General features: G+C 31.8%; 4 protein-coding genes and 1 pseudogene across 5 annotated transcripts; 1 reads left to right on the forward strand and 4 right to left on the reverse strand.

Annotated features, from left to right (window-relative positions):
• The first annotated feature begins 2,198 nt into the window (after positions 1 to 2,198).
• LOC132289172 (uncharacterized) lies at positions 2,199 to 4,805 on the forward strand (annotated as a pseudogene).
• A 2,032-nt stretch (positions 4,806 to 6,837) lies between these two features.
• Positions 6,838 to 11,033, reverse strand: LOC132293134 (tubulin alpha-5 chain-like). Its single transcript, XM_059790475.1, has 5 exons — positions 10,827 to 11,033; positions 8,881 to 9,095; positions 8,501 to 8,700; positions 7,442 to 7,950; positions 6,838 to 7,334 (listed from the first exon to the last, which is right to left on the reverse strand). Exons 1-5 carry the CDS (start codon positions 10,937 to 10,939, stop codon positions 7,022 to 7,024), a joined length of 1,350 nt encoding a protein of 449 aa, XP_059646458.1. The 5' UTR covers positions 10,940 to 11,033; the 3' UTR covers positions 6,838 to 7,021.
• Positions 11,034 to 39,404: 28,371 nt separating this feature from the next.
• On the reverse strand, positions 39,405 to 40,520 carry LOC132293136 (peroxidase 57). Its single transcript, XM_059790477.1, has 2 exons — positions 40,320 to 40,520; positions 39,405 to 40,169 (listed from the first exon to the last, which is right to left on the reverse strand). Exons 1-2 carry the CDS (start codon positions 40,512 to 40,514, stop codon positions 39,405 to 39,407), a joined length of 960 nt encoding a protein of 319 aa, XP_059646460.1. The 5' UTR covers positions 40,515 to 40,520.
• A 3,685-nt stretch (positions 40,521 to 44,205) lies between these two features.
• On the reverse strand, positions 44,206 to 47,399 carry LOC132293135 (cyclic dof factor 2-like). Its single transcript, XM_059790476.1, has 2 exons — positions 47,076 to 47,399; positions 44,206 to 46,011 (listed from the first exon to the last, which is right to left on the reverse strand). Exons 1-2 carry the CDS (start codon positions 47,196 to 47,198, stop codon positions 44,623 to 44,625), a joined length of 1,512 nt encoding a protein of 503 aa, XP_059646459.1. The 5' UTR covers positions 47,199 to 47,399; the 3' UTR covers positions 44,206 to 44,622.
• A 10,212-nt stretch (positions 47,400 to 57,611) lies between these two features.
• Positions 57,612 to 59,213, reverse strand: LOC132293137 (uncharacterized). 2 transcript variants are annotated; one of them, XR_009477780.1, is made up of 3 exons: positions 59,086 to 59,213; positions 58,602 to 58,654; positions 57,612 to 58,497 (listed from the first exon to the last, which is right to left on the reverse strand). XR_009477780.1 is itself a non-coding variant. In XM_059790478.1 (3 exons), the coding sequence occupies exons 1-3, from the start codon at positions 58,885 to 58,887 to the stop codon at positions 58,354 to 58,356; spliced, it is 303 nt and encodes a 100-aa protein (XP_059646461.1). In that variant the 5' UTR covers positions 58,888 to 59,074; the 3' UTR covers positions 57,612 to 58,353. The 2 variants fall into 2 exon arrangements, 1 of the variants encoding a protein (XP_059646461.1); XM_059790478.1 differs by lacking the exon at positions 59,086 to 59,213 and adding an exon at positions 58,782 to 59,074.
• Positions 59,214 to 72,089: the final 12,876 nt, after the last annotated feature.

The raw sequence follows: 72,089 nt of genomic DNA on the forward strand, positions 1-72,089 counted from the left end.
ACATTACATATTTTCTCACAATTACATAACTAAAATAAATAAAAAGACATTACATATTTTCTCCCAATTACATGAATAAAATAAAAAAAAAAACATTACATATTTTCTCACAATTAAACACTTGAAATAAAAAGACATTACATATTTTTTCACAAATATAAATAAATTACATGTGGCCACCACCTTCATTTAGTTTATTTAAGATTTGATTTTGTTGTTGAATGATCCATGCCTTTGATGCGTCTGTTGGAGCCTTCGATGGACCTTGACGCTTTTTTTTTTTTTCATAATTGGGTTTGTATAAAAGAAAGAAAAAGTATTTACAGGCGCACAGAGGACATTCCCTCAGAATGAAACAGAAATGGAAAAACCTATTTCAGAAAAAGAAATGAAATGTAAACAAATAATGCTAAATAATGTCCCTTAGGGACATTATAAACATTAAAAACTTCATATAAAATTTGTCGAGCCACCTCAGAGGTGGACCTAGAACTGTGGTCATGAAGTCTTCAATTTCTCTCTTGCCAAATACCCCAAAGCCCAGCAACTAGCATAGTGTGAACCATTTTGCTACTCTGCTGCAAAAACCAAGTCAACAAATCATCCATTGAGTTCAAAAGAGTAAAATAGGTTTTTAGCATTATATCTCTTTCAAACTCCATTTCAGCCATCCTTTCTCTTGTTTTTATTTCTAACTGTTTAGTCCGTTCTTTCTCCAAATTTGATTATATCGCCAGCTGCTTAGTTCGTTGTTTCTCCATGGAAAGTTGAAGTCCATTCGCTCTCCTTCCACACCTGCTTCACCAAACATGACACCTTGTGCTGTTACAGCTTCCAATTGTTTAAGAATACTTGCTTCAAGAGATGACGTTTTCTTTTTACGAATCTTCCTTACTTTTTGTCCCTCGGGACGTGACATATTCGAACCTTCGGTATCGACTGGTGTATCGTCATCACCAAGATTTACCGACCCTGGAGTTGATACTGTAGAAGTTGATGAACGTGGTGTTGTTGGAGTCAATTCCGACCAATTTCTTGGCTCATTAATATCAAGATCAACACCTCTTTTCATTGGTCGTCTAGTTGGATTTTCGTTAACGTTGCAATGCATCTGCCATTTTTCCGAATCCCAAAGAACATTCTAACAATGCTCGTATTTAAAAAAAAATTTCTGTTGAAGTTTATATAGTTCTCTAACAACATTCATCTATAAAAAATAAATAATCATTGAAATTAATAAGTTGGATTAAAATTAAGAATAAAAAAATATTGTACAAAGTAAAAACTTACCATATCATACTCGTTGTAACCACTGATTGGATTGTCGTGGACATTTTTGTAGTATCCTAAAAATTTGTTTACATCATGTTGAAAGTTTGAAAAATGGTTCATCAGAGCACCGTGTGATCTTTCTTCAGTTATCTTGTCTCCCAATTGCCTAACCTAATGAGCTTGAATTCGTTGCCACAATGTACCCATACTTTGATCTGTTCCCGTCACCGGATCTTCACCAATCATAATCCATGCTTTGCACAATGCTATGTCTTCTTCTTCGGACCAATTCCCACCCTTTTTCTTTAAGGGTGGCTGTGATTGAGAAGGTTGAGAGGAATTTTGGAATTGAGGTGTGTATGGGGGTTTTTGAGATGGATTTTGGAATTGAGATGTGTAAGGGTGACAAAATGGATTTTGAAATTGAGGTGTGTATTCTGGATAAATTTGGTTTTTGAATTGGGGCTGAGATGTATTTCAGAATGGATTGGATCTTGAGAGTGCCACCCAGAATTGAATTAAGATGGTATTTCGAAGTTTCCATATTGGTTAAAATGAGGGTTGTTGAATGGAAGTCGCTGATCCATTAAATGTCGAAGGATGATGATTTAGTGAAATGAATGTTGACAGATGAGAAAAATGAGTGTTGAATGATGAGTATTGAGTGAAATAAGTGTTGTATTTATAGAGATTGTTGTATACCCAACGGCTATATTCTCAAAGTCTATATTCCCAACGGCTATATTCCAACAGCTATATTTCTAACGGCTATATTCCAACGGCTATATAAACCACTAATTTAGTCTTTTGTAGTTGCTCAAGTCCATTTTCTTTTCCTTCATTCCTCAAGTCCATATTTTCTCTTATTTGATTCCTTTACCACTTTTTCTCTTCTCTGAATTCTCAACTTTTATATAAGAAAAAAAATGGCATCATCATCACAATCTTTTCAAATCTCCGAATCTGATTCTTCAGAAAATTCGTCAGATTCTGATCGGGAAACGGTTTATCAATTCCATCAAAAAAGGATCAAAACGATTCTGGGTATTTTTACGCCTGAGAATCTAAAAGCATTATTTAAACCAAAGAAGAGACGATATATTAAACGTGATCGGGAGGATGCAGCACAAGAACTCTGGAAAGATTACTTTGCCGAAAATCCTGTGTTTCCACCTGAATACTTTCGTAGACGGTTTAGAATGCGACAACAGTTGTTTCTTCACATTTTGAACGATATTACAACTCATGACAACTTCTTCAAACAGAAGCCCGATGCTACTGGTCGTATGGGGTGCACCCCTATACAGAAGATGACAGCAGCAATACGTATACTTGACTATGGAATTTTAGCGGATCTTTGTGATGAGTACATCTGGTTAGAGAGCGCACTGCGATTGAAAGCTTGAAGAGATTTTGTGATGCTGTAATTGCATTGTATGCAGAGCAGTACCTACACTTGTCAAACGAAAGCGACATTGCATGTTTACTTTTTGAAGGGGAAGAAAGAGGATTCCCAGGTATGCTTGGCTCTATAGATTGTATGCATTGGGAATGAAAGAATTGTCCTAAAGGGTGGCATGGCACACACAAGGGGAGAGGTCGTAAGTCTACCCTCATATTGGAGGCGGTTGCATCAAAAAATCTATGGATCTGGCATGCTTTCTTTGGTATGGCTGGTTCACACAATGACGTGAATGTCTTAGATCATTCCCGAGTGTTCAATCGTATCATTAATGGTACAATGCCTCCAATTAATTATGAGGTGAATGGACATCACCGTACGTTGGGGTATTACCTATCTGATGGTATATACCCTAAGTGGACAACTTTGATTCAAACCATTCCGCACCCAACTACTGAAAAAAAGAAATTATTTGCTCAAAGACAAGAAGCCGTTAGGAAAGATGTTGAACGGGCATTTGGTGTGTTGCAGATAAGGTAGGCTATAACGCATGGACCAGTATATTATTGGAAGAAAGAAAACCTGAGCAAGATAATGAGAACGTGCATTATATTGCACAACATGATCATAGAAAACGGGGGCAACACTAACATTTTGGAATGGACACCTCCAACTGATGAGTCGGTCTACCTTCCACAGTACAATCGAGACTGATCATTTTTGGCGGCACACATCTCCACTCGCCTCAGCAGAATTCACAATGTAGAAAACAATGGAGATCTCAGGAGAGATCTTATGGAGCATTTGTGGAATAAATTTGGCGATGAAAAGGTTTAATGATAATATTGAGTAAAATGTATTTTTTCATATTGTATGTTTGTGATGAATAAAATATTACTTTACAATTTTTTTTTTCTTATATATTTGTTGACAAATTTTAAAGAAAAAAAAAATCAAAATCATAAAAAAAAAAAAAAAAATTATAATAAAATTCAATTACATATAAAAAGGAAATAGTAAAGAAAAAAAAAAAAAAAAAGTCATTTCTAACAATATGATTTTTTGTTTTAAAAAATTCATATATATTTGTTGACAAATTTTGAAATCATAAATATTTATTTCAAAATAAAAAATAAAATAAAATAATCAAAATCATAAATTTATTTTTTACAATAAAAATAAATTACATATAAAAACAAATAGTGAAGAAAAAAACCAAAAAAAAAAAACAAAACAAAAAAAAAAAAAAGGGAAAAGAGCCGTTGCTGCAGCAGGTGGGGCCTTGTTTAGCTCGCAATGCTATTGTTAGCAGTTGCGATGTACTTTGCTAGTCTTTCTCTGGGTCCCACAAGTTGCTAGCCTTATATCAATTCAAACACTAGCAATACTGACTCCCTAATTAGCAATAAAGTCCTTGTACCGGTTTCTATGAGGAAGCCACGGCTTGGGATTACGTATTGATGGAATTTTCTGGAGGCCAGCCAATGGGACACATACTCCTCTCATGGGATGTATTGTTTCATTGGCCCAGCTGGACCTGAGTTATTGCAGCCCAATCTTGTTGACTGAAACAACAAATGCCAACTATATTTTGTTTGTCGTTGGGTTAATCAAATAGCAGGCCCATTGGATTATGGGTTGTAGCATGCAAAGTCCACAGGTTCTTGTTGTGCATTGGGATAATTGTATTGGTCTCCAAGCCCATGCAGTTATTTCTGGCAAAGTTTAGGGCAGTTCGCATATCCACAAAACCCCCTATTCAGCAGAGGTGGATTTCAGGGAACCATTGGGTGTTCGAGGCGGCGAGAGGTTTTCTGCTCAACTGTTCTGCTCTCAATTATGCTTGCTCCTATGCTATGTTTGGTGCTTGTTGTCCGGATCATATTCTTGCATTTGCAAACGATGACTTATGTCAGGGGCGTAAGTTGGCGACACATACAATTCGTCCCAATCACAATCTTTTACAGCTCAACTTACGTTGTTGGTGGGTGTTAGTTTGCTCAGTGCTCCAGATACCTTTTAAGCTTTAGGTTGTTATCATGACTGATGTCATGACCTAGCTTAGTGATGGGTTTATCTGGGCTGTTTGTTTGTTTTGTCAGTTTTTGTGGTTATGGTATTTGCTGTGTAAGTGCCGTTTGGCTGCTTTCTCGTCAAGGTAAAAAATATATATATATTTGCAAAAGACGAAGGAGGTTAGAGAGGAGGTGGGAGACTTTTTCCTCCAAAATTGAGCAAATAAAAAACATAAGAAGAAATCACTCCTCCTTACTTTTTTTCTTTTTTCTCTTCTCTTCAACCAAATATAAAAAGTCTTTATCTACCCATCCTCTCATCCACCCGTCCCGATCCAACCAAAATTAGCATAAGGAATAGTCCTGGGCTAATTGCTGATTTGGTGGTCTGTGGACACTATAATACAGTACTATTCAAAGACTTAACTAAGAGGGGGTCTCATTGTTATCCATCTTAAACATCCCTTTAGGTGGGTCCCACCTTACTACTGTGCAATTGACCCCAAATGTGCACCATCATATCTTTTTCTTTCTTTATAATTTTCTTGTTTGTCATGGTTCGGCGCAATTTTATCTTTTTCTAATCAGATCACCACAAACATCAATCTTTTTGGTCCATCTTGATTGTGTATGATGTTGACCAGTTTATCCACACTTCTGGTAGTGCGATGTGCTGCTCAATGACGCATTATGTCGGTTTGGGAGGAGAAAGCTTTAGGGTTTCAGATTCAATTCATTCTTTTTCTTCTTTGATTTTGTTTTATAAAATAAAAAATTAGATAGATATCAACAAGATTTATTGAATTATTGGTTTTGAAAATACCTTAAACTAGCTGAACTTTTAAAACTAGAAATTTGAATTTTTTTTAATTTTATTTTTTATATTAGAGTTAATTTTAAAACTAATTTTCAGTTTAATTTACAATCCAGTGACGTGAAGATCAGATTCTTTTAGGTAGAATTTTCTTCTGAAGTGATCTATAAAATGAATAAGCACTACAAAATTTCCGTGTTCAACACTAACCACTTTAGTACGGACACTTTTACTAAGGAGTCGTATTCGTATCGTACTCATGTTAAACACAGATATTTTTCGGACACTCCTTGAATGCGTATCCGACATTTCATATATGTGTCTATAAATAAAAATGAATTTTATTATTTTAGACACTTCACCGACACTTTGCTGACACTTCCTGAACATTTTTCACACAAGTGTACCCAGTAATTTTAAAAATAATATAATTCATATCATGACAAAGTAATAAAATAATAATATATATGATATAAAAATTATTACAATAATAAAATAATTTCATTTTATAATAAATCTTTATATAGAAATTATAAATAAATTAAAGTTTTAAAATATTATTATTGAATAAATGTATAAAAATAAATATTTATATCATTAAATAAATATATATAAATAAATATTTATATTTATATGTAATCGTATTCATATCATACTGATACTATATTTTTGTTTTATTTTTTAAAAATTTAATGTATGGACATATCCATGCTACCATAACTAACCACACAACACCCAGGTAATAAGTTATTGATTGTCTTGTGTTTAGGACCCACCTTAGAGGTCATTTCACTGTCGTGGATTGCTATGAAGAGTAGCAGTCTGGAGAGGAGTTGGGTTTATTTAAAAATATTTTGTAGATCTCGGAAACTCAAATACCTTCCCTTGGTTTATATAAAATGAGAAGAGTATACAATACCGTGGTGTATTGATCTGCGTATATTGTATTGTATACCTTCTACTGTCTTGGGATTCAAAATAAAAAACTAAATGGCAGTTATGTTTGGTTTTGAAATTCTGACACTAAATAATATTTAAAATAAATCATTATTACATCTTTGTTGATTTGATTATCTTTTGGAACAGATGCAGTCTTAGGGGGTAAGATTCCAAAATTCTGTTCATAAAAGAAAATTACTTTCCACACACACAAACATATATAACATTTAATTTATAAATTATTTTTGCGGCAATCTTCTTTAGAGGTTAAAAAAAAAAAAATGATTTGTTAGTCATACAAGTATATGACACACAAATTTTGCCCCTAGCCAAGTACCTTCAATTCCTTCCACAAGTGGTGTTTAAGCCACACTAAAAAGTGCAAACATGGCACAGAAAAAGCAATGAAAAAAATAATATTTCAGTCATTGTAAATCTTGCTTGAAACAAAAACCATATTGGAACACTGAGAAGAGCAGCTCTCTCAGTTAACAAATAGCATAAAGCATAACAGAAACAACTGGAAAAAAATTGATTATAGTTGAAAAGGACAAGAATTATACCCCAACAAAATTACATTTAATAGTCTTCCCCTTCATCTTCCTCTTCAACGCCTTCTGCCCCAACTTCCTCATAGTCTTTCTCAAGAGCAGCAAGATCTTCACGGGCTTCTGAGAACTCCCCTTCCTCCATGCCTTCGCCCACGTACCAGTGGACAAATGCTCGCTTGGCATACATGAGATCAAATTTGTGGTCGATTCTGGAGAAAACCTCAGCCACGGCTGTGTTGTTACTTATCATACAAACTGCACGCTGCACCTTGGCAAGATCACCAGCAGGAACAACTGTTGGGGGCTGGTAATTGATGCCACACTTGAAACCAGTTGGGCACCTGAAATAATGCACATACCGATTAAGATAATGATACGTCCTGGTGCAACTATTGCTTATGTGTAATTGTTTCGTAATGTTTATATATGACTACTCAGTAGTACTCACCAATCAACAAACTGAACTGTCCGTTTTGACTTGATGGTACCAACAGCAGCATTGACATCTTTGGGAACTACATCACCACGATACATTAGACAGCATGCCATGTACTTCCCATGCCTTGGGTCACACTTGGCCATCATACTTGAAGGCTCAAAAACAGCATTTGTGATCTCAGGAACAGATAACTGCTCGTGGAAAGCTTTTGCAGCTGAGATCACTGGTGCATAAGATGAGAGCATGAAATGAATACGAGGATATGGCACAAGGTTGGTTTGGAACTCCGTAACGTCCACGTTGATGGCCCCATCAAATCTCAAGGATGTGGTCAAAGACGAGATAACTTGAGATATCAAACGGTTCAGGTTGGTGTAAGTTGGCCTCTCAATGTCTAATGATTTCCTGCAGATATCATATATAGCTTCATTATCCAAGAGCACAGCAACATCTGTGTGTTCAAGGAGGGAATGAGTGGACAACACACTGTTGTAAGGCTCCACAACTGCAGTTGAAACCTGAACATCTCGGGAAACTTGTCACATAAAATAGTTCATACTAAGAGCTGAATCTTAAACATACAAGAAATAGAAATGCCCAAAGATAACATAAATGTAATGAACAGGGCAATCAATTGACTCGCTTAAATATTAAAGGAATTTCAAACATTTCTGCTTCCCCCATGTTGAAAACATCAACTCAATGATCCTAACCCTATCCAAGTTACAGAAAACACTTGAAAATTTAGAAATACAGTCTCATGCTTAGTTTTTGGCTGTCAGAACTTGAGTTTTTAGATTTAGTTTTTCCTTTTCCTTTGTTTTTCTTTTCTTATTTATTATTTATTATTTATTTATTTTTGGGGAAGTGGGGTACAGATTAGAGAGTGATTCAAACTGATTCTTTACATAAAGAGAAAAAAGACCTCTGGTGGATGCAAGAACAGGGAAAAAGATCAATTCCGTATATGCTTTGTTTGCTTCCATATCAGCCAGGTTCCCCATATCTTGCTTTTCAGGCAATTATAAAAGTGCAAAATAATAATAATACTAATAATAATAAGTATACCTGAGGAGAAGGAAAGATGGTGAACCCAAGTTTTGACTTTTTCCCGTAATCTACAGACAAGCGCTCTAGAAGTAAAGACCCCAAACCAGAACCAGTGCCACCACCCACGGCATTAAATACCAAAAAACCTTGTAAGCCGGTGCAATTGTCAGCTAACTTTCTCACTCGATCAAGGCATAGATCGATGATATCTTTCCCGACTGCAGCACATAGCCAATAAAGCAATTTATGCCAATTAAATAATATAAAATTATGGCTGTGGCCGACCTCATCCATATGGGACAAAGGCAAGGGTGTTGATGAAATAATATATAACCATTGCTACTGTTTTTATTTTTTGCAAACCATTGCTACTGTTGACATTGCAGAAACATAACCACCTGTGTAATGTCCTCTGGCAAAGTTATTAGCAGCATCCTCTTTACCAGAGATAAGTTGCTCAGGGTGAAAAAGTTGTCTGTAGATTCCAGTCCTAACTTCATCAACAACAGTGGGTTCCAGATCAACAAATATTGCCCTAGGCACATGCCTGCCAACACTTGTCTCGCTGAAGAAGGTATTAAAAGCATCTTGTGCAACACCTATTGTATTGTCACTGCAAGCATATAAGAGACCATATGAAAACCCAATACTGATATTTAGTTAATTCAACCAAAAAAGTAAAGAAAAAAATAGTGGATTTTCCTTGGCACAACAAAATAATCTATTTTTCATTCCTTCAAATTGTTAAGCATATGTAGGTTCAACTATACAGAGGATTTGCAAGTAAAATTGTCAATTTATGCCAATTTAATGAATCAAGGCCTGTGCTTTCAAGCAGGAAGTAATTCACACAGTTGAAAATCAAAATATTACTTAAGGACCGTCAGTATTGAGCATGCAATTTGTTTAGCATACACAACTTCAAATACAACAAGTATGTGCCTAGTACATTCTATTATGTGAATTGAAACAATCAGAGTCCAGACCCCAAAAGTAGAACCAAGTCACAAAAGTAAAAAAAAATAGGTATAATCAAGAAACTATCAAGAATTCAGTGTACCATTTGTTGCAGAGAAGTGACAAACATAGTCATAAATCAAAAGAGAAAGTTTAAGCAAACAAATTGATGCCACTTCAAGAGCCTGACTATCTACAATTGCCTTGGGTTCAAATTTACTAGTGAAACAATTAACCTGATGAGGTGATTCTAGACCACCTGATTCCTGAATGACTACAATTAAGCACTATTCTTGACCATTTAGGCCTTGTCAATTGATCCAGAAATAGCTACTGTTCCAACAACCTTAATCTTGTGTTTTGTTTTACAATATAGTACAGCAACAAAAGTGAGGGCATACCCTCACTGCACCAACTAGCCCCCTAAAACAAAGAAACTAGGCAGAGACAAGGGCAGACCCACTTAATTGCCCTAGACTAGACAATTGTATCCAAAAAACGAAAGAAAAACACTTCTCCTTTTGACTCTGAAATGACTATTCCAATGGGTTTTGGACTAGTCAACTGTTTTATCAATTTGTTTAGGCTATCCAATTCTTCATTTTGATTACTTTGAGTCAAGAAAATAAAAAGCAATCATATAATTCTTACTACCTATATATGTAAATACACGTATGTATTTCACAGGGAGGGGGAGATTGGGTCCAATGAAAATAATGCATTTATCTGGTGAACCATTATAGTGATTTTCAAGAAATCAACATTGTGAGTAAAGGACATAAGAGGATGTGAAAAAAATTCAAAATAAAGAGACCAAGTTTAGTAATGTCATTGAAACCCTTCAATAGACTAACATAATGCTATGAGCCAACATAACAGTCCCGCTCAGAAAGGGGATCTGACTGAATCTGGAGAAAGTAAAAGAGAAATTTCGCTTCTAATACATGCCAAATATTCGATAAAGTGCTCAAGAAAGTCAATGATTCTAAATCCAAAAAGTGACTTACTGAGAGTAAGAAGAAGAACAGAGTAAAAGCATTAATCCAAGCGATGCAGTGACCGATCAAGTCAGAAACCTCAAACCTACTATACTAGCACAACAAGAAAATGCTATTGACAGCTATGAAAGACGAATAACAAACCATGGCAAGTAACAAAATAATAAATAAATAAATAAATAAATAACAAGACCATGATTCTGGACAGATCGAGTTTCAGATCCATAACCAGAAAAGAAAATCCAGTTGGAAGAATTTGAAAATACAAACCAAAAATGATGATCAAGCAAGGGGTATATAGATCCATAGTACCCACATACAAATATACACACACACACACACACACACACACACATACATAAACACACATATTCCGTAAGATGCGTTACCTGGGCATCATTCCATCAGGTTGAATGCCATGCTCGAGACAGTAGAGCTCCCAGCAAGAATTTCCCACTTGAATCCCAGCCTGTCCAATGTGAATGCTTATCACCTCTCTCATCTCTCTCTTAACTCTCTCTAGGTCGAAACTGGAGGGAAGGTGAGTAGAAGATATTTTGAGAGTTTTTAGAAGAGGGGTTTAAATTAAATGAGAGAAGGTCTCTCTGTGGGAGTAAGTACTAATTTATGGAATCGTTGGCTTAATTAATTGGATTTGATAAGAATTTGGAGTCCGTAGTGCAGATGGATCCATCGCTAAGTGACAACTGGTCTGTGGGCTCAGCCAGACCTGCTGTTGTCTGACACGTTACCCTACTTGGATGAACGACCACCAACTCAATGATTCTCTGTCGTAATGCCTGATTTTCTTCATGTATTATCATGCATATACTGCTAATTTTGCACCATATTAACTAAATAAACTGAGGGTTCAATTTATCTTTATTTTTTTAATCTGTCAAAAAAGATACATTCACTTTGTTTTTAACAATCATTCATTAGAAAAATAAAAAAAATTCATTAGACTACTATTTTTGATAAATGAGAATTCAATTCATGAGTTTATCAATACTAAAATAATTTTAGGTTAATATATACTTAATGATGTTATAGTCTGAATTTTGTTCAATCTCCCGACTTGATTTTGACTTTGCAATTTCTAGAGTTTGGGAGCTGAAATTTACAATCTCTTATTGTTCGTGTTCTTTATATATAACGTATTTGTATCCTTTATGTATAATTTATTTGTTTTTGTACAGTGAATTTTTAATTTACACGTTTGACCGTTTGTCATAATATATTTATTTATACACACACACACACATATATATATATATATATTTTACATACATATCTGTATTTATGTCATAGTTTGCAATACTTGTCACGGTCGCAATGTAACAAACTTGGACAAAGTCAGTGTAAACTGACCAATACGAATCGCGTATCGAACAATACGACAAACCATTCTGCCAACTCACATTGTTCATTTTTTTTGGGACTGAATTCAGCTATTACTATTATTGAATTCAAATTAGTGATGAGTCCATTACATGACGCATGATGACATCATATAGTAGGATGCAACACCATAATCATATAAATTGAATTCGATAACTATTGAAATTCGGTCATTAAATCATCATCATTATTATTATTATTTTGGTATATACAGTTATTATTAGGATAATTTCACTTATCTCCTTTGGGGTTAGGCATAATTACAGGCGATACCTCTTACATTTCAAAAATTACACCTTCCTCCCTCAAGGTTTGCTCCGTCGTAACACTTAGCCCCCTCCAGTGAAAGTCAACGCCGGTCAATGATGATTTTTGATGACATCAGCTATTTTTAACCCTGTAATACCACATTTGCCCTTACTATATTTGCAAAGACATTTTAACCTTTACTTTTGTATTAAATAACCTATATAGAGAGAGAGAGAGAGAGAGAGAGAGGGGAAAAAAAAAAAAAGAAAAAAAAAAAATAGAAAGACAAATACTTCTAAAACCCCAATTTTTCATATTTTGACTTGGTATCTGAATCAAGGGATAAACGGAGCAGGACATCAAAGAGGTCTTTAGGATATATATGTTATTATGTCCCAAACGGAGGTGCACAAGGGACTGGTCGGGACGGCGAGCAAGGACAGACAGAACATCAAGCGACAGCAAGCTATGAATAACCTACTGGGGACTAGCAAGGATGTGCTCAATCGACGGCGAGCAAGAAGAACGGCAGTGACGCGGTGGCGGTAGTGTGGCGACGAACAACAAGAGTCGCTATTCCGGCAACAGCAGATGAGCAAGGATGTGCTCAGTCGACGGCGAGAAAGAACGACAGTGCCACGGTGGCGGCAGAGTGTGGTGATGAGCACTTACTGGAAGAGTCGCGATTCCGGCTGCGATAAGCACAGTGGTTATTCCGATGACGGTGATAGCAAGGACTGGGTCTGAATTGAACGGTGGTGATGGTTTTATCGGTGTTTACCGGCTTGAGGTCTAAATAGTGTGCAAACAGCTCGGCACGGCGGTGAAGGAAGGCAAGCTCAGAAAGGCGTGCATAGACTCTTGTAAATGATGATGGATAACGGATCTGCTGTCGGTGATCACAGGGGCTGTAGAAAGAGAAAGCGAGCCTAGCGACGCGAGATACCGACGGTGAACCAGTGAGCTAGGCAGTGAAGTAGCGCTCTGATCCGGTGACGAAGTGAACTGAAATGGTGGCGGTGATGCACAATCTCAACAGCGAGATCGACCGACGGTGAGCAAGGATGTCGGTGCTGAACCGGTGGCGACGGTAACTTGGTGGTGAGAACTATGGCAAGCTTGGTTGTTCAATTCTGTAATTGGTTTGTTTTTTCCCAATGTAGAGGACCAGAAATCTCTAGTTACAGAGAGAGTAGATGTTGGAGGGAGGAGAGATGTGTACGGAGATAATTGGGGGTAGCTTTGTCATTTTGTATTTTGTTAATTTTTTATTTTATATAATAAGGGTATCTTAGTCATTGGCAAGAATGCCACCGGAATTTAACTCGGGTCACATTGAGGGGGGGTTTCTGTAATTTTTGAAACGTAAGGGATATCGCCTATAATTACGCCTAACCTCATGGGAGGTTAGTGAAATTATCCTAGTGAATATTTAACTTAATGAATGAAAATGATAAATCTCAAAAGAATCTTATACAAATGGAGTAAGCCTTGAAACATCGTGATTTAAGGTACAAAGTTTGAATTATAAAATGAACAATACTTATTTACTCATCGGTGAGTATGTTATCGTGCTTATCAATAATGTAATTCAATGACAAATACACATACAGTTTTCAATTATAAAATCAGAAAATTAGAGGTTGTGATTGAATTTATTTTCCTTATTTATTATTATTTTTATTTTGTAATTGCATTTGTGATTGTAACCACCATGATCTTAAAAAATACCGTTTTCGTGAGAAAATACTGTTTTAGAAGTTTAAGTTATATGTGGCTGCTAACTAACATGCTATATATAATATATCATAAAAATTATTTAGTGATATTTATCATTTCTCTTTTAAATTATATTAAAAGAAAAAAAGTTTAACATCAACTCAATTTATTTGAGTGATGAGAGAGAGGTATTGCACCTTTACGACGAAGACAGATTTCACCTAATATATGGATTACCAATCGAGAAAGATGCATCTCCTTCGTTCTCCCGAATTTAACGTGATATCATATATTTAATAATTGAATTTTCACATTAAAATAGTACGTTAACATTAACTTTAAAATAAAATATACAAAAAACAAACAAACAAAAATAAAGAAAAAGTTTGCTTGATGTCATGTGACGGTTATATAAAATAGTTTTCTTTATGCTAAATAATAATATATATATATATATATATATATATATATGAATTAATTATTATAATGGAGAGAACATATAAATTTGCTTGCTTTTTCTACAGTTGCATCTTTGTGGGATTTCGAATTGTTTAGGATATAATGTACGGAATTACTAAGTTGTCCCATTAATTATCACCACTGCTAGTAGTAGATGGTGATGATTAAAATATTCCCATCATGACCATCATTTTTAATAGATATTGTTTATGTTGTTCTATGTTTAGGAATGCATTCCGATGATGATGTTCTAATGCAAAAAAAATTGACAGGTAACAATTTTGCATCAAATATCTGATATAAGGTAATTTTTTTTTTTTTTTGTTTATGTTGTTCTATGTTTAGGAATGCATTCCGATGATGATGTTCTAGTGAACAAAAATTGACAGGTAACAATTTTGCATCAAATATCTGATATAAGTTAATTTTTATTTGAGTATTTTGCTTCTTTTTCTTTCTTTTTTTTTGTTAATTAAAAAAATTATTAAAAAATAATGTTTAATTTGGGAGGGAGAGAATAATACTGTCACAAAGCATCAGAAAAAAAAAAAATGGACCCATCAAGATGTCAAATAAGCCCACTTTCAAAATGAACCCATTTCATCAACAAATAAAAAGAACTAAGAAGCCCACAAACTCAAGACCTGCTACGTTTTTCAGAAGACAAACCATTCTTAGCAATATCCGATCAATCAAAGGCCATCATAACATATTTTTACGTCGTCTTCAATATGTAAGAGAGATGTATTTTATTTTATTTTATTATTATTATTATTTTTTGGGTAAGTAAGTGGTTTTGTAATTTGTATAAAATAAAATAAAATAATTACAAGCAAAACATGGGGCATGCCCTATGGCCCAACAGAGAGGACACTTGGGCTAAAACATAGATAAAGATCATGTCCACAAAGTGGTCCAACGAAACAACGAACATTTCTTAAAAACGAAAAAACAAGGTCAGACCCAATAAAAACACTAAAATAAACAAACCCAATTCTACTCATATCGAGAATCAGTTACTGCGGAGGTGGGGTGTTTGTGGTGGTGGTGGTTGAGAGAGAGGGTTGGTTATGGAGAAGGCAAAGAAAGGGTTTGTATGGGTCGGCTCAGAAAAGGAGGATGGTAAGTTCCAATCACCTACAATTTCTTCAGCAAAGGAAAAGTTTCCATCGAACTGCATTGATCATCTCATTTATCATGCCCGTTGTGTTTGGGAGTACCGAATCGGTGTTTTGAAATTAGAATCGGCAAAAAATTAAATTAAAATTTTAAATTTAATACGCAGATTCAGTACTCCAAATACAATAAATAAGATGTTTTTCATCTCCAGCAACCGATTTTACCCCAATATACGCCTCCTTCAAGATATAATGAAAGGAGATTATTATGAAAAACATTGTAGATGTATGAAAAGTATTGTAAAATAATTGCAACTGTGGAAAAAGCCTGTATACCGGTCGATGTGTGGGTACTTACATGTCGAACGAAACTTCCTAGATTTTAATTTTTTTTTCTCTTTTTATCCATTTGATCAACCAATTTTGTACACAATTATCCCACAATACAACCACTAAAATACCACTAACCAGAACAAAATGCCATTGAATGCGTATATATATATACTTACGTTAAAATACCCCCAATAAATCTCTTCTTGATATACACATGCTTACATACCCAAATACAAGTAATGCGAATATTAATGCAACATTAGAACAATACTTTGTAAAAATTACAATAGAGAAATGTATTAACATCGCTACCAATTACATACCCCAAAATAATAAAAATTACATTGCCATTAGAATAAATACAATTACAACATGATTGAACTCATAACACTACAAATAATGAGGACTATAATGACATCAAATGTCACTTTGTAAGTGGTCTACAATGGTGAAGATGAATCGTCCACTCTGCCTCTTTCGAGTCCTGAAAAATAGTAATAATGGGTAAGCACAACGGCTCAGTAGGAAGTGCCTTAAACACATTCTCCTTAATGACCCCATGAATCCAAACAAAGAATGACGTATAGAGAGAGGGATCATGTTTATTTTGGGAAAAACTTACCATCATACACCATCACATACAATCCACACATCATAAGTACAATGTTATACAAGCCTATGTAATGAGATGTCACTCTCCATTTCCAAAGCCCTTTTTCTAAACAATTTTCTTTGCTTTCCAAGAGCTCAATTTCCCATTTACGTTGCCTATGCTAATGCATGAATGCCACATGCTATTCAATACCATGAAATTCTATACTTTTAAACCTCAATCATATAGCAAGCTTAGACAAGAATATAACACCACAATTATCATGTTATCACTTAACAAACATAGTATTTTTCCTAAGTAGGTCATAGTATAACATATATTAAACACTTATCTCCACATCAACTCACATCGTCATGACATTCAATACATTTCATTCCAATAAACATAAAGGTCATGCTTAAAAATCACAAACTAAGCATATTAGATCACAAAATACTCCATCCGTCCCATAAAAGTGTCACTTTTGAGGAACCATAACTCTTACAAATTGAATTGACACGATTTCCCAAAAGCAACACTATTTTTGGGACAGAGGGAGTAAGAGATTAATTTACAGAAACTTAAGGACTTGCGGTTTCAAAACCCTTACCTCAAAGAAACCAAGCCAAAGCCCAAAAGCCCCAAATTTTGAAATTCCAAAGGTGCTCCAAATCAAGTTTTGCTTGGATCAAATCGAAACATTCATCGTGCTCGTTAACTTTGCCTTCAGTGAAAAAGTCAAATTCCCAGTAGAAAGATGTGAATCTAGCCTTGAATTGAAGAAAGAAAAAGAAAAAGAAAAATAAAAGAAAAGTTGCAGGAAACCATGCAGGGAGGAGAAAATGAAATGGCTATAATCAACTGTGGGTCCGACGGGCTCAAAAATATCCATTTTATCTTTATATATATATATATCTATATATATATATATATATGCACGTATAAACTTAACACTTGACAACCGCATGTCTAAACACATAGTCACATAATTATGCATCACTTAATAATGTATGATATGCAACAGCTCCGAAATATAATTCTTGTACACCACAAATTCGGTTCCGGACCCCCGAAAAACTAAAAAATGACGAAATGACCAGTGATGCATTTCTCAGAGTCCCGAACTCGAAGAAATGCTTTAATCAACTCTCGGAACTCATCCGGCACACTACACGATGTCTGGTATGCAAAACGAGGCTACAAAAATAAATAATCCAAAAAATAAAAAAAAATTCAAAATTTCGAAATAGAAAAAATAAAAAACGTCACAATATATCGGTGTGATGTCTCCATAGTCCATAGATGAGAAAATTACAAAGCTTTTTTATTTGTGTGTGTGTCTATTTTTTTTTTTTTTTATGAATTCTGATTACCACTCAGTAGTTTAATGGAACTATTAAAGTGTTTTTGTTTGGTGTACTTTTTCTATAGTTTTGATAATGATTTTTTTATTTTCTTGAGCTCCTATATATTAGTGCTTTGATATAACTTTGTTTGGGAAATTAGTGCTAGAAATTTTGTGCGATTGAAATTCTGATCTTTGTTCCCTAGTTTTGAACAAGAGCTACATTATAATAATTTTTCCTCAATTGTTATATCCAAATCAACTAGGGATTGGATCAATTTAATTAGATAGCAAGTTAATGGATAATGATTTTAGCAAACTCTTGGAAATATTTGAATCAAGTAAAGAACATGATAACTACTTATTATCATCAAAACATTAGTATGATTTATTTAGTTGATAAGCAGGCTATATGTGAATATATTACTGTATGATTATTGAGAGAGATTGACCAAATTACTTGGTGTTTTTTTAGTTACTTAGGTTTCTTTAAGGATACAACTTCAAGGTAGTTTTTCTCCATCAGAATAGTGCAGGGTTGCGGAGAGTTGAATGGACTTGGCTTCCTTCTCACCAATTAAATTCATACTACCTAAGGCTGCTAGATTTAAAATGCAATGGAAGTATCTATCAGCATGTACGTATAATTTTCTTCTCCTTTTTTCTTATAAAATAATCAAGAAAAAAATTAGGTTGCTTTATAGATGATTCTTTTTTCTCCTCTATGATGAATGGACTGAAGTTTGCATCTTTATTAAGAGAAAACTGACTACGAATAGTGAATTTTTTTTAGAACTTCTAATTAAGTTTATCTCACACTGAGAACTTAATAGGCCTTATGTGGGAAACTTTAAGCCTAACACTATTTTCTATTAATTGGGTCTTAATTTCATAAAGATTAATAAAGTTGGATAAGTGAATTAAGTTATTTACTGAAGAAATTCAAACTCCATATCTTGGTGCTCATCTTATATAAAATAACTAAAATTGTCTCTATTACTTAGCAAAATTATTACAAGACCCAATGCATATATATAAAATAACTAAAATTGTCTCTATTACTTAGCAAAATTATTACAAGACCCAATGCATATATATAAAATAACTAAAATTGTCTCTTCCTTTTATTATTGCTTCTTTAAGGCTCAAATTCAGGCTCAATAATACACACACACACACACACACACACACACACGTGTGTTGCAACTCTATCACTGGCAATCTTTACCTATGTAGATGAATTCACATGGTTGAGAATAGTCAGAGATAAAACAAAGTGGTTGCCAAATAATAATTCACTGTGCTGAATGATGGAATCATTTCCTTCTCTCTACCAACCTCTAAAAAGGGTTGCAGATGATCAAATCTTTTGTAGTAAACTGATATTTCTGATAATGGAGACTAGCTTGTGTAATAATAGTATCATAATCCACAAAGGAGTGCCTGCTTCTAGTATAATTATACTTTACTCCTTTCCTATAGCTTCCTTAATTACCAACCTCTATAATTCAATTTTCTCAATTTTTTTTAAGAGAGAATATCTTGCGATACAGTTAAAAGTACATGTCCAAGTTAAGAGTCTTATCCATTTGATGTACCGAATAAGACTTGCCTTTTAACTTACTTATTTTATATAGAAACTTCATAGACCTGATAAATAGGCCTGAAAATTGGGCTAAATATCATTTACTCATGGGTAGTATTTATATTTGCTATTACAGTAAGACTTGCTACTTAAAGAGTGATTGACTTTGGGTTGTTTATATATAGGAAAATGATTATAAGACTTATTTGTTAGGCGCGGGGTCAATTCATTTGATGTGGTGATGAATGGGACGTGCTACCTCTGAACTTATCCTTATATCAAATGGATAGAAATCATGAGTATGATAAATAGATCTAAGACTAAGAGTTGAGTCTAAATGCATAATAGCAGCTTTTAAATATGGAATCATTGGAATGCAACGATTGTTTATATTTGCTAGACTTACTACTGTGTGTGAGGGTTGTTCGCTTCTGCGTTCTTTATAATCCCAAATTGTAGGAGAATTTGGTTGTAAATAATTTTTTGTCTATTAGAATTTCAAATTGAATAAAACTTAACAATTAAACTTTTAAAAAGTTAAATAAAATGTATATAAAAAATTTGCTCACATTTTTAATAGTAAAATAGATATAAATATAGATATATATAAGTATATTATTGATACGGTAGAGTGAGAAAATTTTAATACCTGCGAAATATTCCATATAAATATAGTTAATTATGTCCACACGACTGGTGTAGGTGTTATATACCACGCTGAATTCATGGGGCTGAATGATTCTTGATTCTCGAATGCGATGGGGGAGGAACATTGTGGATCCTACACAGGCCTCCAAGTGTCAAAAATCACACGACGTTGAATTTAGGTACAAATAACACTAATAAACAATAAAATAATAGTCATAACTGATAATTAAGAGTAGAATAATAATAAAATTATAATTTGTGACCATATTCTATATTGTAAATTTATAGAAGGATTTCAGTGGCCAAATCAGTGAGTCTATCAAGAGATGACCACTGAGTATGACCTGTGAAAAAAATTTAGAACTTACTTGGTTTGTAATTCTGAAAATAGTTCTCAATTAGAGAATAGAAAACAGTTTTATTATTCTGTCTCTGAAAACAGATCTTTTTATAACTGAATTTTTAAAAAATTGAACCAAGCAGAATTATTTTGTACAGTTTTCTATTTTCAACTTTCTCACAACAATTTTTCTATTATTAGAGTTACAAACCAAACAAACCCGAACTTCTCTTAATTTTGTCATGTGGCTCAATATCCTCTCAAGGATTTTGATACATTACCATTAATTATTAAGATTCTTTTCAAATAGATATTTTAGATATTTACAAACTTTATCTAAATTTTGTTACAAATTTTATTTAATTCCCTGATGTTTTAGAAATTTGTGTATCCTATAAATCTCTTCAACAGTTCACAAATCTTCTAACTCTATCAAACGCTTCACAAATTTTAAACATATATGAAAAACTTAGGACGCAATTTCACAAATAAACCTCAAGGAGTTGGCTTCAGTTATGCAGCAGCCATGGAACTCAGACATAGCCAAGTTTTATCAATTCCGTGTGAGAGGCATGTTGCACAGATCCTGGAATTAGTCAGGCAAAGCCTTGAATATCCAATAATTCAAAAAAAAAAGAAAAAAAGAAAAAAAAAAAGAGAGAGACCTAAATAGGTAGGCATAGTGTGACAAAGGAGTATCTAAAATTATTTAAAGAGTTTATGTTTGATAATTTTGTAAGAGTGGTGTTGCAGCTGCTGCTCCTGTTTAAAAGAGAACTAAGAGACCTCCCAAAACTCGAGACCATTTGTCTCCGTGGCTGTCATCAACGAGCGATCTCTTGGAAGTCAGAGAGTTAACATACCTTGCTTTTCTGTAACTTTCCCACGTGGTGATGGGAAAGTAATAGTTCCCCTAAGGTACTACTCTGACTCATAATTTTTTTTTTTTTGTTAATCACAATTCTCAAAATGTCAAAGTATTTTAGGACAAAAGAAGTAGTACTATCAAGGCGTACACCTGATCAGTCAACTTAGTAAGCTACGTCATAAATTATATATTTAACCTTCCATTTAATATATGATATATGTCAGTAGAAAAAAAAATCTATATAACATCTCCATTCTCAAAAAGGGGAGAAGGGATTGGAACTCAAGTGTGAACAAAAAGTAGGTACAAGTGGGCCTGTCATTCTTGCCAAAGTTAAAAAAGCAAAACATTCAAGTATATATTTTCATTTATCATGTTTAAAGTTAAAAAAAAAAAAAAAAAAAAATTCACTCTATTAATAACTCTAAAATATATACATGTGTGCATGTTTATTTTAGCGAGGCCTTGATTTCATGTCCATAGAATTGAAGTGTGACAAATAATTTCCCAAATCAATCACTCCATTCACTTATATATTAGTGGTTCTTCAAATTTCTCCACATTGTAAATAAGAATGTCAATGGGCTTGACTGTGGCGTATCTTATTTTTGGGCCCTTTGGATTTTACAGTCACGTGAATGTTTATCGTAGTGACGTCTCCACAGTCCACGAATGCGAAATTACAAGGCCCATTTGTGATTTTAATGGGTCATGATTTGCTAGGCTGAAGATAACAAGACCAGTATATCTACTGTATAGTCTCTATATATTGAAGTGTCTCTCAGAATTTTTGTTTTTTGTTTTTTCAACTGGTCTCTCAGAAAATAACACGACCAGTTTCTATTTACTAACGTCCAATCGAAAAGACTGAAAATGTTCATATGAGTGCATATAAAGAAAAAGAAAAAGGAAAATCGTATGTAAAATTAAATTTCTCCCTTATTTTTCCAAACATCTTCTTTTCTCCATTGTTTTGCATAGTGACCAAACAAACCGTAGTACATGCTTTACTCTCTTATTAAACCCGTGAAAGAAAAACACAAACCGTGTTGATGCAATGAAAAGGGATAGCTAGGTTTATTTACATAAAATCACGAGTTTGGTGGGATAGAGTTATACAACACAGATAAGATTGCGTGCAAACGACAAATAAAACGTACGTAATTATTTGAACAAACATGATATTAAATTCACATTCTTTATTCCTACTGAAAGCACAACAACAAACAAATGATGAAATCCGAAAGAAATCAGAGTGTGCAAATCCAACCGTGTGTGCACCCAAAACCTTTGGCAATGAAAGATTGTAGTGCATCAGATACAGATTCTGCCGGTCCCGGCACGTTCACTTCACTTGGGTCAGAGACTAGTCCGTCACGCCTCCCGGTCACTGTGCTGAATGATGATACACCCATTTTATTTGGTAACCAAAAAGTTGTGGTTGCCAGGGAAGGAAAGTGTGTTTTATGGACTGTGAGAGTGTTTATTTTTACAACCAGGAAAGATTTATTATTGAAGATTGTGACTTTTGGTTGTTCAATTTTGCATTCTTTGTAATATCAAGTTGGAGGAGACTTTGGGTGTTGCGTGTGATTAATTTTGTGATTAAAAAAGTACTCCGTATATAAAATGCTTATAAAAATATTTGCTGTATAGATGTAAATATATAAGTATATTATTGATGTGGAAAATTTTAAGCCATACAAAGTAATCCATAAATAAATGGTGCTACATGAGTGGTGAATTCATGGGCCGAGTCATTCTTGATTCTTGGATGCGGTGAGTTAACATATGCATCCAAGTACTAATAACAACATCTTTGGTTAAATTTGGGTCCAACTAACACTAATAAACAAAGAGGGGTGATAAGGAAAGTAGTTATGACTTTAGTTATTTTAAAGTCATTAATTAATTACATGTTTTGAATTTTTTTTAATTTAATTTAATTTAATTTTTTTAAGATCTTTCTAAAAAGTTACATCAAGTAACTCATCAGCAGGAAACAGGCAAGGACGAGAAAGGTATGGCGGGGTCCAAACAAAGTGGGCTGTTCGCTCCCTCGTCTCTTCTCTTCTTTCTTAGCTCATGTTCCTTTGACCAGGGCCTCTTTAGGCCCAAACATTGTAATTACATAGTACTTCTCTTATTATATGATAGTTTATAGGGTTAAGTGTAAAAAAAACCGCCAGAATTACGAAGAAACTTGTAAGTAATTTCCTGAATTTTCAAAAATGCAAGAAAGTTATAGATCACCCCATCCGACCAAGGTCATAGTAATTAAATTTAGGTGAATTTTTTAAAATGACGATATTACCCTTATAAGCATGAAAGGATAAGAGTGTCCTTAATTTCCAACAGCTAAGACCCCAATATCCCATTCTTTAAATTATGCAAAAAAAAGTTACAGATCACCCCCATCCGACCAAGGTCCGAGAAATAGTAATTAAATTTAGGTGAATTTTTTAAAATGACGATATTACCCTTATAAGCATGAAAGGACAAGAGTGTCCTTAATTTCCAACAGCTAAGACCCCAATATCCCATTCTTTATACCAACAAAGCCAAACATGGCTTTACTGGTGAGCACGCGATCTGGGTGTTATCGGCGATAGCAGAGGACGGTGGCACAAGAATTTACCGGTGAGCATGCGAGTTGGGTATGGCCGGCGATGGCAGCAAGCTTGACGAAATGACTGTCCAGTAAGCACAGTGGAGAGAACGGCAGGAATGAGCCACCAAAAATGGACCGGTGACCACAGTGAAGGCGAGAATGTCGACGTAGCAAAGAGGGCTTACGGCGAGGAAGCAAGGATTCAACAGACTTCAAGTAGTAGGTCTAGAGGCGCCTTAACCATTTTGATCGACTGAAACCCCTAATGTTTTCATGTTTTGACATGTTAATGGAGTATTTTTTTTTTGGATTTTCTGAAATTAGGGCTCTAAAGAAGTAGGGATTTTCAGGTGTGTATACAAGTGCTTAAGAATTTGATTCGTCAAAGAATTTTCTTCAAATCATAAGCTGCTCAAGGATGCATTGACCCAACTTCTGATATATATATATACATTGAGAAATTAAAGATCAGGTCATGTTTGGATGCCGGCACGGTTTAGGTTGAAGATGACGATGGGGGTGTGTAAATATATGTTATATAAGGTGGATATAATATAGAGAGAGAGAACGAGATCCCTTTCTGCTCAATCCCGCTTCTACGTACGGGAGCCTATCCATCGCTAAAGAATGAAGAAAGTCTCCGGTAAGCTCGCATTCACGAGCTAGGGCTTTTCTGTTTCCGACCATCCTTGTGTGTTACCTTAATTGAAGGGCACAGGTCATCTAGAATTGGAGAAGCGGAAAGCCAAGAATCGCTTCGTCTTCCCCCAAGTTTATAATTTTGACCAAAAACTTTCCCAACTGTTCACGGTCACCGAAGTTGCTGGATATGTTGTTGACGATGGGAACAAGAAGCTTTCTCTCTGGTGTTTCGGATTGTTCGACGTCAAATGGCTTTCTCCGTGTGTTTGCCGTGAAAAAGGAAGGTGCGTTAGGGTTTGGTTGTTGTGTTGGTGGTTTAGATATAAGATACAAGAGACGTGTCACAATCTTATTGATTGGTTAGATTTTGTTTGCCACGTCAATAAGTGAAATTCAGATTATTGCAACAAATTGAAAGTTTATGATGGGTTTTTGTAATTTCGGAGGGTTAGTTGCAAAATCTCCATAATTCAGAAGTGTTTTTTGCACTTAACCCTAGTTTATATCTATCTAGTCATAAAAATTTATTTATTTAGATTCTTATATATTGCAAAGACAATTTTTTGACAATTTTTTTTTTCAGATTTTTTAAATAAAAATAAAGACAATTAAGGTAAATCATTATATTTTCTTGTAATTTTCATGCTATTCAAATTATGATATACTTCATAGTACTTTCCTACAGCTGTTTTTTGTTTTGTTTTGTTTTTTTGAACTTTTCATGCAAATTTAAAAAATTAATTTTTCTTTTCTTTACTGTCATTGTCACTTTCACTTTTTATTATTAATTTTCATCTAATTAAATGGACCCAAGGGTGCTAGTTGACTGAACAGCGAACCTATTAATATTTGATAGGAATTATGAGTTATACATTGCAATATTCTTCATCAATCATGTAGTTTTGCTAGAGTTGATTCATGGTTGGTGCTTCAATATAGTTGTTACTTGTTAGGCACGTGAATACTCTTCCAAAGTTTGCTACCTTTTCTCCTGTTGAGTTCTATGAGAAGGAAAAGTCCACTAATTTTTAAAAAAATAAAAAAAAACTGATTAGTATATGTGCTTGATGCTATTTTGCTAGAGTTGAGTCAGCTTCGGAGGTCTCAGTTCTTTTTAATGGCAGTAGCACCACCCTTATTAAATTATCAAATGTAAATTTTACTATATTAAAAAGGTTGTAGAGATTTGTAGAGTATAGAGATTTGTAGAAAATTAATATCTAAAAGTATTTATGTGGGAAGTTCTAGAGCATAAATTTCAACTATTAATTGTAATGCTTCAAAATCTCTATACTCTATCTATATATATCTATACTATTATTAAATGTGCAAAGTGTTTCAGTGTTTCAATATTTCAATATTTATTTATTAATTGATATAAATTCTATAAAACTCAAAATTACCCAATAAAATTAAAATTAATTCAAATTAACAAAATATAAAAATAATTTAATTCAAATTACAAAGTCTCACATTGGTTTTAAGTAAAAATGATTACATGAAAGCCTCTTATAAAATTATAAAGCTAAAGAAATAATAATCACATATTTTCGACCTTTTGGCTAAGATCAAGTGTAGTATTAAATTTTTTTGGGTTGGCCTTTTGGCTAACCTTTCTTGGTCTTTTGGCTAAAATCAAGTGTAGTAATACTTTCTCGGCCTTTGTGCAAAGAGTTTCAGTATTTATTTATTTATTGATATAAATTCTATAAAACTCAAAATTACCTAATAAAATTCAAATTAACAAAATATAGACGAGTTTAATCTATATTATTATTAAATGTGTAAAGTGTTTTAGCGTTTCAGTATTTATTTATTTATAAAAAAAAAATCTATTAATTGATATAAAAATAGTTTTTGTAAAAATAGTATATTAAAACTCTAAAAATTACTTAATAAAATCAATCACATTTTATATAAAATTCTTATTTTTAGTTCAATATAAAAAGAAAAGTTATTTTTTTATGGATAATTATCACAATATAACTGGTCCGGCCCAATTATGATTATGTTATTATGAGAAAATGACACATGTTGTCATCCTATTAATCCAAGAAGCCTATAAATAGAAGCATGGCGGAAGGAGGAAGGAGTACAGAAATTGAGAATTATAGAAATTCAAAATTTCAGAGTAAAATACAGAAACTCTACCAAAGAGTTTCAGTATTTTTTTAGTATTTATTTGTATAAAAAAATATTTATTAATTGATATAAAAAGAGTTTTTATCTATACTATTATAAAACTCTAAAAATTACCTAATAAAATCAATCACATTCTATATAAAACTCTTATTTTTAGTTCAATATAAAAAGAATAGTTATTTTTATGGATAATTATCACAATATAACTGGCTCGGCCCAATTATGGTTATGTCATTATCAGAAAAGGATACATGTCATCATCCTATTAATCCAAGAAGCCTATAAATAGAAGTATGGATGAAGGAGGAAGGGGTACATAAATTGAGAATTATAGAAATTCAGAATTTCAGAGTAAAATACAGAAACTCTACCAAAGAGTTTCAGTATTTTAGTATTTATTCGTATAAAAAAATATTTATTAATTGATATAAAAAGAGTTTTTATCTATACTATTATTAGATGTGCAAAGAGTTTCAGTATTTATTTATTTATATAAAAAAATATTTAAAACACTAAAATCTACAAAATAAAATTTAAATTAACCTATTTATCTATTTATTATTATGAATTCTTTAATAAATATATAAAACAAAATAATTTTTCTAAAACTTTACCACAAATTAGCTTTTATTATGAGTTTTTTAATAAAATTAAATCTAATTAGACAAGAATATATTTAAAGAAAATAAAATAATTTATATAAAACTCTATTACAAATTACCTATTTTATTTTTAATAAAATTCTATCACACTAGATAAGGATATATTTAAAGAGTTCTATAAAACTCTAACACAAATTACTTATTTAAAAATTTATTATGATTTTTTTAACAAAAGGAAATCTAATTAGACAAGTATTCCTAATATAAAAAAAATATTTATTAATTGATATTAAAAGAGGTTTTAAAAGAGTTTATATAAAACTCTAACACAAATTACTTATTTATCTATTTATTATGAGTTTTTTTAATAAAATTAAATCTAATTAGACAATAATTATTAATTTAAAAATATTTATTAATTAAAAAATTACCTTAAAAAATCAATCACATTTTATATAAAATACTTATTTTTAGTTCAATAAAAAAATAATAGTTATTTTTATGCATAATTATCACAATATAACCGAGTTATGATTATGTCATTATCAAAAAATGACACATGTGATACCCATCGATTCTAGAGCCACGGGTGATCAAGTCCGAGCACAGATCCGAAGGATATCAAACAATTAATATTTAATCGAACACAGAATACAAAATGAATTTAAGAAATAATAATAAGCTGAAGGAATACTAAATTAAAAATCTCAAATATAAATATTTAAACTCTGATAATCCAAACTTCATAAGTTTACAACTCGGGAATTCATCTCCAGTGGATCCCTAATAAAAATCCAAACCGAACGAAAATAAATAACTGAAGATACAAGCCCAAATCGAATATCTGGAAAGAAGTCCTACATCGTCGGTAGAATGAAAGATCGTCTCTGCTCAGCTTGAACAAGCTCTAAGACCTCAAACATCCAATACCTGAAAAATAATAAGTGGGTCAGGCCCACTAGCAAGTTCTATACTACTACTACCCAAGCAGAGACCCGATACGCATGTATATCCTAACCAATCCAATAATAACTAAATAGTCCGTAGATACATATATATATAATCACACTACAGGACTCTTACTAGACCACAGGCCCGTCTCAACCTGACTAGTAGGCACCATGCAAAACGCACCTGAGGTGGGCATGACTACCTAGACCTAGCAGGGTACACATCCAACCATCATAACCAGTTATGCATCCCAATGCATATATGCTCCCTAGCCAATGACTTTGAGACTCAGGCTCATATCGTGGCACCATAAAAATATATTTAAAATCCGTTCCAAACTAAAAGTGTCACTCAACTATTTAGTGATCTGACACAAAATACAGGTAGGACTTAACCTTTATAGTTGATCCATCCCTTAATCCAGAGTAGGTAGGACTTAGCGTTTTTGAGCTAATCCTCCTAGTATGTCACCGTCCCATACCGGTGCATACAAACCATCCATCCAATGTTGATAATACAAATAATGAGATAAAATCAATATCAACCAATCCATAATAAGTATAACACCATCCATCCAACTATTAATAATACAGATGATATTATAAATATCAATATCCACACACCTATAACAAGTACAACAAGAATATATAAATTGCAAGCTTGTCATATATGAACAACACATGATTCTCTAACAGTTTAAAAACGTAGATAATAAGTGTAATCCATTCTTTAATCCCCTATCAGCATACTAATATTAACATCAAAATTAACATGCTCATTTAAACTACTCCATATCATCCGGTTAGTTGATTATACATAATGACTTGTAAACATCAACTAATTTCCTGTTAAGCATAACCGACATTATATTAATTGTGATGCTTAATCCTATACCACTGTCATATGATTTAAACATGAAATTCCTAATTCAATTGCTAAATTAAAAAAAATAAGCAACTTGAAAAGCCTGTATTACAATCGTTACACAAATTTCCTTACGTGCTCCCGACCGTTCCTACCATAGTTTCTTATGGTAGATTATGAATTACTAGGCCCTCTGAAAATTTAACAAGGGTTTATACATTCTTGAGTACCCCTAGAACAGCTCCTTTTTCCATCTGGAGCGTTAAAAATTTCACTACTTAAGTATCCAAAAATTGAACATACATTTTAACATATGTATACGTCAATTTGTCTATTATAAATATATAATCATTCTGTAATCTAATATGCTTACATTTGAATTACAAAAACATGATCAAACAATATCTTCATTCCCAGATAATTAGCAACCCGTAAGGTTATGCACTTTAAATCCTCTACTTTAAAAAAACAGTCCACAAGTTTACCTCAAATAATAACGGTTTAATTTACTGATTTCTTTGTGATTTATTATGTAATATCACACCCTCAGAACTTTTAATAAAACTTAGATGCTACTAAAAAAAATCCATGTGTAACTCCCAATGGCTTTTGAAAATACCCAATTCTGAGTCCCGTAGCCAAAACTAGAACTGAAAAACGAAAAATCAAAAAAACTTAGAGGAGCAGGCTCCACACAAGGTGGAGCCGCCTCCACCTTTTAGTAGAGCCGCCTCCACACAAAGTGGAGGCACCTCTTCAGCCATAAGAGCCGGCTCTACTCAAGGTAAAGCCTGCTCTACCTTTTAATGAGCCTGCTCTTCTTGAAAAAGAGCAGGCTCCTCCCCTGTGCGACATCTTTTCCAACTCCGGCGGTGTCCGGCTATATGGATCCTCCAAACCAAGTTTATTACTGATTAAAACTAAGTCATAAGGTGTTCTAAAGTTGATTAAATCCATTACTTATGAATCAAAACCCTATGGAAAAAGAATTACGCAAAACAGTTTCTAAGTGGATTAAAATCCATACAAGAACACATACTGTTTCAAGTATCTAGCCCTGCGACCTAGAATAATCTTAAGATTTCCCACCATGTTTTAGAACTATTAAAATTCTTAATCCATCAATTGACATCATTAAAATCATGAATTAAGTAAAACAAAACAGTAAAACAAACAACACTGTAAAACGAACAATTTAACAGTTCATAAGCATATGTTTAATAAACAATGCAAGCATGCGAACCAGGTTTATTTTAATCCTTATTTCATCCTGAGATTGTGTTAGGGATGCAAAGAACACAGGTCAAAGAGGTAGAGTTAGTATTAGAACTTGCCTGTGAGACTCAGTTCAGAAATCTCAGTGTCTTTCTTCTAAGTTTTCCCCGGCGCCCCTTTGGTTTTCCTTCTCTCTGTTTCTTCTGTCTCCACAACGTGGTTAGGGTTCTAAACCCTTGACAGCCTTATACAAATATATTTATAGGTTTATAAGTTTACACAAAACCCTAGTTTAATTTAAACCCTACACTAAATCCTTAGTCGGCGCATATGAAACCTAATTAATGTTTAATTATGTCGGCTACATACGTGACGTCTAAAACCAAAACCCTAATTAATCCTACTAACATAAAACTCTATTTATAGAAAATCCATTTATACTAAATTAAATCATTTAACAACTAATTCAATATCAAGAAAAATAATTAACTCTATTTAAAGAAAAACAATTACATCCAATAATTAAAACCCAAATAAACAATTACATAAAAACAAGTAAAATAAAACAATCAAACAAAACAAGTCATTTAAATAATTCACAATTAAATCAACAAAATTCACAACTAAATCAATAAAACATAATTTAAATAATTAAATAAATTTCAGAATTAACCTTGTTAAATTAGGGGTATTACAACACATGTTATCATCCTATTAATCAAGAAGCCTATAAATAGAGGCATGGAGAAAGGAGGAAGGGGTACCGAAATTGAGAATTCTAAAAATCCAGAATTTCAGATTAAAATATAGAAACTTTGCCAAAGAGTTTCAGTATTTATTTATTTATATAAAAAAATATTTATTAATTGATATAAAAAGAGTTTAAAGAGTTTCATTATTTATTTATTTATATAAAAAAATATTTTTTAATTGATATAAAAAGAGTTTTTATAAATAATAATAAAAAAACTCTATAAAACACTAAAATCTACATAATAAAATTTAAATTAACCTATTTATCTATTTATTATTATGAATTTTTTATAAAAGAAAATCTAATTAGATAAGAATTATTTATATAAAAAATATTTATTAATTGATATATAAAATAAAATAATTTTTCTAAATCTCTACCACATATCAGTTTTTATTATGAGTTTCTTAACAAAGTTAAATCTAATTAGATAATGATATATTTAAAGAAAATAAAATAATTTCTATAAAACTCTATGATAAATTACCTATTTTATTTTCAATAAAACTTGATATATTTAAAGAATTTCTATAAAACTCTAATACAAATTAACTATTTATCTATTTATTGTGAGTTTTTTAATAAAAGAAAATCTAATTAGACAAGTATTATTAATATAAAAATTATTTATTAATTGATATAAAAAGAGGTTTTAAAAGAGTTTCTATAAAACTCTAACACAAATTACCTATTTATCTATTTATAATGAATTTTTTTTAAAAATAAAAGTAAATCTAATTAGACTAGAATTATTAAAATAAAAAATATTTATTAATTGATATAAATAGAGTTTTTAAAAGAGTTTATCTTATGTAACGCCCCGAATTTTTTTTTCTAAACAAATTCCTCGATTTATTTAAATCAAAATACTTCAATATAGACTCCAGGATCTTAAAAGAAATAAAATATTCTTTATAGATACAAAATCAATTCCTCAAATAAATACAACATCTCAAATTAAATTAAATTGATACTAAATCAATTCCTCAAAAATGAATATACAAAATTCTCTAAATAATAGAATAAAATCCTCAACACCAACTCTTCCCCTAAGCCCGCAGCTATCAATCCAATCTCATTCTCGGTACCTAAACTGTAGGGGGGTGAGACAGGGGAAGTCCCAATAAGAATACCACAACAAGGATTTCAAGAAGTTTCATGCAAAATTAGTTCCACAAAAATATACATATATATTAAAACAAAATAAATACATGTAATTTTAACAAAATATCATTTAATAAAATAATTAAAACAAATCATCCAAACTATTCAAGTAGGATAATCCTGCACTGAAAATAAACAAGTCACCAAATCCATCTCTGGGAGCTACCGGTTCAGTCTGTAAACTCTCGGCTCGCTTGTGCACTTCTCCATATCATTTACAATCAGTGTGCACAAGCACTCATTAAATAGGTAGTGCGCCGACATAAACAAAATATCAAAACTACTCACTTCCACCGACACGATACAATAATGTCCCACTTTCTTATCATTCGATCCGACAACAATTTCAATCCATCCAAAAACATCACCACGTGAAAATATAACCAAAGTCAGTAGAATAGACTCTTGTGGGCCCCGCGAAATACACTGTACATCACCATTTCAATTTTTGCTTTCTTTCCTCACAATTTCGGTGGCAGGTGCATCTCCTTTACACCAGATGCACAATATATATATATACACAAATGCACATAATTAAAACTAAACCCATTAATATTCATCGGTGGGCCCACGAAAAACATCAAGACCCATTTCTCTTCCCTCCATTTCGGTAGCCCACTGTTTCCTTATTTTCTTTACCAAACATCATATATATATATATATATATATATATATATATATGTAACTAATATATATATTGAATGTAACAAATGTAACAAAATCCAACCCATTAACATCCTTAAGCATGGGACCTACAAAACCATTTCAACTTTTCTCTTTTCCACGGTTGGCAGTCTTCATTTTGCATGGACAAGGTACTAAATATATATATATATATATCATTATATATATAAAGGTAACCAAATAAATCAAAGCATTTAAATGCCTTCAAGTGAGACCCAAAATTACCATTTCAATTTCTTTCCTTACCACTAATTTCACTGCTCCTTCCATTAGGTGGTATCACCTTAATCATCAATGTTACATAAATATACAAATCATCAAAAATCATGAATTAATCAAATACTTGTTAAATCTCAACCGGTAAATCACTAATTTAAAACTAAATAATCAATTATGACAATTAAAGAGTCATGAAATAAAAATAATTTCAACTCTTAAAAATTCGGGTTGTCACACTAAAACAAATTTTCAATTTATTAATTTATTTTAAGTTTTTTAATAAAAAAAAATCTAATTAGACAAGAATTATTAATATAAAAAATATTTTTTAATTGATATAAAAAAATAAAATAATTTTTCTAAAACTCTTCCATAAATTACCTTTTATTATGAGTTTTCTAATAAAAGCTAATATAATTAGACAAGAACAATTAAAATATAAAAATATTTATCAATTCATATAAAAAGAGTTTTAAAAATATTTTCTACAAATCTCTAACACGTATTACCTATTTATCTATTTATTATGAGGTTTTTTTTTCAATAAAAAAATATAATTAAACAACAATATATTTAAAGAAAATAAAAATTTTCTATAAAATCTATCACAAATTAGCTTACTCTAAAATTTACCTAATAAAATTAAAAGTAACTTATTTATCAATTTATTATTATGAATTTTTTAATAAAAGAAAATCTAATTAAACAAGAATTACTTATATAAAAAATAATTATTAATTGATATATAAAATAAATTAATTTTTCTAAAACTCTAACACAAATTAGTTTTGATTATGAGTTTTTTTTAATAAAATTAAATTAAATTAGACAAGGATTTATTTAAAGAAAATAAAATAACTTCGATAAAACTCTATCACAAATCACCTATTTTTTTTTATAAAAAAACTCTACCACAAATTAACTTTTATTATTAGTTTTTCATAAAAGGAAATCGAATTAGACAAATATTATGAATATAGAAAATTATTTATTAATTAATATAAAAAGAGGTTTTCAAAGAGTTTTATAAAAAACTCTATCACAAATTACCTATTTATCTACTTATTATAAGTTTTTTAATAAAAAGAAATCTAATTAGAGAAGAAATATTTATACAAAATATATTTATCAATTGATATACAATGAGTTTTTAAAAGAGTTTATATTAAACTCTAACATAAATTACCTATTTATTTATTTATTATAAAATATTTATTAATTAATATAAAGAGAATAATTCAGAGAGGCATAGACCCAGAATTACAGAAGTTCCGCCAATGAGTTTCAATTTTTATTTATTTATGTAAAAAATATTTATTAATTGGTATGAAAAAAGTTTTTATAAAAAAAAAAATCTATAAAACTCTAAAATCTACCTAATAAAATTCAAATTAACTTATTTATATATTTATTATTATGAATTTTTTAATAAAAAATCTAAAGTTTAAGTATTTATTTATTTATATAAAAAAAATTTATTAAATGATATGAAAAAAAATTTTATAAAAAAAAAAACTCTATTAAACTCAAAAATCTACCTAATAAAATTCAAATTAACCTATTTATCTATTTATTATTATGAATTTTTTAATAAAAGAAAATTTAATTTTCGGAGTAAAATACAGATGCTCTGCCAAAGTATTTTATTATTTATTTATTTATATAAAAATTTATTTATTAATTGATATAAAAAGAGTTTTTCCTATACTATTATTAAATGTGCAAAGAGTTTCCGTATTTATGTATCTATTTATATATAAAAAAATATATTTATTAATTGATATGTAAAGAGCTTTTATAAAAAATATCTATTTATTATTATGAATTTTTTAATAAAAGAAAATTTAATTTTCAGAGTAAAATACAGATGCTCTGCCAAAGTTTTTTATTATTTATTTATTTATATAAAAATTTATTTATTAATTGATATAAAAAGAGTTTTTCCGATACTATTATTAAATGTGAAAAGGGTTTCCGTATTTATGTATCTATTTGTATAAAAAAAAAATATTTATTAATTGATATGTAAAGAGCTTTTATAAAAATTATAAAAATAAAAAATAAAAAAATCTCTATCAAACTCTAAAATCTATCTAATAAAATGAAAATTAACCATTTATCTATTTATTAATATGAATTTTTTAATAAAAGAAAATCTAACTAGACAAGAATTATTGATATAAAAAATATTTATTAATTGATATATAAAATAAAATAATTTTCCTAAAACTCTACCAGAAATTAACGTTTATTATGAGTTTCTTAATAAAGTAAAATCTAATTTGACAAAGATATATTTAAAGAAAATAAAATAATTTGTATAAAACTCAATCACAAATTACATATTTTATTTTCAATAAAACTCTATCACAGTCTGCAAAGATATAATATTTAAAGAGTTTTATAAAATTGTAACACAAATTACCTATTTATATATTTTTTAAGAGTTTTTTAATAATAGAAAATCTAATTAGACAAGTATTATTAATATAAAAAATTATTTATTAATTGATCTAAAGAGAGGTTTTAAAATAGTTTCTACAAAACTCTAACACAAATTACCTATTTATCTATTTATTATGAGTTTTTTAATAAAAGGAAATCTAATTAGACAAGAAATATTAATATAAGAAATATTTATTAATTGATATAAAAAGATTTTTATTAAATTCAACCACAAATTACCTATTTATTTATTTATTATAAAATCTAATTAGACTAGACAAGAATTATTAATATAAAAAATATTTATTAATTGATATATAAAATAAAATATTTTTTCTAAAATTTTATCAAAATTACCTTTTATTATGATTTTTTAATAAAAGGAAATCTAATTAAATAAGGATATATTTAAAGAAAATAAAATAATTTCGATAAAAATCTATAAAAAATTAACCATTTTTTTTTTCCGATAAAACTCAATCATATTAGACAAAGATATATTTAAAGAGTTTCTATAAAATTCTAACATAAATTACCTATTTATCTATTTATTATTTTGATTTTTTTTAATAAAAGAAAATCTAATTAGACAAGAATTATTATTATAAAAAATATTTATTAATTGATATATAAAATAAAATAATTTTTCTAAAATTCTATTACAAATTACCTTTTATTATGATTTTTTAATAAAAGGAAATCTAATTAGATAAGGATATATTTAAAGAACATAAAATAATTTTTATAAAACTCTATCACAAATTACCTATTTTTTTTTCAATAAAACTCAATCAAATTAGACAAAGATATATTTAAAGAGTTACTCTAACACAAATTACCTATTTATCTATTTATTATAATTTTTTTTAATAAAAGGAAATCTAATTATACACTATTATTAATATAAAAATATATTTATTAATTGATATAAAAAAGAGGTCTTAAAAGAGTTTCTATAAAAATATAACACAATTTACCTATTTATCTATTTATTATGCGTTTTTTAATATAGAAAATCTAATTAGACAAGAATTATTAACATAAAAAAATATTTATTAATTGATTTAAAAAGAAGATTTAAAAGAGTTTCTATATAAAAACTCTAACACAATTAGCTATTTATTTATTTATTATGAATTTTTAATAAAAGAAAATATAATTAGACAAGAATTATGAATATAAAAAATATTTATTAATTGATATGAAAAATAAAATAATTTTTCTAAAACTGAAACACAAATTACCTTTTATTATTAGTTTTTTAGTAAAAGATAATCTAATTAGACAAGGATATATATACTTAAAGAAAATAAATAATTTTTATAAAATTATACCACAAACACCATCACATTAGACAGAGATATATTAAAAGTGTTTCTATAAAACACTAACACGAATTACCTAAAATTAACACAAATTAACTAATTTATTTTCATTAAAGCTCTATCACATATAACATGTATTTATCTATTTATTATGAATTTTTTAATTATTTAAATACGCGTAATCATCTGCAAATAACGTGCATCGTTCAAGTTCAGATATTTTGCACTCTGTTAGAGTTGAAATTAACACATTAGAGTTTACAATTTGTCCCAAAAAATCACTTATCTATTGAGTCACTCGCACGGGCTGTGGTGGTGTTTAATTCTCTAGCCTAAGCAAATGATAATTCAAATACCCACTAAAATAATAGCATGTCTCATACATCCCTTCACCCCCCACCCTTAAAAAAATAAAAATACATCATTTTTAGAATGAACTTCATACACAAAATTGAAAATGGATACAAAAACACCATTGTGATTTTAATTATTGGCACCCAACAAATCCAATTGTTCAATAAAACCACCTACTTATAAATATAATAAATAATCAGGATAGAATCCTGGTAGGCACTAACAATTCTTTGAAGGGGTGTGGAAAAAATAATAATAATAAAAATAAGTTTAAAATTTTATTGTATATAAGTAAAATTTGAGGGCTCTAAATGAACATTTAAGTAGTTTATTATTCATTTTTCAACAAAATATAGAAAAGTATTATTTTCTATGTTTTTTCTCCCCTCTTATTTTCCCTTTTACTGAACAATAGGTATTTGTTATAAAAACACCCTCGAATACTGAAAGAAGATTATTAGGAGCTCATATCCTCGAGTCGTGCCCTTACATTAAAAAAAAAATAAAATGTATTTGTTATGAAAAGATTAGTTAAGTTTGTGTGATAACAAAATTTGAACATTTTAATTGGTCATTTTGCATTAGTTAGTACATGAGAGAGAGTATTTTTTAGAGCACTGTGCCTAATTTGAAATACGAGTACAAAAAGCCCTGTGAAACAGAGTCAAAATAGAGTTTAAAGAGAGGAATAATTTAATGAAGTGTTCGTTGGTTTTGGTGGGACAACACGCAAAAGACTTTATGTGGAATTATAGAAGCGTTTTGCCTGCGTCACACGCAAAGACTTTCTGCAGAGAGGGCAAAGCGGTCACGTCTAATATATATAATCCAAAGAATTTGCAATTGTCAGCGTGAATGAGGAATATCCAGTTATCAATTCCAATTGTAGAGATAAGGTGTGCTAGACTTTGTCTCCTATGGTAAGTTCAGTTTGAAACATGCCTACAATGCACTCCTTCCTCCTTGCACGCCTGTGTTACTTGGCATGCTCTTCACAATAGACTCTATACCAAAGACAGATTTTTCATAGGTCACAGACGGGACTCTATCCTTTGTCCATTGTGTATGAGAGAGGATGAAACCCACGAGCATTTGTTTTTTAAATGTTCAGCATACATTTGTTTCTCTTCATACATTTGGGATCATGTTCAGCATACATGTGGTTTCTACTGTGGTGAGCGTAGACACTTCTTCATTGCCAAATGGATTGGTAATGTGTGGAATGATAAGTGCAATTTTATGGATGCCATTACAGCTGGGCTTTGTTTTGCTGCTTCTATCTATTTCATATGGAAGGAGAGGAATAAACGTACCTGGTAGATTCTCTTCCCCTCGTGCGGTTTGGAAGCTCATTGAAGACTGTATTCGTAACAGGCTTCTTTCTATGAGATTCAAGGACTCTAGGAGCTCCCATAGTGTGGCTGCTGATTGGAGACTTCCTAGTACTATCATTGACAACAACACTAGTATTGACTGAGCCTTGCTCTCTGTAATGCTGTGTGCGCTTGCTCCCTCTGTATCTCTTGTGTAGAGGTTGTGTGGTGCCTTCGGGCTTCTTGTTTGGGCCTTGTGCCTTGTGTTGCCTTCTTTTTTTGGCTTCCTGTTTTGGGTTGCCTTGTATTGTTTGGTTCTTTCTTTTTGAATAAATTGACTTACCTAAAAATAATAATAATAATAATAATAATTTAAATAAAAATTTTGATTCTTTACATTGTCTAAATTCCTTTTTAGTAAGTTTTGACTAGGGAGAAACAAAATGCGCAAACGAATGAAATAATTTGACCTATAATAGGAAGAATCACAGAATTTGTCCAGGGGATGAATGTGGTAATAGAAAAGAAAAAAAAAAAATTTCACATTTCTTTAATGCTTAGATGCAAGTCTCTAAACAATGGGAAAAAGAAAAGGCAAAACGATATGTAAAATAAAAATTCTACTTTATTTTTCCCTAATATTTTATTTTCTCTCTATTATAGTTTTCCATAGTAACAAAACAACTACTACATGATTTGCTCTCTTATTAAACCCGTGAAAGAAAAGCACACCCGTGTTGATAGCAATGAAAAGAGATATAGCTTAGGTAGGCTAGGTTTATGGAAAATCACATGAATTTGGTGGCATGCAAAACGAAAGGTAATATTAGTGTTAATTTGAACAAATACTAGGTGCATGCATGATTTTTTTTCACATTCTTTTTTCCTACGGAAAGCACAATAACAAACAAATGAAGCGGAAAACAAAAAAACTCGTTAATTAAAAGTTGCACAAACTCTCTCACACGCACACACAAAAGTAAACCAAAATTAAGAAGGTGCATTTGCAATTTTCCCTGGTTTTCTTAATTGAAAACTCTACAATTTTTCCTTACTTCTCCGGCATTTCCCACAAGAACTTCAATGCTCCCCATCTTCACCATTGCATTTGCAAAGCTCTGTTGAAATCCAATCCCATTTGATGCGAAATTCGAAACAATAGGTGCACTTAATTTATCCAAACTAAGTTCTTGATCAATCTGCATTATTCCTCTCTTCAACATGATTTGTTTATAAAATTCGTTATCAATCACGAAAGATGTATTTTGGTCCAAAAATACAGTTGGGTTCTTATTCCTTGATTTGGTTCCACAGGTCTTGCTGAGCTTGGTAACCAAAGTAGGATCCATTGAAGGATCAGGTTTTCCGGTCCCCTGAAAATTGGACAGCCTGTCCTGAAAGAAAAAACAGTGTGCAACACCAACTGTGTGTGCACCCAAAAGGGTGACCATATCATTTAGAGTTAGTCCTTTGGCAGTGAAAGATTCCAGTGCATCGGATACAGAGTCTGTTGGTCCGGGCACGTTCACTTCAGTTGGGTCAGAGACTAGTCCGTCACGCCTCCCAGTCGGTACACTGTAGTTGGAGCCTCCGGCTAGAGCCACTGCATCTCGGGTTGCCAATGTTACAATATCTGCGCAAGAAACAGTTGTAGGGCACGCAGCCTCTAGGGTTTTCTTGGCCTCATCAATGAGCTCAAATCCTCGTACGGTCTGGTTTGGTCCAGCATCTTTCTCCGATGACTTGCTCTTAGTTGAGTTAGAGTCTACAAGTATGGACGCATCACAACCCTATACAATGTGCCACACAAAACAATCAATGATGAATGATACTTGGAAATATTTTTTGATTGGAGTGTTAATGTTGTTCTTGTTAGAAATGTTCGTGCTTCTTAACTTGTGACTATGTTATGTACGTAATAATATATACGAAAATCTTACTCTAACGAAACAATCATGGAAATGCATGCGAAGCAAGGCTGCAGTTATGGAAGGATCAGTCTTGAATCGGTTTTGAACCACTTGACGAACAATTAATTCAGCACGCGGGCATGTGGAGCTGTAGAAACCAACTTGAAGGTCGGACAGGACAAGGGGAAAAATGCAGAAAAAGAACAAGAATGAAATCTTCATCATGTATTTGATTTCCTTTTCTTCTACAATTTTTTTTTATTGCTACTAATGTGGAAAACTAATCAAGGTTGTGGATATATATATATATATATCTCCATACATACACTGTTACATATATATATATATATAGAGGGAGAGCCGCCTCTCCCACCAATTTCTTTTTTCAAAATCCTATTTATGGTACCTGGTTAATAATGATCGGTTATTTTTTTTTAAAGAAATCCTATGTCACATATTTATGGTTATTACAGTTGGTTGTTTCCAAAGGAAATTACTTGTAGCCCTTTAAATTCCAACAAATACTAAGCAAAGAGTTAATTATTATCCAAAATTTTGCTGCAAATTAACTTTATTCATACACATATATATTTACATATTATATTTTATGAACGCAAGAGAAGAAAAAGAATATTTGTTATGAATGCAAACAGTTCTTCTTCTTTACTTACCAAAAAAAAAAAACCTTAGTTCTTCTCTATTTTTTTCATTCTCACATCATTTTATAGACATCCCAGGAGGGGGGAATTACTTACCAAAAAAATAAAAATAAAAATAAAAAGGAGGGGTGAATTTGTAGACATGCTCTTACAAATATATTTTATAATCTCGTTGGCTAATGCTTTCTCACATTTTAAAATAAACGGACGATTCAAGTCTAAATAGAGGCAAAAGCAATATTCCTAACTATGTCTCTTAAAAAAATATTTTGTAGGTAATTTTTTTTAATTCCAAATTCCCAAATTCCAAACGTATTTGTAAAGATATTGCAATAAATTAAAATGGATGCAGATGAAATATTTCGTACCAAATTGATAAATGGAGGGTTGTGTAATAATAGTATAATAACCCAAAAAGTTGTGGTTGCCAAATGATACTTCACTCTAATGTTGATGATGAAATCAAGCATAAAACACATTTCCTTCCATGCCAACCCCTAAAAATGGTTGCAGATCCATCAAATCTTAATTTTAAAACAAACCGATAAGATAATCCATAAACTAGTGGCTGCCACTAATACAATCATAGATCACAGTTATAATGTTGATGACGGAATCTACCACAATACATACTCCTTTCCTTCCTTAATTACCAACACTTTTAATTGAATTTTCTCATATATGGATTTTTTTTTTTTTTTTTTTTTTTTTTGTACAATCTTGGATGGATGAATTCCTAACAATATATATTAATCATTGATATGGTAGTATTATTTTCTCCAATTCTTGTGAAATATTATGCCCTACAAAATATTCTCACAAAAAAAAGGAGTGGTGGCGCCAACTAAATTGATGCGCTGAAATCAAGGGGCGTTTGATTCTTTGGATGCGATAAGGGGAGGTTCATTGTGGGTGGTCACTTCATGCATCAAAAGTCACTCAAACATTGAATTTATTTACTGTGTTTATTTATTTATGGTTTGGGTCTGTATCAAATACTAATTTATTAGCTGGCAACAGGCTTGCACGTTCAAGGCAAGGACCAAAAGGGCAAAAAGGTATGGGTGGCGTCAAACAAACTTGTTCTCCGTGTTTCCCATGGACAAAGACAAATGAGTAATTATTATGTACTGACAATATATTTTTTATTCTTTATTTTTGTTGTGCAAAGACAAAGTCATGCATTTATTGGTTGAAAGTTTTTGTTTTTTTTTTTTTTTAAAGTTGAAACTAGTTTTTGTTTTGAGGGATATGATAAAATTGGTACAAACTTTAAACCAAGACTGAAATGAAGCAACACTGCATGGAACTAAATAACCCTCAACACGACCTCAAGTTCTCTTGAGCGAAAAATTGTGTTATAATTATCACATGGTCCAAGTACCAATGGTCTCAACTAATTATTAGTTATCACATGATTCTGGTACTAATAGTCTCAGCTAATTACTAGTTAAACTTATAAACAATTAAATAAAGTTTATAATTTATTTAGGTGTCACTAGTGATTGACTGGCACCAATAATTTCAGACTATATAATAATTTGGCATACCAAAACATTGGTTCGTACTGCATGGTACTTGTAATAATATCTCCTTTGTTGGATTCAACTTATGTCGGCCACTGCACATGAAGCAGCATACCAATAACACGAGATGGGCTATGTGTGTCACGTTAAAAAAGTTGTAGCATCTGCGTCCATACCACCAGATGGGTTATGTACATTGCACGCCCAACCATAACCTATAACCAATAACCTATTTGTGGCGTGGGCTGGCCCTTGGGCCGATTTATGATTCATTTTGATCAGGCCTTGAGCCAGCTCTCAACAACAATTTTGGTTTCACCAAAAGCATTCCAACACCCTTCTTTTTCTTTTTCATTTTTTTTTTAAAATTTATTAATTTTTTTTTTTTTTTTAAATGTGCTTCAATGTGTACATAATCTCTGGAACATACTTACATGTTAAAAAATCTAAGGGTAGCTAATGTAATTTGCCCAGAATCCTTACTTGAATTGGGACAGTCAAAAAGCCCTGATCTCTCTGTGTTTTTTAAAATGTTCTATTATATTCCAAAAAGGGCGTAGAAAGGAGTTATGGTGTGGTTTGATAATTTACTTTTTCAAAGGCTTCAAAAGCAAGGATTGAGCATGCCTTTTGGTCTTTTAATCATGATAATATTAGCTTTTTAAAGGGTTTTATCCAAAAGACTCCCCAAGCCGTTCTTTTGAAGGTGATGAGTCATAAAGGGATTATATTCCTCTGGAAGTGAACAATTATTCTTGCCTTATCAACAACTGACCTTTTCCAGGCAAAAGAAGGAAAAGGAAACAAAACTTCAACATAGGCTTTACTAGTATAAAAGAGTGCAAAAGCAACGGTAAATTTGCAATCACTGTTGATCCATTTGGCTTTGGAAAAAGTATGCCAAAGTCAACAAACAGTAATTTTCAAAATTTGATACTTTATAAATATCTCCAGCCAATTGTGCCCGATACAATCATACAACTAGGAATTGTCATGACAATACAGTTCGGGAAATCTTAATTTATTTACCTTCCGAAAAAAATAAAAATAAAAATCTTAATTTATTATTGACTGTTGTAACGGGTAAAGCTTGTCTATTTACTAAAAAAATTAAGTTATTTAGTAATTCTGTATACACATTCATTTATACCTAATCACTCTCTCATTCAAATCCGACCCCATCACAACTCGCAATGCCCTAATTGTGGTCGGGCCATCATGCCTACCCGGATAATTCGCCCGGACATCTTTCGGATCGGGCGCTTGACGTGACACCGAATTAAGAATCGGGTCCGATTCTGATATCAACTGTAATGAGTGAACGTTTGTTTATTTATCCAAAAGCTGAAATTGTTGGGTAACTGCATACCTACCCATTTATATCCAATCACACTCTCATTTGAATCCGATATGAAACAAATCTACCTTGTAACAACCCGATACTATATTATCGACACCGGGTACCCAATACCTATAAGAGTTGTCAACATCAATGCACACACATCCAAACATTATTCAGTACTGGGAGTATTATTATTATTATTATTATTATTTCTTTCCCTTTACTAAATTTCATGTAATTGCACTGTTTCTTTCTTCTTCACCTCTAGTATTTGTTACTAAAAGCTTTGTAATTAAAAAAAAATTCTATATAAACAAATATGTTCAAGATAGAAATATAGCAAACAAGCATCAAGCATGACAAAGAAAATAATAATAATAATAATCAGAGAGCGCGGTCAGCAGTTGAAATTTATGATGTAATTTGAAATTCATACGAAATGTAAAAGAGATGTGTAGTTTCCGAATCACAGATGCACATATGAGCTTGCTACAATCTGAACAAAAAATTAGGCCATGGACAATAAATCACTCACTCACCCTCTATTCCTTGTTATTCACAGTCTTGATGGTTACTCTGAAATAGGTGTATCAAGAACCCTGCAAATTGTCTGACGCAGCTTTCAAATTACCAAGAGCTGAAACCTTTCTTTATTTCCATTCCGCAAAGCAGAGCATTCCCATTGATTTCATTGCAGAACAAGCACCGGGAAGTTGAACTGACAAAGTAATGCCAAGCAAATATGCAATGACAAGATTATAGATGCATTGAGTTCTTCAAGCAAAAATGTCACATTAGATTTCCTTTTATATTCTCTCTTGGAATGTTTGAGAGCGAGAAAGAGCAGCAGGATTGGCTTCTAATGGAATCTGATGAAAGTCCCTTTCCTTCTGCACTACTTTATAAAGTTTCGAGATACCAAATCTTAATTCCGTTTCTTCCTGTTGTGGTGACTTAAAACCCATGGTGGCCCAGATAGAACTCTTAGAAGCCTCATTTGACCGGTCGATTCTCAATGTCTTCGGAACCAAAAGACGCCTATCTGATTTCTCCTCATCCACCAAATTTGCATCTCTAGAATGCTTGCCTAAAGTTGGTGAGTTGTTGCCTGAACAACCACTGCTAGCGGAAGATGATGGAGATAAGCCACCATTAAATTCTGTGAATGGCATATTCCTTGTTCCGGGAGCCCAAACAGGAATGCAACTCCAATATGGTGCAGGCACAAACTGTAAAGGAATGCTTTGTGTGCAAATGCCAGGAGCTGCCAGCATTGGCGTGGAGCACTGAGGAGTCGGATTAGGGTTAATGCCATTCGGTATAGAGACCATCTCAGAAGAGCGCGGAGCTGCCATTGTGGAAGCTGCATTATTCCAACATGGATTCCAACTGAAGACCAGAGGAGGAACAGGGTAACATTGCAGAGGATGTGGCTGAGCAATGTCATCACAGGATACATTCAAACTGCCCACTTCTTTTCGCATAACAATTTCAGGTAATTTACTTTCATGGACACCAGAAGCTTCCATGGAAGAGCTACATGAGGATGGTTGTTCCTCTTTATTTTCTCTGACTGAAGCCATTTCAGGACATCTCTTCTGGTCTCTGAGATGAAGTACAGTAGCCATGGATTCACACAGAGGTCCTTCAGGACCAAACTTTATCATTGTCCCATTCCCTGTTGAAGGCATGGAAGAGGTAGAAGAATCACCACACAAGAGAATTGGTTGATTGGTTGAGTCAGGAACATCGATCCTGGTGACTGGCACACCATTTGGGGGCACAAATATCTGGTGGTATTGAGAAGTTAAGTGCTTGTTCTTTCGCCGGCCAGCACCCACAGGAACATTTCTCATTGTTCCACCAGCAGTCCAATATCGTTGGCAGCCCTTGCAGAAATGCCTGGGTTGGTTGACATTGTAGTTATTGAAGTAGCAGAATTTAGTCTCTAAACTGTTGCATCGGGGACACGGAAGGATCTTATCTGGCTTCTTCATAACCTTCTCTTGGTCTGTACTACTGGTCTCAGGCTGGTCCTCCTTCGGCCTAGGACTTGCTTGCACCTCATTCTTGTCCCTATACATTTTATGGTCCTCCTCCTTACCATCCATTGTGACGGAAAACTTATCCGGCTTTTTAGACTCTTCCAAATGACCATCATCAGCTTTTGTTTTTGTTACTTTACTACAAACATCCTGAAAGGAAAGTGATAATTCCTCAATCTACAGTATTGACACAGTATTGAGCATCAAAGAATTTACCAGTACTTAAGCTTGCACTACCTATATATATAGAATTTTGTTATGGTGAATCAATAACATAGCAATATATAACAAGAAAATTGTGCAGAAGGTGGGAAAATAGAAATGAAAATTAAATCTTCCCATGTTAAACCAACAGCCACTTGATAAGCAGCCTCTATAAGATTTTTCAAGAATAAAACATAATCTAATTTTGACTTTAATGGTCACGGATGAATTAAAATAGAAGATAATCGCTCTATGTTGATATGTCACTTTCTCGAGTTAAGAGTTAATTTTACAAAGAAAAAGTTACAGAATTAATGCACAAGAATTCGATTTCATTGAACTCTGTGATAGATTTCATGGATGAACTGAAGAAAATAAAAATGAAAAGGAAATTCGGAATATTATGTTATTGTTTGCTAAAAATTGATAGTTAAACTGAACAAAATCAAAGTGCTAAATTAGTAACAAGCATTTGAGTGGAGGCTTTAGTTTTCTAGGGTTTCAAACAATCAAATATATATATCATTGCAAATTTATTAAGAAACAAAGTATAAGAGTAACATAACTCTGCTTTGCAACATGAAAATAGGAAGAAAAACATTAGATGAATAATAAAATTGAACAAGGCAAAATGTGGATTGAAAAATAGGAGACCTGCAACTCTTTCCAATGGTATACAATATTTGGAATTAATTTTCAGATAACTACACGAGGCCATTACTTTCATAAAGGTAACGGAAAAGCACATCACTTCTTGAGCGGCCATATTTGCCAGCGAAATAACGTTTGGTTGCCCAGAAAACATAGGAAAATGACAAAAACATGAGATTCCGGGACCCGGAAGGTCCAAGAGTCCAAGTATTCATTCACTTTCATGTTCCCATTGTTTCTCAGCAACCAAACGGAACGTTAAAGTTTATTAACCATCATTAAGATGAGTTGGGTTTTCCATTTCAAGAGAAAATAACTTATCAAAGCAAGTATACAGAGAGGGAGAGAAGGACCGCAACCTTGGACATCATCGGAATCTGACGACCAACATCGAACCTCTCTTGTGTACATGCCGTAACCTGTCTTTCCGGTAATGGAATCGTCTCCCCAAATAGCTTGATTGCCTCCTTGGGTTCAGGCATTTCCCTCTTACTGATGTGTTCTTCTAAAATCTATATATATATATATATATATATATATAAGTGCCTATATCGAGACACAGAACTTTTAAAACACACAAAAACCCTCACTCTCTGGGTCTTTTAGGGAGGATAATAATAAAAGAACCAAAAAACCTTCAGAAAAGAGAGTCGAGAAAGGCACAAAGGACGTGAAGGATGATATATTAGATATAAAGAACAAAATAAAAACAAAATAAAAAATGAGTTTCATTTTTTCAAATTAAATACTATATTACAGTATTTTGAAGTTATTGTGACTTTAATGTGGTGACAGGTGGCGTTGTAGCAGCGAAGCGGTGAATCACAGCCATGAGTTTTGGTGGAGGGGGATGGAGGATGAGGTCAGACGACAGAAAAAGCCAAAGGTGGACCCACCTGCAAATGAGAAAAAGTAACCCTGTACCTGGAATAGGAGAAGAGAACGCGGTGGTGGGGTCCAACTTACTTTTGGTGCGCCTTCGCTTTTTAAGCCGCCTTCAATTCATTGTCCTTTGCCTCCTCATCCGCTTTGCATTGCGTCTGTGGTCCCACATATTAATTATTTTTGCCTTATTTTTTCTTTTTTCTTTCTTTTTCTTTATCCTTTGTTTTATGTTTTTAGATTCTGAATTTCTGATACTTCGCCAATACAAAAATAGGAGTCCTCCTCATTTTCTCATTTTCTCATTTTCTAACCACTGAACTACAGTCTACGATTATGTTTTGAGAATTGCTTACAACGACGTATGTTTGGCTAATTACAGAAAACAAAAAAAATGTAAAAGTGTGTTTATCTATAGAACACTTATTAATCTTAAAATATATATATATATATATAATATATAACACTGCAATTAAAATAGCAGAGTTTGAAATATAGTTCCTCCTAATAGGATCAAAGGAATGTATTGGTCCATTAACTACTTTAAAAAATCTTCAAAATCAAGACCAACATCTATATGTTAAAGCCCGGCTGTCCATTTAACAAAGGGGTTGATCCTGTTTTCATTCCCGACACACCGGACTTTGTTAAATGGGCCAGCCCATAATGTCGATCCATATGTATATCTGTATCTATATAAAATTTTCATTGTTAATATATATATTTTAAAATTATAAATTAAATAATATTTTAAATTTTAAATACAATGAAGTTGTCTACTATACTATTCCAAACATTCTTATTGAGTTCATCTCGCTCAAGACAACTATTTGGAGGATTCACAACAGTCGTGTGAAAATAAACACTTGTATTGTATGTTTATAGTTATCTCTATATCTTTAAATTAAGAAAATGCATAGTGTCTCATATTAACTCATCCTTATTTTCTTATAAATATAATGAGAGACCATTTTCTAAATTAATATCCCATGTTTTCTTTTGATTCGAAGGAGAATGTAAATTCAAATGCATCCAATGAAATGAACATCCAACCAGCCGCCGCCGCCACAACCAATGCCGCCTCCACCACCATAAACAACATCCTAACCCACACACCACCAAAATCCACCGAAAATCCAAATATTCGGTAGTTGAGAGACTGTGCAAGATTAAAACTGGTTGGACAATTCCAATGACCTGCAAGAGTCTGATCGGTAATTTTTGGCGACTTTGCCAACCAGCGGCTTCATGACAGAGGTGTCAAAGTCTGAGAAAGAATTTATAGTTGTGGGAATGTATGAGCGAGACTTGTTTGATTTCCTAATTCAGCTGAATGCAAAACACAATAAGTGATTTTTAAAAATAAGTTTATTTGATAAATTTTAGAACACCGCTTAACATGGTAATTATTACTTAAAAGAGGCCAAAATTTTAAACATAGGGGGAATGTTTACTTGTTGCTTATTGCAGAACACGGTAAGTGGTTGGGTTTAAAAAATAATTTTTTAATGACTACTCTATCCTCATATAATTGTGTTATCTCTTTTAGGTTTCTCTTGTGATTTTTTTAATGAAAATGAATTAAATGTAACAAATTTCAAAAAAATAAAAAGCATAATTCTATCTAATATATTTTAATTTTTAAACAGGTATAGCCTTTTGGTTATCATTTATATTGATTCACTCTAAAAAATAATTATTTATATAACATAATTCTATTCAATTTCACGTACTTTTTAAAAATATTTTTAACACTATTTTTATACCCACACCTTTTTTATACCCTACAAAAATATTATGTAATTATTTATAAAATAGAATTCTATTATCATAGAAGAATTATCTTTCACATACTTTCTTAACACTCTTTTCAATACTCTACCACGCAATCCAAAATACATATATTTTAAATTTTACTTTGTTTAATCTTTTATAACATTCTTTTTGATATCCAAAACCTATATACTTTAAATTTTTATTAATTTTTTATATAATAGAATTAATTTTTTATTTTTATTTTTGGTTAATCGTGGGTGTCTGGCCAGCTTGCGCGCACCTCGACTAATCCCACGAGGCCCTGAAAATATATAATAGAATTATGTTCCATATTATGTAATTCAAGGCACATATATTTTAAATTTTACTTTCTTTAATTTCTGTAACACCATACCTACATAAATATTATGTAATCCAAAATCAATAGATTAAAATTTTCCATCAAATATTTATAAAATAGAATTTTATTCCTAAATAAGAATTATTTTTCAAGTATTTTCCTTAATCTTTGTAACACCCTTTTCTATACCCTACCTAAATATTATTCAATCCAAAACTCATATATTTTAAATATTATGTAATACAAAATCCATATATTTATTTATTTCATTAAGAGAATGTGGTTGTTTTATTAATATTTTTGTATTATAAATATAAAACTGTTATGAGTACTAGATATTGAGAGCAAAAATATAATATGTATAACTTTCAGACTTCAGTTGTTATATATAACAAACAATTTTTATAAAATAAGCACTTCAAATTAAAATGTAATCAAACAGGTTTTGAAATTAATACATTTAGTGCTTAAAATTCAGTACTTAAAATTTTCAGTGCTTAATTTTCAATTTTATCAAACAACACTGAAGTGAGATAGGAACGTGGGTTAGAGTTTCTTTGTTTCTGAAATTACATTTATGGACATAAAATTTATGAGATGGCACTGTCTAATAGGGGTATTTTTTATTTTTATTTTTGTATATAAATGGGGACAAATCTTAACATCCCCAGCAAAAGGGAGGTTAGATAAACTCATATTTAAATTAGATAAATTCATTTCAATTGGTTATGCTTGGTTAAATGATAATCATTATATTTAATTAAACATATTTATGAAGTGAATATTTACGTATGATTTTTATAATGAATTGAATTCTCTTTTTTAAATGAATTGTAATTTATTCTAGTTTCTGATTTTGAATTCTCTTTTTTAAATGCAGTAGGAAGTTGTATAAAGTTTATTTGTCATATAGAATATTTATGTCATCATGTGCATTGCCCTTGGATTATACTAGTGTTGCGCATGTGTATATATGTAAACAAAAAAGCATTCCTTATAAGTAGTATATTACTTTTATTCAATCATATTATCATACATCTAAACTTTGTATTCAGTCACTTTGAGGAGGATGTCTCGGGTCCAAGATCATTATAGTTAATGTATGTTGCTTGCATCATTTTTGCACTTGGAGGGTGTCTTGGGTAACGTCGAGGATTTGCTCCAGGATTGTTATAGTCCAAGTACGGTGATTGCATCATTTACGCACTTGGAGAATGTGTTAGGTCATGGCGAGGATTTGTTCCGGGATTATTATAGTCCAAGTATGTTGCTTGCATCATTTTCACACTTGGAGGATGTCTCGGGTCATGGCGAGGACTTGTTCCTGGATCATTATAGTCCGAGTATGTTGTTTGCACCGTTGCCGCCCCTAAAAGATGTCTCGGATCATGGCGAATATTTGATCCTGGATCATTATAATCCATGTATGTTGTTTGCTTCGTTTTCACACTTTTGAGGATTTTTTGGATCATGCCTGGGATTTGCTCTTAGCCCTGCATAGTCTGTCATTTCCACTTCCCCCCTCCTCTTTCCATTCCCATTTTCATTTTCTCCTAATAACTGGACAGTTTAATAAAAATAGCTGCCCATACAAAATGACATATAAATATAGATGACATCTCAATTATTTGACATGAAAAAATGTGAACGAATTAAAATTTTATATTAATATTTATGTTTTAGCTTTAATTTAGAGCTTACTTGGTTCAACGGCAGTGGCTGAAAGAATGTGAGAGTAAAGAAGAAACAAAGCCAGTAATCTGAGAAACGCCTTGAGTTTCATATTGAAGAGATAGTTTGGCTCTAGTGAGGTAAAGTGAGTTGAGGTTTCGGTGATTAGAATATAGACTACAGATGTAGGGAAGCTAGTTACGTATCACAATAAATATTTAATGTAAGAGAAGAAATTAATTTGAATAGTTAATTTGCATTTATTTTATGTTGATCTAAATCCAGATTAATATAATATAGATAGGATTGCTAGAATGCTAATATCACCTAAAAGAATTAACACCTGTTTTTTATCAAAATTTATTTTATCTCGATTATGACAACGAGAGAAAAGTATCAACACCTTTTTATTCTTAGCAAAATGTCTCACATTATATTAGTTTATTGATCCGAATAAAAAAGGTTGGTAGAGTATGTTTTGGTTAATTCAACCTCTTGTCTAATTTTTACTCAACTTGATCTAATCAAACTTAAATTTTCAAAGTAACATACCTAAATAATGGTTGAGCATTTAACGGAGCCCACTAGGTCAAGCCCATAATGTTAGATAATGGGAAAGAACCACTATATATATAAAACTGTGTTCAGTCGCCTCTAACTTTTCCTCTGTTCCCTCTGTTCCCTCTCTCTCTCTCTCAGCCACTCCTCTGCTTCCGATTTACTCCCTGCTCCCTTTCATAGGGGTGGGGAGGTGACTTTTCCTGCCTCTCACAAGTTAATAATCTCGGCGTGTCTTAATAAGTTCATCCCGTGGGTAATTTTTCACGTCATTTTTTGTTTTTGGGTGGGTTGATCTGCTCTTGTTTGATTTGTTTCCGGCTCGACAGGGTGGATCTGTTGTTTTCCCTTCGATTAGATATCTGATCTAGTTTGATTTTTGTTTTCTCTGGCTTAATTTGATCTTGTGCGGGTTGGATGTGTGAAGGCGCCTTGTGGATGAAACTTTGAAGCTGTTGCCTTGATGGTGACTTGACCTTTGGTCACTTCAGTTGATGGTTTCCGTTCTAAAGCGGTGACTCTTTCTTAACAAAAGTATATTTTTTATTTTATTATTTTACTTTATGATTTGTATGTCTTTATTTTATTTTTTATTTTATTATTTTGCTTTATGATTTGTATGCCTTTATTTAGCTTGGCTTATGCATACTGTCATTTATGAACATAATATTAGACAGGTTCACGATGGTGGGAAGGTATGACCGTAAGAGCGAGGGGATGTGAGAAACGAAAGGTGGGATAGAGTTTCTTAGTTTCTGAAATTACATTTATGGACATAATATTTATGTGGTGGTAAGGTCTAATATGGGTATTTTCGTCTGTTTAAAAATGGGGACAAAGCGCATATTTTGTAAAGTGATTTGATTCTTTTATAAATTGTTTTAATTTATGTTTTTGAATTCTCTTTTAAAACTGAAATAGCAAATAACATTATCTAAAGTTCATTTGTCATATAAAATATTTATTTGCATTGCACTTGGATTATCCTAGAAAGAGAATACGTGCGCGCAGTGTAAATGTTAAAGAGAAAGCATTCCTTATAAGTAGTAAATTACTTGTATTCACTCGTACTGCCATACATATGAAGTTTGTATTCAATCAGTTAGGGGAGAATGTCTTGGGTCATAACGAGGATTTGCTATAGGATCATTATAGTTCAAGTATGGTGCTTGCATCATTTTTGAACTTGGAGGATGTCTTGGGTCATGGCGATGATTTGCTTCAGGATCATTATAATCCAGGTATGGAACTTGCATCATTTTTGCACTTGGAGGATGTCTCAGGTCATGGCGAGGATTTGTTCCGGGATCAGTATAATCCAGGTATGCACTTGGAGGATGTCTCGGATCGTGGCGAGGATTTGCTCCGGGATCATTATAATCCAAGTATGGTGCTTGCATCATTTTCGTACTTGGAGGATGTCTCGGGTCGTGGCGAGGATTTGCTCTTGGATCATTATAGTCCAAGTATGTTGCTTGCAACATTTCCGCACTTGGAGGATGTCTCGGGTCGTGGCGAGGATTTGCTCCCGGATCATTATAGTCCATGTATGTTGCTTGCATCGTTTCTGCACTTGGAGGATGTCTTGGGTCATGGCGAGGATTTGCTCCTGGCCCTACATAGTCTGTTATTTCTATTTTCCTCCTCCTCTTTCCATCTCCATTTTCTCCTAATAACAAGACAATTTAATAAAATCAGTGCACAAACAAACTGACATGTAAATATAGATGACATCTCAGTTATTTGACATGAAAGAATGTGAACAAATTAAAATTTGACCATCTTAATCTAGAACTTACTTGGTTCAATTGCAGCGGTTGAAAGAATGTGAAAAGAAAGAAGAAACAAAGCTAATAGGGTGAGAAAAGCCTTCACTTTCATATTGAATAAATAGTTTGGCTTTGGTGAAGTAAAGTGAGTTGAGTTTTTGGTGATGAGAAGAGACGATTATATATGCAGGGAAGCTGGTTAGGTACAAAAAATGTTTAATACAAGAGAAGAAATAGTATGGATTAACTTACATTTATTTTTTTAGAATCTGGATGAGATTGCTACCATCACCAAAAAGGAGGACATAATTTATTGTCCAATTTAGTCACCAATAAAATTAAAGTGTTCTCACTCCTATATATTTGCTGTTATTTTTACTATTATTTTTCTCCTGACCTGGAAGTCACCAATAAAATTGAATTATTCTCATTCCATATTTATTTGTTGTCATTATTATTATTATTATTATTATTATTCAGTTCTTCCATATTTATTTTGTTGTTATTATTATTATTATTATTATTTATGTGATAGTAGTAACTCCTCACCTTGTCACCAATAAAATTAAAGTGTTCTCACTCCATATTTTTTTTACTATTATAATTACCATTGTTATAATTTATTTTCATTTTTCCTGTGATGGTAGTAGTATCTCCTCGCCTTGTATACACCAGTAAAATCAAAATGTTCTCTCCATATTTATTATTATTATTTTTATCTGGTGGAAGACTGGTAGTATATCTCCTCGCGTTCCATACACGAGCAAGTGTTCAATTCTTAACACTTCAATTAATTTAAATTTATTCCACTAAGCTGTGATGGTTGAAGCTTGGCGCTAGGTTTGGAATGGCCGGTATTCGACTCTTTTCACTGCTAGATACACCGGAAATAAGGTATATCATTTTGTACTTTTTATTTATTTTTTCTTTTCTTTTCTTTTTTCCTTGGTACAAGAGAAAAAAATTAGATGGAAGCTAGGGAGAAAATAAGAAATGGATAAGACATCCCTAATAAAGATATTGTGTATTTCGTTCTTTTTGTTCGGTGGATAGAATAGAATAGAATAAACTCATAATTTACTATGTTCATTAATATTAAGATAGAATGAAAAGAAAAGAAAATTAATTATTTTTACCAATTAAACTTGTAATTTAAAATAAACCAATAATATTTATAATATTGTAATTTATATTGTAAATCAGTATAATTTAAAACTGGTATAATTTAGGATAGTAATTAATTTAAAATTTCAATAATAGTTCACTTGTCTTCCCCATTTTTTGGCGAATGAAAATTTGTAAAGGATCTTTCATATTCTCATTTCTCTCCTTGTATCATCTCTACCGAATAAAAAAAGTTGGTTCCTTCTTTTTTTATTTTTTCTTCATACTTCTTCCTTCTTCCTTACCGAAATACAACATTAATTTATTGATCCGATCACAAAAGATTGATAAAGCAGTACAACTTAGTTAATTCAAACTTTTTGTCTATTTTTACTTGACTATCTAATAAAACTCAAACTTTCAAAGTAACATATGTAGATAATGGCTAAGCAATTACACGTAGGGCTGCAACTTGGACGGGCAGAACTCTATATAACTTGAGCCCAGTCCAAAATTTTATGGGCTTGAGCAGTATTTTTCTAATTTCGGTTTGGGCCTGGGTTATATATTTTGAATCCAAATTCAATACGGGCTAAGCTTGGGTTGATATGGATGAAGAACAAAACCCAACCAAAGTCCGAAAATATTATATATATTTATAATTAGACTTAAGTCACAATAGTGTAGTAACTAAGTTGGTAGTGTGCTTGAGATTTAAGCTGAAAAAGTACAAGTCATGGGTGCAACATTAATTGATTTATATTTTGCAACACAAATTCTTCTGAGGTGGACTTAGTGTGGGCTTGGATTGGACAAAATTATGTATGGGCTAGACTTGGGCAGCTCGGCTCGGGCTGAACTTAGGCTGAATATTTTCTATATGGACCTAACCTGAGATGAGTGCCAAGCCCACTCAACCCGCTCGAGTTGCAACCCTAATTAAAAGGAGCCCACTGGGTTAGGCCCATAATGTTAAATCGATGACAAATATAGTACACAACTTTTATGTAACGACGAAATTACCCTTTTATATCCATTTTTGACATTCGCAAAACCAAAATGATATTCACATTTCACTTTTACTTATCATTTCCTAACCTTCTCTGATGATGTCAAATGAATGGATCCTAGGAGTGCACCCGACCAAATCTGAGTTCAGCCCGGGTTTGGATAAATCATTTTTACAAGTAGGATTGGCGTGGATTAAAAAAATTAAATTCAAATATTAGGTTTGGGTTAGGCCCATAATGTTAAATCGATGACAAATATAGTACACAACTTTTATGTAACGACGAAATTACCCTTTTATATCCATTTTTGACATTCGCAAAACCAAAATGATATTCTCATTTCACTTTTACTTATCATTTCTTAACCTTCTTTGATGATGTCAAATGAATGGATCCTAGGAGTGCACCCGACCAAATCTGAGTTCAGCCCGAGTTTGGATAAATCATTTTTACAAGTAGGATTGGCGTGGATTAAAAAAATTAAATTCAAATATTAGGTTTGGGTTGAGATGCTACCAACTCGAATCTAAATTCTAATATTATTTTCATATATATACATAAATTTTAAATACATTATATATATTATTCAAAATATGATCACCATTTTTCTTTTCAACTTTTAATTTTTTATGAATTTATTTGTAATTTGTAATAAAATTTTAAAATCTTTTTTTTTCTTTATTAGTAATTTAAACTAAAATGTGTCAAAAAAAAAAAAAAAACAACGAATTCAATATCACATTATAGGTAATTCAAATTAATCTGACTTTTTAATCCTAAATTAAAGTTCAAGTTTAAAAGTAAAAATAGGAAAAAAAAAAAAAAAAAAAAAAAAAAAAAGTAAAAAAATGAGTTGGAGTAATTGAATAGTTAGGGTTAAAGATAAAATTAAGATTTAGTCCAGATTAAATATTTTACATGTTAGATTGGACTCAACTTGTAACTAAAATTCGCGTGATCGACTGGAGTTGCCGGCTCAATGAATCCAAATAAATTATATAGGGGACCTAATTTTGACGTGATAATTCAATTGTTAGAGCTACATAGACCAGACAAATTACACTAATTGAGGAGTTTATTCAAATTCAGGAAAGTTGCTTGAAAAAAAGATAGGAGTATAATAATAATAATAATTTAATTTTTAATAATTGCTTGCATCATTTCTGGCCAAACAGTCACTTTATTTCTTTGAAGGTGGAGGATTCGCGGGGGTGTGTAATCTTCGTCCATTAGTACAACTTCCCTTCGCCTCATGTACCAATTTGCCACCAATTTCGTTGAAGGTGGAGGAGGAGGAGGAGGATGTGTATGAGGGGGTGTGTAATCTTCCCTCTTAAGTTCAACTTCCATCCTCTCCTTTGCCTCATCTACCAATTTCTTTGAAGGTGAAGGAGAAGGAGGATGTGTATGAGGGGGTGTGTAATCTTCCCCCATCAATTTAACTTCCATCCTTTCCTTTGCCTCATCTACCAATTTCTTTGAAGGTGGAGGTGGAGGCTGTGTATGAGGGGGTGTGTAATCTTCCCCCATCAATTCAACTTCCAATTTCTTTAAAGGTGGAGGAAAAGGAGAATGTGTACGAGGGAGTGTATCATATTTTACCTGAAAAAAATAGTTTACGTCGAAACGAGAACGAGCTGGATACAATTATTTTTTTATAAGCCCAAACTGGCTCAGGTTAGTTCTTCAAATATCATATTAGCATGTCCAAATATTTAATTCACCAAATTAATAATAATAATAATTATGAAAAGCAACAAAATTTTTGAGTATTACCTATGCCAATAAAAAAAGAACCATATCATATTAATTCTTAAGTTAGGTCATTGAATTATGTTTTAATAACAATAACTAAAAAATAAACGGAAAAGAAAAGATCAATCAAAAATATGTGGATCCACCAGTACATTTCTTTGCTTGGACAGCAATCACGAGTGGGACTTTGTCTAATTTCACTTCTTCCCTCCCCTTTGCTTAAAATAACAAATACGTCAAAAAGATTATTTAGAAGGGAAAAATGATATTCATCCTTCACTTTTATTTTTACTTTTATTATATATATATATATAAAATAAAAGTAAAAATATTAACCACTTATCATTTTTAAAAAAAAGAAATAAAATGATAATAATCATATTTTTTTTAATAAATAATAATAATCATATTAAATTAAAAAAAATTATTTTAATAAATTTATTATTATACCTTTTTTCATAAATTTTATCTTTTAAAAAAGAAAGGCATTTTAAACAAAATTTCATTAAATATTATAACATTTCCTTCTCTTTCCCAATTTTTTTGGGAGATAACAAAACCAACACATAATAATTTTTGCATATTAACCAACTTTCATGTTATATATTAAAAGTGAAAACTTCCATTAGATAGCCTAACAAGATAGATAGGATATTAAGAAAAAGGTATAGCCTAAAAAGGATAGATAGGATATTAATCCAAATAACAACATAAGAAACTAAATCTTTGAACCTGTTGGGATATATATATATATATATGTCTGCAATAATAATCAAGCTGTTCCGGGAGCTTTTGGATCATGGTTATTGCTTGCTTCTGTTCCTGGATAGTCTGTCTCTTTCTTTTCCATGTCCATCCTCCCTTTTATCAATCTTTCCTCTAATATCTCCCCATCAATCCTCAAATCCATTATATCCTATATATCAATTTAATTTAAGATGATTCATATATACATATATAATTACATAATTTCACTCATATTTAGGCTCAATTAATAAACTAGTGAGAGAGAGAACAAACCTGAGCAAGTAAATCCTGGACCGATACTTCTTCTTTGATTGGCTTGACGCTTCCTAATAATCACACAAATATATATACACATCAGAACTCACACACACACACACATATATATACACACACCACTACTTATATATATTGAAAGAAGTATATTGGATTGGATCCAATTAAATTGAATCATACTTGAGGTAGGAATTGCGACAGAGTACAAAACAAAGGAGAAACCCAGAAACAATACGAGCAATCGAAGAAAATAGGTGTGTTCCATGTATTTCATCAAACAAATCATTAATTAATGGAGCTGGAATTAAGCAGATTGGAGAAATGGTTGGTGAGAGGCAAAGGAAAGGATGTGGGTGGGTATGGTGATTGTGCACACACACACACACACACATATATATATAGATAGAGCTCAACCCAACAATTGAATATTGAATATACAAAGGAATATAATATGTAGGATTTTTTTTTTTTTTTATTCAATAACCTGAAAAAGAAACGTCATCTGGCATCTACATAGCAAGACCAAGAAACAACTAAGACATCAAAGAAAACATAAGACATGAAACCTTCTACAATAAGACAAACATCCAGCAAGGTAAAACCTCAAACTTTAAAGGGTATTAGAAAAAGCAAGAGTACTGGCATCAAGACAACTCCAGATAAGCAAGATATGGAAGTACAGCCCAAGAAACGATATTCAAATCTAGCGGCACCCAAATAGTCAAACGAAGGACCTATCAAATCACCCAAAGATCCCATAAATGCAACAAAATGCACCATCACACACGAAAAACCAAAGCACTCACAGCCAAGGCCCACCCAACGCCAGAAGAAAGTCTTGCTTCCAGAATACGTTTCCATGATGTCATCCATGACGTCATGGTTTTCCAACCGACACATTGACCGACCACCGATGAATCCGACAATCACGACACTACAGGCACCATAAACATCAACCACCTGCAAATGAAACGGGATAAACAAAGGCAGCCGCAACCTGGAATCCATCTAGCAAGACAACCTCCAATAACGATGGAGCAAAGATATCCACAGTAAGGCATAGAAAAGAGAGAGATCCTTGTGCAACGTGGACAGTAGGAACAAGTCGACAGTAGATTTGCGATGACAAACACCTAGATTAAAAGGGAAGATATGTGGAAATGGATATAGACCCATCCACTTATCACCGAACAAAAAATTAATAAAATTTACACATTTTTAAGAAATTTGCTTAGGTGTGAAATAGTGATAGCACCAAATAATTTTAATCTACCCGTCAAAATACAAAGTCAAATCTTTATTTATCAATAAGTCAAAATGTCTAACTAATGCTCCATTTGGCAGGCTAGTTTCGGAAAAAATAGATAGAATGAGGAGGGGAAGGAATGGATATGTATCCCTATAAATTTTTTTGTTTGGTTAGCTGAAAAAGAATAAAATTTGATATTATTATTTTATTAATATATCCTTAATGTACTAATTAATTAATACATTAGAATGAGGTGTGAGGTTGTCTTTTCGAAATTCTCTCCTCTTTTCCTTCCCTTTAGAATAGGAGCAAAATGGTGAGTCACAACTTATAAGGCCATCTGCACCAGTCTCTCCAGATTTTAACTCTCTAAAAATGTCAAATCAGCTTTTTCAAGAGCCATGTCAGTAATTTCAAGAGTCACGTCAGTAGTTTTCGCTCTCCAGAAACATGTACTCCATCAGGCTCTCCGAACTTTTGCTCTCCAAAAATAATAATAATAAAAAATTAAAATTAAAATTAAAATTTATTTTTTAACTTTTCCTAAACGGCTATATTTGTAATGGCTATATTTTTAACTGCTATATTTTTAAGTAGATGGATTTGTAATTTTAATTAATTTTTTTTTTCAAATAGTGCCTTAACGGCTATTAAAGCAAAAAAAAAAAAAAAAAAAAAAAAAAAAAAAAAAAAAAAAAAAATTTAAGGGAAAAAAACAAAAAAACAAGCTTTTTAAATTTATTTTTGGCCCAAATAAAATTTATTTTTGGCAAACAGTGCCTAAACAATATATTTTTATTTTATATATTTTATTTTATTTTTAAAAAATAGCTCAAAATAACCTATTTTTAGGTTTTAAAAAAAATAAATAAAATCTGCCAAACAGTGCCTTAAGCGCACTGTGGAAGGAGCAAAGAAATAAGACAAAAAACGGTACAGCATAAACGGCGTCGTTTTGACGCAAAAAACAAAAAAAATTCAGCGATCGCGGCCCGGCTCGCTGAATACCGCGAGCCGGGCCCCGACCAAAAACTGGGCCCACGCATTTTAGCTAGGGCGCATTTGGTCCTTGGCTCGCAGAAATTAGGCTTCCGCGAGCCCGCTGCAGATGGCCTAAGGGATGGCTAATCCCACCATCCTTCCCTTATCCAGGGGCGGAGCCAATTAAAGCCCAGAGGGGGCACGTGCCCCCCCTCACTTTGCTCCAACCTAATATACATAGGTACATATTTTTAGTATATAAATATACTTACATAGTAATTTTAAATAGTGCCCCTCCTCAAATTTTTAAATTCTTCTAATTTCTTTTTGAAAAAAAAAAAAAATTACAATTATCCCTTCTTCAAGTATACAATATATTTTTCCTTTTCTAATTTTTGTTTCCTTTTTCAAAAAATTTCTTTTTTCACTTATATATAATTATATATTTTTCTATTTTTTTTAAACTTATTTCTTTTTATCGATGACATTTGTGATTGTATTTAATTAAAATATTATTAATTAATATTTTAATTCTTATATTTGTAACTATATTTTTTTTACAATATTTATTTAGCATATTATTTTACAATTATTTTTTTCTTATTTTTCTTTTTTATTTAAAAAAATTATACTTCCTATTTATCATGTTTATTTATTTATTATTTTTTTTATAATAAATATGTTATATCCTTCTAAAATAAAATTTTGACTCCGTCCCTGCCCTTATCCATCCAACTCTCCTCCTATCAAATGATGAACACTCGTTTCATTCTCCTCTTCTCCCACCGAACCAAGTCTCGTCTTTTATGTATTGAATATTATACATACTTCCACTATATAAATATATATATACACACACACACACACCATCCAAAAATATCATGATGACCTATGAGACCTGACCTAGAGCCAGTGGTTACTTTGCCTAGATATTTTGCTCCTCTCCATGGTCGGGTTGGATTGAGGCTTGAAACTAGTCCACCAAAGCTCAACCTCTTCTGAGTAGTAATTTAGTTCAACTGTTTTAGGTAATCTTGGTTAGAGAAGATATTGAAAAGAAGGGAAGGAGGAAAATTGAGTTAATTGTTTTGTTTGTAAACCAAAGTTATAGTATTTTACCATTAATTTGTCCTATTAACAAAATTTTCCATCCCAAATTAATATATCAATTATAGTGATTAGAAAATTATGTAGTCCAACACCTTACAAAATTCAGAATTTTATTATCAAAATGGCTGCTTTTATAATATCCCTTTTCAAATTGTACTTTATTTTTTCTGCAAATTTATTTATTGGAATGGAATGTTGGATTTTAAAGTGATTATAAGCATATAGAATCATAGTTGGTATATAACAGTCTTAGACAGATGTACAAGGAATCATTTGACGGTAGTATTGATGGCAAAAGAGTAAGAGCATCCGCAACTGGACTCTTCAAAGCCCAATTTGGACTAGCGAATGAACTGTATAAAGTGCAGTGGGCTAGCTATAAATGTTGGGGCCCATTAGCAATCATGGGTCGGCTTGCGGTATTCAGCGAGCCAGCCCGCGATCGCTGTTTTTTTTTTTGTTTTTGGTTTCTTTGACCCAAAACGGCGCCGTTTTGGGCTGCCACTATTTTGTTTTACTCTCTAACTTATGCACAGTGAGCCGAACAGTGGCATAATTTTTTTTTAAAACCTAAAAATAGGTTATTTTTAGCTCCTTATAGAAAAAAATTTAAATAAAATTCATTAAATAAAAAATATATTATTTAGGCACTGTTTAAAAAAAAAAAAATTCTTTGGGCCAAAATAAATTCAAAAAGCTTTTTTTTTTTTTTGTTTTTTTTCCTTAAAATTTGTTTTATTATTAATTTTTTTTTTTTGCTTTAAATTGTAATCCTTATTTTCTTATTCCAATTCATTATTTTTAATCCTTATTTATTTGGGACAAAAATAAATAAATAAAAATTTTAACAATTTTTGTAAAAAAAATAATTAAAATTACAAATTCATCTACTTATTTCCATAGAATTTTGTAATACTTATTTTCTTATTTTAATTCATTATTTTTAATCTTAAAAAATAATTACATAATAAAAATTCTAGTATACGAAATGTCATAACATCTTAAAAGCACACAAAATGCAAAATAAATTAAACATCATCATTAACATAGCGATTCCAAATATAACCGTTTAGGAAAAGTTAAAAAAAATAATAATAATAAATAATTAATTTTAATTTTAATTTTTTATTATTTTTTTTTTAGAGAGCGAAAATTTGGAGAGCCTGATGGAGTGTGTTTCTGGAGAGTAAAAATTGCTGACGTCATTTTTTAAATTGCTAGTGTGACTTTTAAAAAAGTTGATGTGACATTTTTAGAGAGGTAAAATCGGATGAGACTGGCGCATATGGTCTAAAACCATGAACCCAACGTGAGTCATACGTGAAGATCAGATCAGAAATGTGTTTGTGGCTTGGGATATTTCTCTTTCAATGAAGTGGTTGGAGTCTCAATTGTCCACAATGAAATTCACATATTGTGGGCCTCTCCTTCTAGACGTGATTTATTTTACTATTATAACTATTTTTATTATTCTAATCAGCTGCATATAAACACATGACACTTTTACAACAAAAAAAAAAAAACTCGGCAGTTTTGACACAATGCGACCACAATTATGATGTCATCATAGATATTCTATGTAGATGTGTGTATATATATGTATATATCATAAGCAACGTGTATTCTTTCCACCCAATTTTTAAAAGCAGAATGCTTTACTCACCAGTGAATAGGATGAAGTTACACACCTCTATGTAGTCCAATAACAAAATACTAAATCACACTTAATAATAAAATAATTCACATCTTTCTTTATTTTTTCGGATCAACCATTGAATAAATGTATATTGTGTTTTTAGGTATGAATTATTTTATAATTAAATGTGATTTGTTATTTTATTATTGGACCAAATAAGGGTGAGTAATTTCACCCTACTCACCCGTTAGTAACTAAGCATTACTCTTTTTAAAATAAATATAAATGGCATTTATACACTTTCGAAGGGATGAAACTTCCAAAATCTTAATACCAACAACATTTTCCAGTGAAGAAGATTGAGAGAGTTCAACTGGCTAATAGAGAGAGTTTGATACACACAACCTTATGAATGATCAGTTAGCATTTTGAATTTTAGTCTACAGAAATGCAGTACAAATCTTACAGACTATTAGAACCCCAATGGGAGGGTTGCAGAAATGGGGTGTACCAATTGTAACACCTCCGATTCTCTTTATAGCCCCATTCCACGATGGCCCAGTAAAAAACAAAAAAAAAAAAAGAACAAATGTAGAAGAAAAAAAAAAATTATTACATGAAATGAGAAATAAAAGCTTACCATAGCCCGTCAGTACCCATCATAACCATAATCATCACCATAGTCATATTCTTCCCCTACATTCTCATAATTGCCATGTAATCCTTCGGTATCCTCCCCATCTTCATACGCATCCTCTGTCCCAAAGTCGCCATTATTATAACCGTCCTCCAATTCAAGTTCTTCATTTCTGCTAATTGTCGGAAAATTGTCATCATAGTCCAAATGAGTTTCAGTCCGACTTTTCTTGGGAGCCACCTGTAGGACAAGTACATCACTGCAAATGTACTCAAAATAATGAATAGGTTTATATCTAGTCCACCTTTTACGACACCCTGCTGCAAAGGCAAGACCACAACAACAACTACTACTACTTGGCTGGCTTATCATTGCTGTTGTTATCATCGTCATTGTTATCATCATTTTTTCATGTGTGAGCACAGTATCCTTATCCGCTCCAGTCATAAATTTCTTAACCGGAAGGGAATGAAAATTTCATTCCCTTTGGAATTAGAGTTGATTTATCATGTCCCAATTCATCTATAGAAGATGGGCATGTTGGGATTTATATGTCCTGGCATAGCAAATTCCTGTTTGGATTAATTGACATATGTTCCTGACGTTTTTAAAATATTTATGTTTTATACAATTGGTGAATTCAATGTATTATATTTCGATTCACTATGAAATTGATAGTGTCCATATAATTACAAGAAATATTTATGTATATGTATGTGATGGCAATCAATGCATGATATATAAATAGTAATTATAAATTGTTCATAGTCGGTAATTATGGATGGACTCATAATTAATTAAGACTTGAACTGGATCCGCGTTAGGTTGAGATATATTGCGAGAGCCGTCGTATGCAATTACTCCCTATCACCGTCATGGCATTTGACTCTTAAGCATGAGAAAAGTATAGACTCTTTTATTAATTAATAATTACTTTGATTTGTTCGGCGGATTCTTCGGGATCCTTAGACCGACACTTCGGGTAGTTATGTAATTAATAGTTAGAGGGTTATATTTTCAATATTTGCATCATTGTTACTTGTATTTATTTTGTATTGATTATGGTTGATCACAAAGTAAATTCGAAGCCTTCGTATGATTTTAGACAAAATGATTTATTATATATTTATTTATTAAATTATTATTTTTGTCGAACAAATGTTTTATTGTGATCGAGCCAGAAATAATCAAAGGTACCAAAATAAATATATTAATTAAGTAGTCGGATTGATGGCATTATTTATCCGATAACTAATTATGCATAAAGGGGTCAAAGTGCAACATTGACTTAGAGGTTATTTATTATTTAATTGGAGTTCAATTAATTTCTTTTAGTGGAGTAGAAATTAATTTATGAATTAATTTAATTGGATCCATGGACCGGGCCAATCATTAATTCATTGTAGCCAATAAAATAATAGGCCCAATGGATTCTCACTCATAGCCCAACTTGATATTGGAATCATATTAGATTTGAGACATGTGAATTAGAGATTGAGAAGGATTATTTGTTTCCTTTTCTTTACCTTTATGTTGCCTATAAATATACATGGTCTATGTATATTTTAGGGTGTGATTTTTGGTAGAAGGAAAAAGGAATATATATTTTCTCTCTCTAGAAAATTAGGGTTTATGTTCTCATCTAATGGAGGCTCCCACAAGCCTAGTTTTCCAAGGTCATTCATGGAGGCTTATGAGTGATTCCTAAAGGCAAAACAATTACCAAGGAGATGGAGATCCATGGAAAAGAAAAGGAATTTACAATAAGTGAGAACATTCACTTTAGAGGAGAGATCTAAGGTTTACTCAAACCTTGATGTAAGTATTCAATCTTTTAATTGAATGATAGATCATATTTTATTTTTGCATAAAACTTGTCTCTATGTGATGAATCAAGATCTGTGAAAGAAAATCCCTCGAAAAGTTTTTAAAACTAGCACGTTTCCTATCAGGGCAGACAGAACAATGCAGTCAAAGTTAGAAATAGTTACTCAGATTTTGGCACTTACGTTTTTGGTGATGAGAAGAGACTATTATATATTCAGGGAAGCTGATTAGGTACAAAAAATGTCTAATGCAAGAGAAGAAATAATATGGATTAACTTACATTTATTTTTTTGTTGAGATTACTAGAATCTGGATGAGATTGCTACCATCACCAAAAGGAGGACATAATTTATTGTCCAGTTTAGTCACCAATAAAATTAAAGTGTTCTCACTCCTATATATTTGTTTTTATTTTTATTATTATTTTTCTCCTGACCTAGAAGTCACCAATAAAATTGAATTATTCTCATTCCATATTTATTTGTTGTTATTATTATTATCATTATTATTATTATTTTTCTATGATAGTAGTATCTCCTGACCTTGTAGTCACCAATAAAATGAAAGTGTTATCATTATTATTATTATTATTATTTATGTGACAGTAGTCTCTTGTCACCTTGTCACCAATAAAATTAAAGTGTTCTCACTCCATATGTTTTTTTACTATTATTATTACCATTGTTATAATTTATTTTCATTTTTCCTGTGATGGCAGTAGTATCTCCTCGCCTTCTATACACCAGTAAAATCAAAATGTTCTCTCCATATTTATTATTGTTATTATTATCTGGTGGAAGACTGGTAGTATGTCTCCTCGCGTTCCATACACGACCCTTATACAATCATAAACTGACTTGCAGCAAGTGTTCAATTCTTAACACTTCAATTAATTTTAATTTATTCCACTAATATACTGCTAGATACACCGGAAATAAGTTATATCATTTTGTAATTTTTTTTTAATTTTTTTTTTCTTTTCTTTTTTTTCCTCGTGGTATGAAAGAAAAAAATTAGATGGAAGCTTGGGACAGAATGAGGAATGGAGTAGACATCCCTAACAAAGATATTGTGTATTTCGTTCTTTTTGTTCGGTGAATAGAATAGAAGAGAATAAACTCATAATTTCCTATATTCATTAATATTAAGATAGAATGAAAAGAAAAAAATTAATTAATTAATTTTACCAATAAAACTTGTAATTTATAATAAACCAATAATATTTATAATATTGTAATTTATATAGTAAATCAGTATAATTTAGGATAGTAATTAATTTAAAATTTCTACAATAGTTCATTTGTCTTTCCTCCTTTTTTCCGTGCATTTTTTGGTAGATAAAAATTTGTAAAGGATCTTTCATATTCTCATTTCTCTCCTTGTATTATCTCTACCGAATGAAGAAAGTTCGTTCTTTCCTTTTTAGTTTTTCTTTTTACCTCTTCCTTCTTTCCTACCGAACACAACATTAATTTATTGATCCGATTACAAAAGATTGATAAAGCAGTACAATTTAGTTAATCCAAACTTTTTGTCTATTTTTACTTAACTATCTAATAAAACTCACTTTCAAAGTAACATAAGTAAATAATGGCTAAGTAATTAAAAGTAGGGCTGCAACTCAGGCGAGCCAACCTCAAAATAACCCGAGTCCAATCTGAAATTTTGTGAGCTTGGACAATATTTTTTTAATTTCGGTTTGGGCCTGGGATATATATTTTGAACCCGAGTTCAATTCGGGCTAGGCTTGGATTGATATGGATAAAGCCTGAAGCCCAACTCGAGCCCAAAAATATTATATATATTTATAATTATATTGAAGTCACAAGAGTATAGTAGCTAAGTTAGTAGTGTACTTGGGATTTAAACTTAGCATTCAAGTTCAAGTCATTGGTGTAGCATTAATTGATTTATTTTTGCACACAAATTCTTTTAAGGTGGTCTTAGTGGGGGATATGGACAAATTATGTATGGGCTGAGTTGCAACCCTAATTAAAAAGAACCCACTGGGTTAGGCCCATAATGTTAAATCGATTACAAATTTGATACACAACTTTTATGTAACAACGAAATTACCCTTTTATACCCATTTTTGACATTCGCAAAACCAAAATGATACTCACATTTCACTTTTACTTATCATTTCTTAACCTTCTTTGATGATGTCTAATGAATGGTTCCTAGGAGTGCACCCCAGCAAATCTGAGCAGCCCCGGGTTTGGATAAATCATTTTTACAAGTAGGATTGGCCTGGATTAAAAAAATTAAATTCAACTGTTAGGTTTGGATTGAGATGCTACCAACTCGAATCTGAATTATAATATTATTTATATATATATATAAAATTTTAAATACATTATATTTACTATTCAAATTATGATCACCATTTTTCTTTTCAACTTTTAATTTTTTAAGAATTTATTTGTAATTTGTAATAAATTTTTAAAATCTTTTTTTTCTTTATTAGTAATTTACACTAAAACTGTGTCAAAAAAATAATAATAATAATTCAAGATCACATTATATTTTCAACTTGGAGTTTATAGGCAATTCGAATTAATCTGACTTTTTAATCCGAAATTAAAGTTCAAGTTTAAAAGTAAAAAAATGAGTTAGAGTTTAATTGAGTAGTTAAAGTTAAAAGATAAAATTAAGATTTACACCAAATATTTCACATGTTAGATTGGACTCAAGTTGTAACTAAAATTGGTATGATTTGCCAGAGTTGCCGGTTCAATGAATCCAAATAAATTATTTAGGGGACCTAATTTTGACGTGACAATTCAATTATTAGAGCTACATAGACCAGACAAGTTGACTAATTGAGGAGTTTATTCAAATTCAGGAAAGTTGCTTGAAAAAAAGATAGGAGATAGACCAGACAAGTTGACTAATTGAGGAGTTTATTCAAATTCAGGAAAGTTGCTTGAAAAAAAGATAGGAGTATAATAATAATAATAATAATATATTTTTTAATAATTGCTTGCATCATTTCTGGCCACACAGTCACTTTATTTCTTTGAAGGTGGAGGAGAAGGAGGATGTGTATGTGGGGGTGTGTAATCTTCCCCCATTAATTCATCTTCCATCCTTTCCTTTGCCTCATCTACCAATTTCTTTGAAGGTGGAGGAGAAGGAGGATGTGTATGTGGGGGTGTGTAATCTTCCCCCATTAATTCATCTTCCATCCTTTCCTTTGCCTCATCTACCAATTTCTTTGAAGGTGGAGGAGAAGGAGGATGTGTATGTGGGGGTGTGTAATCTTCCCCCATTAGTTCATCTTCCATCCTTTCCTTTGCCTCATCTACCAATTTCTTTGAAGGTGGAGGAGAAGGAGGATGTGTATGTGGGGGTGCGTAATCTTCCCCCATTAGTTCAACTTCCATCCTTCCCTTTGCCTCATCTACCAATTTGCCACCATCATCTGACTCCATTATACCCTACAAGCACAATATTAAATTTAATTAACATAACCATAAACTTAATTTCTTGATTTATAAATATGACATGGAGTTTTTTTTTTTTTTTGTTTTGTGAGCGAGAGAGACCTGAGTTTTTAAATTGTGAGCAGATGGGTCTTCCTTAATCAAGTTGAGGTTTCCTAATTAATAATAGCAAAGACAAATTCTTAGTGTCAGCTAAGTACATACATAATAATATGAGCAATTTGACATGCAAAATTTTGAAGCAAATCCAACTTAATTATATAAATAGAACTTTACTTGCAGAAGAGGAGAGAATATAAGATAAAAGCACAAACAGAATCAGGAGTCCAGGAAATGTCTTCATTTTCATAATGAAGAGACAGTAAATTAATTTTCTCAAGGAAGTGGAATGAGATGGAAGATGGATATACTTCATAGAAGCTACTTATATACTGGAAAATATAATATATAAATATATGTGTGTGTGTGTGTGTGTGTGATGGACCTCACAGAGGCCATTTATTTAAAATATATATATAACAAATTAAAAAAGGAATAAAATAGTCTAGAAATTTAATTTGCATATATTTGGTAATAAAGATTGTTAATATATGATAGGGAAATTTATTTCTCATTGACCAATTTAGATAACAATATGATTAACCTTAAATTCAAGTTTTTAGAGATAAGAATGATGATGTAGCCCACCTGGGCCACCTCTACGATGATGATTAAAAAAAGTATTATTATTAATATTTTTTTCATTATTATTGTTGTTATAAATATTAAGTATTTTTTCACTAAAAAAAAGAAGGTAATATTGTTAACTGTAATAATTTGAGTTCAAATAGCTAATTTTGTTAACATTTTTACAATTCATATATAGATTGCTCATCTCCGACTGTTATGTATATTAATATACTTGGATCATTGGGTGGTAATATGTGAGGCCCACTATGGTTTTTGAAAATATTCAATACTTATTTATTATAATCTCGTGGTCCACTATGGTTGTTAATTTGCAATGGTGCAATTTGAGTAGCCAATTTGAATTCAATTCTATTTTTCACGGCTTTTGATAGGGTGTGTTTTTTTTTTTTCCTCTTTAAACCTGAACCCACCTGGTTTTTAAACCCCAATTAAGCAGCCACATAATCAAGTTCTATATATATTTACAATAATCTTTATGGTATGTTTAGCGATACTGAATAGGTTCTTTAAATTTGAGATTGAAAAATATTTAATACAAAATTTGAATTAAATTTTCTCTAATTTTAAATCCAAGACATTAATTAGTGCTCTCAAACATAAACATTAATAAATTATGTAGTTGTGGTAAGATTGATTCATAATTGATGCTTCAATACAGGTGTTGAACATGTAAATACTCTTCAAAAGTTTTAAGAGAAGTGAAAACAAAAAATAAGGATACAGAGACGTGATTAGAGCTATAAAAGCTCAAACATCATAACACGTCAAAAGACAAACATAGTTGTATATAGCACCCATCTCCCTCTCTTCTTCCTCTTTTTTTCTTCCCAAAATTCATGTTCTTAAAATTTTATTATCAAAACAATTAGGATTTTTCTCATCAAGAAGAAAAACTTCAAGATTTAAAGACATTCCAAATTAAACTCATTGTACATAATACCAAAAGAAAAAAATAAAAGAAATAGTTGTAACGGTCCAAAATCATTAATTGGGGAGAGAGATAGGGATGAAAATATATTTCCTTAACTGAAAGGATAATTGTGGTACTTGAAAAAAAATAACTATTTATTTATAAAATTAGGAATAGAAGTATAATACAATCATAAAAAAATTGAATTGTGAATATTGTTTCCCTTAATTATTATCAAAAAGAAAATGGATAGGACTGATTTCATCTGCTCTCATTGGGGCAGCAGCACCAGTCCTAACGTCACTCTAACTAAATACTCTGTAATCAGCCACCAAAAGTGGGTAAATTTCTTAGTTCTTTTTAGTGGGAGTAACACAACTCTTACTACAATTTCAATGTAAACTCTTTATAGCATTCGAGATATTCTTTTGGTTAATTTGCACTCACACTTATTTGAGTTAACGTCACTAAGTGGACAGTCAATACACTTGTTTACATTGACATCCTATCCTACGAGGTTTCAAAAAATTTCACACATCCCCTCTACCCAACCCTATAAACTAAATTTTGAAGGACCAAAATAACCTTCATTTTACATTCTCTCTCTAACCCTACACAATACCTCAATCCTCTAAGGTTCGGCAACGCAGGCACGGTCGAGGACAGGGTCGATTTGCTCTTTGTCCTCCTCGACGCGGCTGATTTTGGCGGAGATTTAGGGTTTGGCGTTGAGGGAGAAGACGCAGAGGAAGTCGAGGTCGTAAAAGCGGAAGTGGAGGCGGAGGACGGCGAGGTTGGAGGAGAGCTCAAAGGCGACGCCGTTGAAGAAAAGGTTTTCTTAGAATAGGGTTTTGGAGTGGTGTGAACAGTCGCAGTTCGTGGAGCTGCGGCAGAGAATAGCAGCGGCTTCTTGGTCCTTGGTGGTGTTGATGATGTTGAGAAAACAGAGAACAGCAGAGGGCAGCAGTGTCTTTGATGCTTGACGGCATCAAAGAGTTGGTG

The sequence above is a fragment of the Cornus florida genome, unplaced genomic scaffold (assembly GCF_030987335.1).
Source record: "Cornus florida cultivar Cherokee Brave unplaced genomic scaffold, ASM3098733v1 CherokeeBrave_3.0.0_Hap2_Chr02, whole genome shotgun sequence".
NCBI classification, from domain to species: Eukaryota; Viridiplantae; Streptophyta; class Magnoliopsida; order Cornales; family Cornaceae; genus Cornus; species Cornus florida.

Bases quoted from the DNA above. Each gene is read 5' to 3' on its own strand.
- LOC132293134 (XM_059790475.1), bottom strand. From the start codon at position 10,939: ATGAGAGAGGTGATAAGCATTCACATTGGACAGGCTGGGATTCAAGTG. The intron at 7,951-8,500 runs GTATACTTATTA...CGAGATGTTCAG, and splicing joins CCATCTTTCCTTCTCCTCAG to GTTTCAACTGCAGTTGTGGA. The intron at 7,335-7,441 runs GTGAGTACTACT...GCATTATTTCAG, and splicing joins ACAGTTCAGTTTGTTGATTG to GTGCCCAACTGGTTTCAAGT.
- LOC132293136 (XM_059790477.1), bottom strand. From the start codon at position 40,514: ATGATGAAGATTTCATTCTTGTTCTTTTTCTGCATTTTTCCCCTTGTC. The intron at 40,170-40,319 runs GTAAGATTTTCG...CACATTGTATAG, and splicing joins TCCATGATTGTTTCGTTAGA to GGTTGTGATGCGTCCATACT.
- LOC132293135 (XM_059790476.1), bottom strand. From the start codon at position 47,198: ATGCCTGAACCCAAGGAGGCAATCAAGCTATTTGGGGAGACGATTCCA. The intron at 46,012-47,075 runs GTTGCGGTCCTT...CTTTCCTTTCAG, and splicing joins AGATTCCGATGATGTCCAAG to GATGTTTGTAGTAAAGTAAC.
- LOC132293137 (XM_059790478.1), bottom strand. From the start codon at position 58,887: ATGATTTGTTTGATGAAATACATGGAACACACCTATTTTCTTCGATTG. The intron at 58,655-58,781 runs GTATGATTCAAT...TGTGATTATTAG, and splicing joins TGTCGCAATTCCTACCTCAA to GAAGCGTCAAGCCAATCAAA. The intron at 58,498-58,601 runs GTTTGTTCTCTC...ATTGATATATAG, and splicing joins TCCAGGATTTACTTGCTCAG to GATATAATGGATTTGAGGAT.